The sequence below is a fragment of the Cavia porcellus genome, unplaced genomic scaffold, assembly GCF_034190915.1.
Source record: "Cavia porcellus strain 051 isolate PalLab524CR breed Dunkin Hartley unplaced genomic scaffold, mCavPor4.1 scaffold_2, whole genome shotgun sequence".
Lineage (NCBI taxonomy): Eukaryota > Metazoa > Chordata > Mammalia > Rodentia > Caviidae > Cavia > Cavia porcellus.
Genome location: NW_026947485.1, coordinates 149,430,103 through 149,502,191, shown reverse-complemented (window position 1 = coordinate 149,502,191; position 72,089 = coordinate 149,430,103).

Sequence of the window (72,089 nt, the reverse complement as noted above, 5' to 3'; positions counted from 1 at the left end):
CTTAAACTAACAATAACACTGACTGTAATACCTAACCCTAACCCTAACCTTAACCCTAGCATAACACTAACCCTAAACCTAAATGTAACCCTAACCCTAAATGTAACCCTAACCCTAACACTAACCCTAAACCTAAAACTTTCCCTAACCCTAAACCTAAACCTAAGACTAAACATAACTACTAACCCTAACCCTAAATATAAACCTCAACTTAATCCTAACCCTAACCATAACACTAACCGTAACCTTAAACCTAACCAAAAATGTTAACCCTGCCAAATACCATAACACTAAACCTAACACTAACCCATAACCCTATCCCTAACACCTAACCCTAAACCTAACTCTAATCTTAACCCTAAAACTAAATCTAACGCAAACCTTAACCCTAACCCTAACCCTAACCCTAACCCTAACTGTAATCCTAACCTAATTGTAACGCTAACTCTAACCATAACCCTAAGCCTAATCCTAACACTAAAACTAACTCTATCCCTAACACTAACCCTAACCCTAATGCTAACCCTAAACCTAATGCTAATCCTTATGCTAACACAAACCCTAAAACTCAATTCTAACCCTAAACTTAAACTAACCCTAACAATAAACCTGAACCCAAAGTTTAACCCAACATTATCACTAACCCTAACTTCAACCCTAAACCTATCCCTGACCCTAAGCTTCAACCCTAACCCTAACCCTAACCATAACACTAACCCTAACACTAACCCTAACCCTAAACCTAACCTGAAGCCTAACAATAACCATAACACTAACACTATACCTATCCTCTAACCCTAATTCCAACCCTTACCCTATCCCTAAACATAACCCTAACACTAAATATAACATTAATCCCTTTCCCGAACCCTAAACCTACCCCTTAAACTAACCCTAACACTGAATGTAATACCTAACCCTAACCCTAAACTTAACCCTAGCACAACACTAAACCTTACGCTAAATGTAACCCTAACCCCAACACTAACCCTAACCCTAAAACTTTCCCTAACACTAACACTAAACCTAACACTAAACATAACTACTAACCCTAACCCTAAACCTAAACCTAAATCTGAACCTAACCCTAACCCAAACCATAACACTAACCATAAACTTAAACCTAACCCTAAACACTAACCTTACACAGAACCATAACAGTAAACCTAACACTAACCTGTAACCCTATCCCTAACACATAACCCCTAACCTAACCCTAACCTTAACCCTAACACTAAATCTAATGCAAACCCTAATCCTAACCCTAACCCTAACCTAATTGTAACGCTAATACTAACCATAATCATAAGCCTAACCCTAACACTAAACCTAACTCTAATCCTAACCCTAAACCTAACATTAACACTTAACCTAACCCTAATGCTAACCCTAAAAATAACCTCTAAACCTAACACTAACCCTTACCGTAACCATAACCATAATACTAACTACTAAACCTAATCCTACCCCTTGCTCTATTGCTAACCCTAAACCTAATTCTGACACTAACTCTGAACCTAAGCTTTAACACTAACACTAACCTTAACCCTAACCATAACCTTGAAGCCTAACCCAAACAGTCACCCTAACCCTATCCCTAAACCAAATGCTAACCTCTAACCTAACCCTCACCCTAACACTAACCAAAACCATTACCTTATCCCTAACACCTCACACCTAAATCTAAACCTAACTCTAACCCTAACCCTAAATTTTAATCCTAATCTTAACCCTAACTCTAACCCTAACCCTAAAACTAACCCTAAACCTAACCCTAACCCTAACCGAAACCGTAATGCTAACCATAACCATAACACTATCCCTAACACCTAACCCCTAAAACTAACCCTAACCCTAACACTAACCCTAACATTAAGTCTAATGCAAACACTAAACATAACCCTATCCCTAACCCTAACTCTAACCTAATTGTAACCCTAACCCTAACCATAACCCTAAGCCTAACCCGTACACTAACCCGTAACCATAACCATAACCCTTACCCCGAACACTAACCCTAATCCTAAGGCCTAAGCCTAACCTTAACACTAACCCTAACACTAACCTCTAACCATTACCCTAACCCTAAACTTTAACCTAACCCTATAATCCAAAGCCCAACCCTAACCATAACCATAACCTGTAACACAAACCCTAACCCTAACCTAATCCTAAACCTAACCCTAAACTTAAACCTAACCCTAAGCCTAACACTAACACTAACTTCTAATCATAAGCATAACCCTAAACCTATTCCTAAATATAAACCTTAACCTAACACTAAACTCTAACCTTAAACCTAACCCTAACCCTCACTCTAACCCAAACCCTAAACTCTAGCCCTAACTGTAAACTTAACCCTAACACTACCCTCTAACTCTAACCCTAACACTAACCCTAACCCTAAAACAAATCCTTACCTCTAACCCTAACCCTAAGCCTTTAACACTAACCCTAACACTAAAACTAACCCCTAATGCCAAACCCTAATCTTAACCCTAACTCTAACTCTAACCCAAACACTCACCCAAAACCTAACCCCAATCCTAAAACTAACCCTGTCTAAGTCTAAATCTGAACCTAACCATAACCCTAACTCTAACACTAACCCTAACCCAGACACTAACCTCTAACCATAACCTTAATTCTAACCCTAAACCTAAACCTAACATTAATCCTAATACTAACCCTAACCCTAAACCTAACCTTAACACTAAACTCTAACACTAACCCTAACCCTAAACTTAACCCCTACCCTAACCCTAACTCTAACACTAAACCTGAACCTAACCCTAACCCTAACAATAACGACAAACCCTAACCCTAACCCTAACGCTTAACCTAAGGCTAACCTAAACCTAACCATAACCCTAACCCTAATCCTATCACTAACACCTAATACCTAACCCTAACCATAACCCTAACCCGAAACCTAATGCTAACTCTAACTCTAATCCTAAAACTGACCTTAGCCATTACACTAACCCTACCCTAATCATAACCCTAACACTAACCATAATCCGAAGCCTAAACCTAACACTATCACTAACACCTAAACTCTAAACCTAACCCTAAACTTAACCCTAATTGTGACACTAACCCTAACCCTAAACATAACTCTAACTCTAACCCTATAACTAACCCTAACACTAACCCTAACCTAACTGTAACACTAACCCTAACCCTAACCTAACCCTAACCCTAACTTGAACTTTAACCCAAACACTAACACTAACCCTAAACCTAACCTTAAACCTAACCCTAACTGTAAACGTAACTGTAACACTAATTCTAACCATCACCCTAAACCTAACCGTAACACTAAATCTACACCTAATCCTAACTGTAACACTAACCTAACCCTAACACTCACCCTATAAATAACTCTAATCCTAACCCTAACTCTAACACTAAACCTAACCTTAACTGTAACAGTAACCCTACCCCTAACCATAACGCACAACGCTAACCCTAAGGCTAAACCTAAAACTAACTGTAACCATAAACTCTAACCCTAACCCAACACTATCACTAACCCTAATGCTAACTCTAACCCTAAACCTAACTCCAACACTAAACCTAACCCTTACCCTAACCCTAAGCTTCAAAACTAACCCTAACACTAACACTAACACTAACATCTAACCCTAACCCTAACCATATACTTAACTTTTAACCCTAACCCTAAACCTAAATCTAACCCTAACCCTAATGACAAACCATTATCCTAACCCTAACACTAACCTTAACCGTAACCTTAACCGTAATCCGAAGGCTAAACCTAACCCTATCACTAACACCTAAACTCTAAAGCTAACCCTAACCCAATCATAACCCTAACCCTATTTGTGACACTAACCCTGACCCTAACCCTATCTCTAATCATAACCCCAACCCTAACACTAACCCTAACCCTAACTGTAACACTAACCCAAACCCTAACTGTAACACTAACCTAACCCTAACCCTAACCCTAACTCTAACTCTAACCCAAACATTAACACTAACTCTAAACCTAAACTTAAACCTAACCCAAACTCTAACCGTAACCCTAAACCTCACACTAACCCTAACCCTAACCCTAACACTAACCCTAACCCTAACTGTAACACTATCCCTAACCATCACCCTAAAACTAACCCTAAAGCTAATTCTAACTGTAACACTAAGCCGAACCCTAACCCTAACTCTAACACTAAACCTAGCCCTAACTGTAACACTAACCCTAACACTAACCCTAACCCTAACACACAACACTAACCCTAACGGGTAAACCTAACCCTAACTGTAACCATAAAACCTAATACTAATCCAACACTACCACTAACACTAACCTAAATCTAACCCTAACCCTAACTCTAACCCTAAGCTTCAACCCTAACCCTAACACAATCACTAACCTCTAACCCTAACCCTAACCCTAACACACAACTCTAACCCTAAGGCTAAACCTAAACCTAACTGTAACCAAAAACCCTAACCATAACCCAACACTATCACTAACCCTAATGCTAACTCTAACCCTAAACCTAACTCTAACCCTAAACCTAACCCTAATCCTAACCGTAAGCTTCAAAACTAACCCTAACACTAACACTAACACTAACATCTAACCCTAAACCTAACCATATACTTAACTTTTAACCCTAACCCTTAACCTAAATCTAACCCTATCCCTAATGACAAACCATAATCCTAACCCTAACACTAACCTTAACCCTAACCTTGACCGTAATCCGAAGCCTAAACTTAACCCTATCACTAACACCTAAACTCTAAACCTAACCCTAACACAATCCTAACCCTAACCCTAACCCATTCCTAAATCTAACTCTAACCCAAACACTAACACTAACTCTAAACATAAACTTAAAACTAACCCAAACCCTAACCGTAACCCTAAACCTCACACTAACCCTAACCCTAACCCTAACACTAACCCTAACCCTAACTGTAACACTATCCCTAACCATCACGCTAAAACTAACCCTAAACCTAATTCTAACTGTAACACTAACCCTAACCCTAATCCTAACACTAAACCTAGCCCTAACTGTAACACTAACCCTAACCCTAACCCTAACACACAACTCTAAACCTAAGGGCTAAACGAACCCTAACCATAACCATAAACCCTAACACTAATCCAACACTATCACTAACATTAACCTAACTCTAACCCTAACCCCAACTCTAACCCTAAGGTTCAACCCTCACTCTAACATTAACACTAACCACTAACCCTAACCCTAACACTAAAATTAACTTCTAACCCTAACCCTAACCCTAAACCTAAACCTAACCCTAATGACAAAGCATAATCCTAACCCTAACACTAACCCTAATCCTAACATTAAACCTAACCTAAACCCAACCTTAACACTAACCCTAACACTATCCCTAACACCTAACACCTAACACCTAACTCCACACCCTAAACCTATCCCTAAGTCTAAACCTAATGCTAACTCTAAACCTAATTCTAAAACTATCCAAAAGCCTAACCTTACACCAACCCTAACCTAATCATAAACCTAACACTTACCATAACCCAAGCCTAACCCTAACCTTATCACAATAACAAAACCTCTAACCCTAAACCTAACCCTAACCCTAAGCCTAACCCTAACTGTGACACTAACCCGAACCCTAAGCCTAACCCTAACCATAAATGTAACCCTAACACTAACACTAACACTAAAACTAACCATAACAGTCACACTAACTCTAACCCTTACCCTAAGAGTAACTCTAAACCTAACCCTAACACTAACACTAAAACTAACACTAACACTAGCACTAGCCCTAACAATAATTCTAAACCAATCCACTAAGCCTAATCCTAACGTTAATCCGAACCCAAAACCTAATCCTAACACTAACCCTAACTTACTTCTAACCATAACACTAACCCTAACCCCACCATAACTCAAAACCTAACCCTAACCCTAAAACTAACACTAAACCTAACTGTAAAACTAACCCTAACGCTAAGCATAACCCTAACCCTATCCCTAAACCTAATGCTAAAAAACATACCCTAAACCTATTCCTAACCCTAACCCTAACGCTAATAACTAACACTTAACCCTAACCTTAACCCTAACCCTAAGCCTAATTGTGACACTAACTCTAAACCTAACCATAACCCTAACTCTAAACATAACCCTAACCCTAACACTAACCCTAACCCTGACTGTAACACTAACCCTAACCCTAAGCTAACCCTAACCCTAACTTTCACTCTAACACGAACACTAACACTAACACTAAACCTAACCTTAAACCTAATCCTAACCCTAACCCTAATTGTAACACTAACCCTAACCATCACCCTAATCCTAACACTAACAGTAACCCTAAACCTAATCCTAACAGTAACAATAAACCTAACCCTAACCCTAACACTAACCCTAATTCTAACCCTAACCCTAACACTAACACTAAACCTAAACTTAACTGTAACACTAACATAAGCCTAACACACAACTGTAACCATAAGGCAAACATAACCCTAACTGTAACCATAAACCCTATCCCTAACCCAACACTATCAATAAGCCTACAGCTAACACTAACCCTAAACCTAACTCTAACCCAAACCCTAACCCTAACCCTAACCCTAAGGTTCAACCCTAACCCTAACACTAAAGCTAACCTCTAACTCTAACCCTAACCATATACTTAACTTCTAACCCTAACCCTAACACTAATCCTAAACATAAACATAAACATAACACTAACGACAAACCATAATCCTACCCAAACACTAAACCTTACCTTAAGCCTTATCTAAACCTAAACATAACACTAACCCTAACCCTGTCCCTAACAGCTAACACCTAACACCTAACCCTAAACCTAAACCTAAGTCTAAGTTTAACGCAACTCTAATCCTAATTCTAAAACTATCCCTAAGCCTAACCCTTACACTAACCCTAACCTAATGGTAACCTTAAAGCTAACCGTAACCGAAGCCTAAACCTAACCCTATCACTAAAACATAATCTCTAAACCTAACCCTAACCCTAAGCCTAACCCTAACTGTGACACTAACCCTAACCCTAACCCTGACCGTAAATCTAACCCTAACCCTAAACCTAACACTAACCCTAACCCTAACTGTCACACCAACCCTAACTCTTACCCTAACCATAACTCTAAACCTAACCCTAACCCTAAATCTAACACTAACATTAACACTAACCCTAACCCTAACAGTAAAATCTAACCCTAACACTAATCCTAAAAATAACTCTAAACCTACCCTAAACCTATCCTATAAATCTAATCCTAACCCTAAACCTATCCCTAAACCTAAAACTAACCCTAACCCTAATCCTAAACCTAACCCTAATACAAACCCTAACCCTAAATCTAACACTAACACTAAACCCATCTGTAACAATACCGCTACCCTTAACCCTAACCCTAACTCTAAACCTAAACCCAACACTAATCCTAACCCAAACCCAAACCCTAACACTCAACTCAAAGCCTAACCCTAAAACTAACCCTAACCCTAACACTAAGCCTAACACTAAATCTAATGCAAACACTAAACGTAACCTTAACCCTAATTCCAACCTAATTGAAACCCTAACCCTAAACATAACCCTAAGCCTAACCATTACACTAACCCGTAACCATAAGCATAACCCTTACCCCTAACCCTAAACCTAATCCTAAGCCCTAACCCTAATGGTAACACTAACCCTAACACTAATCTCTAACCCTTACCCTAAACCTAACACTAACCCTTATCCTAACCCTATAATCCTAAGCCTAACCCTAACACTAACCCTAAACATAAGCTTAATCCTAACCATAACCATAACCTCTAACTCTAACCCTAACCCTAATCCTAAACCTAACCCTAATTTTAACCCTAACCCTAAGCCTAACATTAACCAAAATTTATAATCCTAATCTTAAGCCTAACCCTAAACCTAATCCTAAACATAAACCTTAACCTAACACTAACCCTAAAACTAAACCTAACCCTCACTCTAACCCTAACCCTAAACTCTATCCCTAACCGTAATCTTAATCCTAACACTACCCTCTAACTTTAACCCTAACACTAACCCTAACCCTAAAACAAACCCTAACATCTAACCCTATCCCGAACCCTTTAACCCTAACCCTAACACTAACCCTAACCCCTAATCCCAAACCCTAATCTTAACCCTAACTCTAACTCTAACCCAATCACTCACCCAAAACCTAACCCTGATCCTAACCCTAACCCTAACCCAATCCTGTCCAAACCTAACCCTGACCCTAACACTAACCCTAACAGTAACCCTAACACTAACCCCAACCCAAAATGTAACACTACACCTAACCCTCACCCTAACCCTATCCCTAAACTGACCCTAATCCTAATCCTAACTGTAACACTAACCCTAACCATAACCATAACAGTAAACCTAACTCTAACCCTAACCCTAACTCTAACTCTAACTCTAACACTAAACCTAACCCTAATTGTAACCCTAACCCTAATCCTAACACTAACACAAAACACTAACCCTTAGGCTAAACCTAAGGCCTACCATAACCATAAAACCTAACACTAACGAAACACTATCACTAACCCTAATGCTAAATGTAACACGAAAACTAACTGTAACCCTAACCCTAAGCTTCAACACTAACCATAACACTAACACTAACACTAACCCCTAACCCGAACCCTAAATTTAATTTCTAACCCTAACACTAACACTAGCCCTAAACCTAAACCTAAACCTAACCCTAACGACAAACCATAATCTTAACCCTAACACTAACCCTAACCATAATATTAACCTTAACCTAAACCTAACCGTAACACTAACCCTAACCATATGCCTAACACCTAACAACTAACCCCTAACCCTAAACGTAAACCTAAGTCTAAATTTAATGCTACATCTAATTGTAATTCAAAAAACTAGTCCTAAGCCTAAACCTTACACTAACCATAACCTAATTGTAACCTTAAAGCTAACCGTAACTGAAGCCAAACCCTAACATGATCACTAAAACATAACCTCTAAACCTAACCCTAAGCCTAACCCTAATTGTGAAGCTAACCCTAACCCTAACCCTAAACCTAAACCTAAACCTAAACCTAAACCTAAATCTAAACCTATGCCTAATCCTAACACTAAGCCTAACCCTAACGGTCACACTAACCCTAAACCATAACATAACCCTAACTCTAACTCAAACCGTAACCCTAACACTAACACTAAACTCTAAACCTAACACTAACCCTAACAATAACTCTAAACCTAACCCTAAACCTGTCTTCTAAACCTAATCCTAACCCTAATCCTAACCTTAAATTTAATCCTAACCCTAACCCTATCTCAAGCCCTAACCCTAAACCTAACACTAACACTAAACATAAATGTAACACTAACCCTAAGCCTAACCCTAACCCTAACTCTAACCCTAAATCTAACACTAATCCTAAACCCAACCCAAACACTAACACTCAACTCTAAGCCTAAAGTTAAACCTAAACCTAACCGTAACCATGACACCTAACCCTAACCCAACACTATCACTAGCCCTAACCTTAAACCTAAACCTAACCCTAACCCTAACCCTAACCCTGACCCTAAGCTTCAATGCTAACCCTAACCGTAACCATAATACTAACCCTAACCCTAACCCTAACCCTAACGCTAAGGCAAAACCTAACCCTAACCCGAAGCCTCACAATAATCATAACCCTAATCCTAACCCTTTCCCTATCTCCAAACATAATGCTAACACTAAATCTAACATTAATCCCTTACCCGAACCCTACGCCACCCCTTAAACTAAATCTAACACTGACTGTAATACCTAACCCTAGCCCTAACATTAACTCTAGCATAACACTAACCCTAACCCTAAATGTAACCCTAAACCTAACACTAACCCTAACCCTAAACCTTTTCCTAACCCTAACCCTAAACATAACATTAAACATAACTAATAACCCTAAACCTAACCCTAACCTAAAACTCAACCTAACCCTAACCATAAAACTAACCGTAACCTTAAACCAAACCCTAAATGCTAACTCTATCCATAACCATAACACTAAACCTAACACTAACCCATAACCCTATCCCTAACACCTACCCCTAAACCTAACCCCAACCTTAACCCTAATACTAAATCTAACACAAACCCTAACCCTAACCATAACCCTAACCCTAACATAATTGTAACGCTAACTCTAACCATAACCCTAAGCCTAAACCTAACATTAAACCTAACTCTAACCCTAACCCTAACCATAATACTAACTCTAACCATAACCGTAATGCTAACATTAACACTAACCTCTAAACCTAAACCTACCACTTACCGTAATCCTAACCATAAAACTAACTACTAACCCTAATCCTAACACTTGCTCTATCGCTAACCTAACCCTAATTCTAACACTAACATTGAACCTAAGCTTTAACACTAACCCTAATCCTAACCCTAACCATAACTTCTAACCCTAACCCTAACACTAACCATAACCCTAACCCTAACCCTAACCAAAACCATTACCCTATCCCTAACATCTAACGCCTAAACCTAACCCTAACATTAACCCTAACACTAAATTCTAATCCTAATCCTAACCCTAATTATAAACCTAACACTAAAACTAACCCTAACCATAACCCTAACCATAATGCTAACCATAACCATAACCCTATCCCTAACACCTAACCCCTAAAACAAACCCTAATCCTAACCCTAACCCTAAATCTAATGCAAACACTAATTGTAACCCTAACCCTAACCCTAACCCTTACCCCTAACCCTAAACCTAATCCTAAGGCCTAACTCAAACCCTAACACTAAACTCTAACCCTTACCCTAACCCTAACCCTTAACCTAACCTTATAATCCTAAGCCTAACACTAACCCTAAACGTAAACCTAAACATAAGCTTAACCCTAACCATAACCATAACCCCTAATCCTAACCCTAACCCTAAACCTAATACTAAACCTAATCCTAAAATTAACCCTAACCCTAAGGCCAACACTAACCCTAACTTCTAATCCTAAATCTAACTCTAAAGCTAATCCTAAACATAAACCTTAACCTAACACTAAACTCTAACCCTAAACCTAACCCTAACCCTCACACTAACACTAAACCTAAACTCTAACCCTAAACGTAACTTTAACACTAACACTACCCTCTAACTCTAACCCTAACACTAACCCTAAGCCTAAAACTAACCCTAACAACTCTAACCCTATCCCTAAGCCTTTAACACTAACACTAACACTAACCCCTAATGTCAAGCCCTAATTTTAACCCTAACTCTAACTCTAACCCAAATACTCACCCAAAACCTAACCCCAATCTTAACCCTAACCCTAACCCTGTCTAAACCTAACCCTGACCCTAACCCTAACTCTAACACTAACCCTAAACCTGACACTAACCTCTAACCATAACTTTAATTCTAACCCTAAAACTAAATCTAACATTAATCCTAACACTAACCCTAACCCTAAACTTAACCATAATACTAACCTCTAACACAAACCCTAACCATAAACCTAACTCTAACCCTAACCTAACTCTAACACTAAAACTGAGCCTAACCCTAACCATAACGACAAACACTAATCCTAACACTAACCCTAAACCTTAACCTAAGTCTAACCTAAACCTAAACATAACCCTAACACTAACCCTATCACTAACACCTAATCCCTAACCAGAAACCTAACCCTAAACAGAAAACTAACGCTAATTCTAAACCTAATCCTAAAACTAACACTAGCCGTTACACTAACCCAACCCTAATTGTAACCTTAACACTAACCATAATTCGAAGCCTAAACCCAATCCTATCACTAACACCTAAACTCTAACCCTAACCCTAACCCTAACACTAATCCTAACTCTAACCCTAACCCTAGCCCTAACACTAAACCTAACCCTTACTGTAACCCTAACCCTAACCCTAACCCTAACCCTAACCCTAACCCTAACCCGAACTCTAACCCAAACACTAACACTGATCTTAAACCTAACATTAAACCTAAACCTAACCCTAACCCTAACGGTAGCACTAACCCTAACCATCACCCTAAACCTAACCCTAACACTAACCCTAACCCTAATCCTAACTGTTACACTAGCCCTAACCCTAACCCTAACCCTAAACCTATCCCTAATTCTAACCCTAACTCTAACACTAAACTTAACCCTAACTGTAACACTATCTCTAACCCTAACCCTCACACACAACTCTAACCCTAAGGCTAAACCTAACCCTAACTGTAACCATAAACCCTAACCCTAAACCAACACTATCACTAACCCTAATGCTAACTCTAATCCTAAACCTAACTCTAACCCTAACCCTAACACTAACACTAACACTAACCCTAAACCTAACCCTAACCTCTAACACTAACCCTAATCCTAACCCTGTACTTAACTTCCAATCTTAACCCTAAACCTAAACCTAAACCTAAACCAAACCCTAAGGATAAATCATAATCCTACCCCTAACACTAACTCTAACCCTATCCTTAAAATCAACCTAAACCTAACAGTAATACTAACCCTAACCCTGTCTCTAAACCTAACACGTAAACCCTAACCCTAACCCTAACCCTAAGTCTAAATTTAATGCTAACTCTAATCCTAATTCTAAAACTGTCCCTAAGCCTAAACCTTACACTAGCTGTAACCTAATCGTAACCTTAAAGATAACCATAACCTAAGCCTAACCCTAACCCTATCACTTTAACATAACCTCTAACCCTAACCCTAAACCTAAGCCTAACCCTAACTGTGACACTAACCCTAAACCTAACCATAACCATAAATTTAACGCTAACCCTGACCCTAACACCAACCTTAACAATAACTGTCACACTAACCCTAACCCTAACCTTAACTCTAACTCTAACACTAACACTAAACCTAACCCTAAACCTATCCCTAACAGTAACTTGAAACCTAACACTAAACATAACTTCTAACCCTAATCCTAACCCTAACCCTAACCCTAAACCTCAAACTAAACCAAAACCTGACCATAACACTAACCGTAACCATAACACTAACCCTAAATGCTAACCCTTACAATAACATTAACCCTAAAACTAACCCTAACCCATAACCCTATCTCTAACACCTAACCCCTAAACCTAACCCTAACCTTAACCCTAACACTAAATCTAACGCAAAACCCTAACCCTTACCATAACCCTAACCCTAACCCGAACCTAATTGTAATGCTAACTCTAACCATAAACCTAAGCCTTACCCTAAACCTAAACCTAAATCTAACCCTAACCGTAACCCTAACACTTACCCGAACACTAACCCTAACACTAACCTATAAACTTAAGCCTAACCATAACACTAACCCTAAAACTAATTACTAACCCTAATCCTAATCCTTGCCCTTTCCCTAACCCTAACCCTAAACCTAACATTAGCCCTGAACCTAAGCTTTCACACTAACACTAAACCTAACCCTAACCATAACATCTAAGCCTAACCTTAGCCCTAACCCTAACTCTAATCCTAAACCATACGCTAAAATCTAATACTAAACCTAAGCCTAACCCTAACCCTAACCCTAACCCTAAACCTAACCCTAACACTAAAACTAACCCTAAAGTCTAACCGTAACACTAACCATAACCCTAACCCTAACACTAAAACTAACCTCTAACCCTAGCAATAACCCTAACCCTAAACCTAAGACAAAACCTAAACCTAACTTATAACCCTAACAATAATCCTAACCCTAAACCTAAACCTAACCCTAATCCTACCCCTAATCCTAAACCCTAACCCTAATGCTAACACTATCCCTAACCCTAAACCTAAGCGTAAACTGAACCCTAACCATAACCCAGCACTAAATCTAATGCAAACCCTAAACCTAAACCTAACCCTAACTCTAAACATAACCCTAACCTAATTGTAACCCTAACCCTAATGATTACCCTAAGGCTAAACCTAACCCTAACCCTAACTGTAAGCCTAACACTAAACCTAACCCTAAAACTAAATCTAACACTAAACCTAACCCTGAAACTAAGCTTGAACCCTAAGCCTAAACATAAACCTAAACATCACCTGTAAGCCTAACATAACCCAACCCTAACCCTAACCCTAATTCTAACACTAAAACAAATGCTAACCTCTAACCCTAACCCTAACCCTAACACTAACCCTAACCGTAATCCTAAACCTAAAACTAACACTAAACTCTAACTGTAACACTAGCCCTAACTCTAACCCTAACACTAACATTAACCTTCAACATTAACCCTAAACCTAACCATAACCAAAACACTAAACCTAACTCTATAACACTAACCCTAACACTAAACCTATCCCTAATGCTAACCTGAAACCTAACACTAAACATAACTTCTAACCATAAACCTAACCCTAACCATAAACCTCAACCTAAACTTAACCCTAACCATAACATTAACCGTAATCCTCACTCTAACCCTAAATGCTAACCCTAACCCTAAACCTAACACTAACCAATAACCCTATCTCTAAAACCTAACCCCTAAACCTAACCCTAACCCTAACCCTAACCCTAACACTAACACTAAATCTAACGGAAAACCTAACCCTAACCCTAACCCTAAACTAATTGTAAGCGTAACCCTAAGCAAAACCCTAAGCATAACCATAAACCTAAACTTAACTCTAACCCTAAACCTTAACACTAACCCTAACATTAACAGTAACACCTAAACCTAACCCTAACACTAACAGTAATGCTAATCCTAAAACTAACTCTAAACCTAAACCAAATGCTAACTTCTAACCATAACCCTAACCCTAAACCTAACACTAACCCTAACACTAGACCTAAAATTAAACTCTAACCGTAACACTAACACTAATCCTAACCCTAACACTAACACTAACCTCTAACCCTAGCACTAACCCTAACCCTAACACTAACCCTAACCCAAACACTGTACCTAAACCTAAACCTTACCTTAAACTTCACCATAAACCTAAACCTAACCTTAACCATAATCATAATGCTAACTCTATCCCTGATACCTAACCCCTAACCCTAACACTAACACTAACCTGCAGCCTAACCATAACCCTCTTCCTAACACTTAACACCTAAACCTAAAGCTAACCCTAACGGTAACCATAACCTTAACCCTAAAACTAAATCTATCCCTAAATTCTAATCCTAACCCTAAAAAGAACCCTAATCCTAAACGTAACCCTAACACTAAAATTTAACCCTAAACCTAACCCTAACCCTAATACTAACCCTAAACATAACCCTAATCCTAAACTCTAACCCACACACTAACACTAACCCTAACAATAACCATAAACCTAACAGTAAACCTAACATTAATCCCTAACTCTAAGCCTAACCCTACCCCTTAAACTAACCCTAACACTGAACGTAACCTAACTCCAACCCTAACCCTAAACCTACAATAACACTATCCCTAACCAAACCCTACCCTTAAACCTTACCCTAAAGCTTACTTCTAACCCTACCCTAACCTTGACCCTAACCACATCCCTAACCTTAACCATAAACTCTAACACTAACCCTAATCCTAAACCTATCCCTAACATCAACCCTAAACCTAACACTAAACCAAAATTCTAACCCTAAACCTAACCCTAACCCTAAACCTCAATCTAACACTAACCCTAACCATAAGCCTAACTGTAACACTAACAGTAACCAAAGTCTATCTGTAACACTATCCCTAACCTAACCCTTACCCTAATCCTAACCCTAAACCTAACCCTAACACTAACCCTGACCCGAAACATTAACCATAACACTAACCCTAATACTAACCATAACCCTAACACTGACCCTAAATGCTAAGCCGAACATTAACCCAAACGCTAACCCTAAACCTAGGCCTAACCATAACCTGAACCGTAACCCTAACCCTCACATTAATGCTAAACATATATTCTAATTGTAAACCTAACCTTAGCCCTAACCCTTAAACTACACCTAAAGCTAATCCTAAACTCTAACCCTAAACCTAATGCTAACCCTAGCACTAACACTAAACCTAACGCTAACACTAAACACTAACCCTAACAAGAACCCTAAACTAACACTAATCTTAAAGCTAACCCGACACCTAACAAATATCTCTAACCCTAACCATAACCCTACCCGTTAAACTAACCCTAACACTGACCATAATACGTAGCCCTAACCCTAACCCTAAACCCACCATAATACTAATCCTAACCCTAACCCTACCCCTAAAGCTAACCCTAACACATACCTCTAAACCTAACCCTAACCATAAACCTAACCCTAAACATAATCCTAATCCTAACCATAACCCTAACACTAACCCATACATCTAACCCTAAACCTAACCGCAACCCCAAACTTACCCCTAACCCTAACCATAAACTTAACACTAAGCTCTAACTACAACCGTAACCTTAACACTAACACTAAAACTTAACCAAACCCTAACCCTAATCTCTAACCCTAAACCTAACACTAATTCTAACTTCTAACCCTAACCTTAACCATGATCCTAAATGTCAACCTAACCCTTATCATAACCCTAACCATTACCATAACTGTAACCCAAAGCCTAACCGTAACCCTGTTCCTAACCCTAAACCTAAAATTAACTCTAAACCTAACCCTAACCCTAACCCTAACACTAACACTAACTCTAAACCTAACCCTAACACTAACCTCTAAACATAACCCTAACCCTAACCTTAACCCTTACCCTAAACCTAAGATTTAAACCTAACCCTAACCTGAACCCTAACCATAAAATCTAAGCCTAACCCTAACCATAACCCTCACACCAAACTCTAGCACTAAACCAAACGCTAACATCTACCCATAAGCCTAAACCTAACACTAAACCTAACCCTAATCAAAATCCTAAAACATAACCCTAACCCTAACACTATCCGTAAACTTAAACCTAACCATAAACCTAACCCTCAAACCTAACCCTAAACCTAACCCTAACCATATCCCTAACCATATCCCTAACAGCTAACCCCTAACTCTAAGCCTAAACCCAACCATAAACCTAACCGTAAATCTAACTCTGACCTTAATATTAACACTTACTCTAAACCTAAACCTAAACCTAATCCTAACACTAACACTAACAGTAACCTGAAGCCTAACCCTAACCCACTCCTTAACCCTAACTGCTAACCCTAACCCTAAACTAACCCTAACCCTAACCCTCTCCTGAACACCTAAACCCTAACCCTAAATGTAACACTAGCCCTAACACTAACCGTAATCCTAACTGTAATCATAACCCTAACACTACACCTACCCCTTACTTCTAATCCTAACCCAAACGTTAACCCTAACCATAAACAGAAACTCTAACCCTAACCCTAACCCTAAAACTAAAGCTTACCTCTAAACATAACCCTAAGCCTAAACCTAACCCTAAACCAAACCCTATCCCTTAAACTAACACTAACCCTGACAGTAATACCTAGACCTAACCCTAACCCTAAGCCTACCATAAACCTAACCCTATCTCTAACCCTATCCCTAAAAGTCACCCTGACACATACCTCTGACCCTAACCCTCACCCTAACTCTAACCCTAATCTTAACCTTTAACCCTAACACTAAACTATCTCTAACGCTAACCCTAAAGCTAACACTAAACCTAACTTCTAAATCCAACCCTAACACTAACCCTAACCCTAAACCTCAACCTAAACCTAAACTTAACCATAACCCTAACCCTAACCCCAAACACAACCCAAAGACTAACCATAACCATATCCCTAACCCTAACACTAACACTAATCCTAAACCTAACCCTAAACCTAAGCCTAACATATACCTCTAACCCTAACCTAACCCTAACCCTAATCCTAACACTAATTCTAACCTTAACCTCTAACCCTAACCCTAACACTAACACTAACCATAACCCAAAGCTAACCCTAAACTTATCCCTAACCCTAACCCTAACACTAACTTCTAACCCGAACCCTAACCTTAACACAAACCCTAAACCTAACACTAAATCTAAATTTTAACCCTAACCCTAACCTTAAATCTCAATCTAACACTAACCCTAAATATAACCCTGCCATAACCCTAACAATAACCCAAAGCCTATCCATAACACTATCCCTAAACCTAACCCTAAACCTAATCCTAACCCTAACACAATCCCTGGCCCTAAACCCTAACCCTAAACATAACACAAACACTAACCCTAAACCTAGCCCTAACCTAACCTGAACAGTATCCCTAACTCTAACATTAACCCTAACTCTAAATTCTAATCCTAAACCTAAACTTAACCCTAAAGCTAACCCTAACCAAAACTCTAACCGTAAAACTAACCCTAACCCTAACACTAACCCTTAACCTAACCCTAACCCTAAACCTAACCCTAAACCTAAAATTTAACCCTAATGCTAACAAGAACCCTAACATAACTCTAAACATAAACCTAAATCTATATCTAACATTAATCCCTAATCCTAATCATAACACTACCACTTAAACTAACACTAACACTCACCGTAATATGTAACCCTAACCCTAACCCTAAACCTACCATAACACTAATCCTAACACTAACCCTACCACTAAACTTAACTCTAAAACATACCTCTAACCCTAACCCTAACCCTCTAAACATAACCCTAACTCTAACCCTAAACCTAACCCTAACCCTAACCCTAACCCTAACCTAGCGTAAACTCTAACCATAACCGTAACCGTAACTCTAACCGTAACCCTAAACCTAACCCTAACCCTAACCCTAACCCAAACCAAAACCTAATACTAACCCTAAAACAAACTTCTAAAACTAATCTTATTCCTAACCTTTAACTCTAACCCTAACCATAAGCCTAACCCTCACCCTAAACATAAACCTAATGGTAACCTCTAAACATAACCCTAACACTAACACTAATGTTAATGCTAACACCTAACACCTAACCCTAACTCTAAACCTAATCCTAACCCTAACCCTAAATTCTAATCCTAACACTAACACTAACCCTAACCCTAACCCTAACCCTAACCTTACCCCTAACCGTAACGCTAACTCTAACCATAGCCCTAACACTAACACTAACCTTAACCCTAACCCTAGCATGAACACTAACCTCTAAACTTAACAGTAGCACAAACCGTAATCCTAACACTAAAGTTAACCAATAATCCTAACCCTAACCCTAACACTATCCCTAAACCTAACCCTAATCCTAAACCTAACACTAACCATAACTATCCCTAACACCTAACCCCTAATCTTAACCATAACTCTAAAACTAACACTAAAAATAACCCTAACCCTAACCCTAACCCTAAATTTAACCCTAAACCTAATCGTAACTCTAGCCCTAACACTAATCCAATGCCTAATCATAACCCTCTTAACACGTAACCTCTAATCCTCACATTAATCATAACCCTAACACTAAACCCTAAACCTAACACTAACCCTAAACCTAACCTAAAGAGAAAAGTAAACTATAACCCTAAACCTAATCCTAACCCTAACCTTAACCCTAACCCTAACCCTAAACCTATCCCTAAGAGCTTAACCCTAACCCTAACGCTAAACCTAACCCTAAAACTAACAATAAAATTAACGCTAAAACTAACACTAACCCAAAGCCTTACCCTAAAGCTAATCATAACCCTAACACTAACCGTAATTCGAAGCCTAAGCTTAACCCTCTACCTAACCCCTAACCACTAAACCTAACCCTAACTGTAACCATAACACTAACCCTACCACTAACCCTAACTTCTAATCCTAACCCTAACCGTAAACCTAACTGTAACCCTAACCCTAAAACTAACATTAATCACTTGCCCGAACCCTAACTCTACACCCTAAACTAACCCGAAGCCTGACTGTAATACTTAACCCTAACCCTAACCCTGTCACTAATACCTGACCCCTAACCTAACGCTAACCCTACCTCTAAATTTAACCCTAAACCTAAACCTAACCATAACCCTAACGATAACCCTAAGCCTAAATCTAATCATAACCCAAAACCTAACCGCAACAGGAAGCCTAACCCTAACCCTCTCCCTAACACCTAACCCCTAACTCTAATGTTAACATAGCCCTAACCATAACCTTAAACATAACCCTAAATCTAATCCTACCCCAAACATAAATTGTAAACCTAAACCTAACCCTAACCCTAAACTTAAACGTAAACCTAACTGGAAATCAAAACTCTAACCATAAAACTAACCCTAACCCTAAACCTAACAATAACCCTAACCCTAACACTTCCCCTAACACTAAACCCAAACCTAAACCTAACAGTATCCCTAACCCCGAACCTTACCCTAAACCTAAACGTAACAATAATCCTAACCGTAACGCTAACTCTATCCCTAATACCTTACCCCTAAACCTAAACCTAACCTGAAGCCTAACCATAACCCTTTTCTTAAACTTAACATTTAACCCTAAACCTAAACTTAACCCTAACAGTAACCATAACCCTAAACCTAAACCTAATTCTAACCCTAAATTATAATCCTAACCCTAAAAATAACCCTAATCCTAAATGTAAACCTACCCATAAATTTAAACATAAAACTAACCGTAACCATAACACAAACCCTAAACCTAACCCTAACCCTAAACTCTAAACATAACCTTAACACTAACCCTAACCCTAACCATAAACCTAACCCTAAAACTAAGATTAATCCCTAACCCTAACCCTAACCCTACCCCTTAAACTAACCCTAACACTGACTGTAATACCTAACACGAACCCTAACCCTAATCCTATCATAACACTATACCTATCCCTAACCTTACCCCTAAACATAACCCTTAAATCTAACCCTATCCTAAACCTGACCCTAACCACAACCCTAACCTTAACCATAAAATCTAACACTAAACCCAACCCTACAACTATCCCTAACAATAACGATAAACCTAACACTAAACCTATGTTCTTACCCTAAACCTAAACCTTACCCTAAAACCCAATCTAACACTAAACCTAACCCTAATCCTAACCTTAACCATAACCCAAAGCAATTCCATAACACAATCCCTAAGCCTAACAATAATCCTAACCCTAACCTTAACCCTAACCCTAACCTAACCCTAAATCTAAACTTAAAACTAACACTAACACTAAAACTAACACTAACCTAACCCTAATTCTAAAACTAACCCTAACCCTGACCCTAAACCCTAAACCCTAAACCTAACCCTAACCCAAAAGCTCAACCCAAACCTATCCCTAACCCAAACCCTAACTGTAACCCTAACCCTAACATTAACACTAACCCTAAATTCTTATCCTAAACACAACTTTAACACTAACCCTAACCCTAAACATAACCCTAACCCTAAACTCAAACCCTAAATTTAAACCTAACCCTAACACTAACCCTAAACATAATCCTAACCTTAAAATCTAACCTTAACCCTAACACGATACCTAACAATAAACCGAATCATAAACCTAACATTAATCCCTAACATTAACCCTAACCCTAACCCTAAACCTACCATAACACTAACCTTAACCCTAAGCCTACCCCTAAACCTACCCCTAAACCTAACCCTAACACATAACTCCAAACCTAACCCTAACCCTAAACATAACCCTAATCCTAACCATCACCCTAACCCTAACCCTAAACCTAACCCATACATCTAACCCTAAGCCTAACCCTAACCCTTAACCTTAACCCTAACCCTAAACCTAACACTAACCTCTAACCCTAAACCTAACCATAACACTAAACCTAAACCTCAACCTAACCCTAACCCTTACAATAAACCTAACCCTAAACCTAACTCTAGCCCTAAACCTAACACTAACACTAACCCTAAACCTAAATCTAAATCTCAACCTAACCCTAACCCTAATCATAACATTAACCCTAACCCTAACCCTAAAAGCTAACACTAACCCTAACCCTAAAACTAACTGTAAACCTAACCCTAAACCTAAAACTTACCCAAAACTCTACTCCTAAACCTAACACTATCCCTAACCCTAACCCAAAACCTAAACCTAACACTAAACCTAATATTAATCCTAAGCCTATAACTAACCCTAACCCTAAACCTAACCATAACCCTAATCCTAACCATAATCCTAACCCTAACCGTAAACCTAACCCATACATCTAACCCTAAGCCTAACCCTAACCCTAACCTTAACCCTAACCCTAAACCTAACACTAACCTCTAACCCTAAACCTAAACTTAACACTAAACCTAAACCTCAACCTAACCCTAACCCTTATGATAAACCTAACCCTAAACCTAACTCTAGCCCTAAACCTAACACTAACACTAACCCTAAACCTAAAGCTAAATCTCAACCTAACCCTAACCCTAACCATAACATTAACCTTAACCATAACCCTAAACACTAACACTAACCCTAACCCTAAAACTAACTGTAAAACTAACCCTAAACCTAAAACTTACCCAAAACTCTACCCCTAATCCTAACACTATCCCTAACCCTAACCCAAAACCTAAACCTAACACTAAACCTAACATTAACCCTAAGCCTATAACTAACCCTAACCCTAAACCTAACCGTAAACCGAAGCCTAACCCTAACCCTCTCCCTAATACCTAACCACAAATACTAACCCTTAACCTATCCCTAAAAATAACCCTAACCCTAACCCTAACACTAAATCTAAACGTAACCCTAACCCTAACCCTAAACCTAAACCTAACCATAAACCTAACACTAAAGTTTAATCCTAAACCTAACAGTAACCCTAAGCCTAATGCTAAACCTAACCCTAAACCTAAACCTAACACTAACCCTAAACTCAAATCCTAAACCTAACCCTATTCCAAACACTAACCCTAAACATAACCCTAAACCTAAACTCTAAACCGAAGCCTAACGCTAACCTGAAAACTAACCCTAACACTAAACCTAACTCTAACCCTAAACTTAATCCTAATCCTCAACCTAACACTAAACCTAACAATAACCCTAAACCTAAACCCTAACCCTAACCCTAACTCTAACATTATCCCTACCTCCAAACATAACACTAAACCTAACACTATCCCTAACCCTAAACCAATCCATAAACCTAACCCTAACCCTAACCCTACCCCTAACCCTAACTCTTACAATAACCCTAATGCTAACTCTATACCTAACAGCTAACACATAACCCTAAAACTAATCCTAAACCAAATGGTAACACTAAACCTAACCGTAACACTAAGCCTAACCATAAGTATCTCCCTAACACCTATCCCATAACCCTAACTCTAAACCTAACCCTAACCATAACTGTAACCCTAACCCAAAACCTAAGCCTAACCATAAATTCTAATCCTAACCATAATCCTAACCCTAAAACTTAACCTAAACTTAACCTTAAACTCTATTCCTAATCCTAAAACTAATCCTAACTTCTACCCTAACCCTAACCCTAACGCTAAACCTCAACCTAACCCTAACCATAACCCTAATCCTAACACTAAACGTAACCCAAAGCCTCACCATAACCCTAATCCAAACCCTAACCCTGACCCTAATCCTAACCCTAACCCTAACCCTAACCCTAAACCTAAAACTAAGCTTAACCCTAACCCTAACCCTAACACTAACTCTAAACCTATCCCTAACACTAATCTCTAAACATATTGCTAACTCTAACCATAACTGTAACACTAAACCTAACCTTTAACAATAACTCTAACCACAACCTCTAAGCCTAACCCTAAGCAAAACCTAACACCAATCTCTAACACTAAACCTAACGCTAATCTCTACCCATAAGCCTAAACCTCATCCTGAACCTAAACCTAACCCTAACCCTCACTCTAAACCCTAACACAAACCCTAAAACTATCTGGAAACTTAAACATAAACGTAAACCTAACCCTAACTGTAACCCTAATCCTAACACATAACACCTAACCCTAAGTCTAAACGTAACCCTAAACCTAACCGTAAACCTAACTCAGACCTTAAGACTAACCCGAACCCTAATGCTAACACTGAACCTAATGGTAAATCTAGCACTAACCATAACCCGAAGCCTAACCCTATCCCTCTCCCTAACAATTAACCCGTATCCCTAACACAAAAACTAACCCTTATCCTAAGCCTAACTGTAATCATAACCCTAAATCTACACCTAACTCTAACTTCTAATCCTAACCCTAACCATAACATTAACGCTAACCATAAACTCTAAACCTAACCCTAACACTAAAGCTAAAAATTAAACATAACCATAACCCTAACCCTGACTCTAACACTAACCCTAACCCTAACCCTAACCCTAACCCTAACCCTAACCCGATCAATACCCCTTTAACTAACACTAAACATGACAGTAATACCTAGCTTCTAACCCTAACTCTAAACCTACCATAACCCTAAACCTAACTGTAACCTTACCCCTAAACCAAAACCTAACCCATACCTCTAAACCTATCCCTCATCTTAACAGTAACCCTAAACCTAACACTAACCCTAACCTTAACCTCTAATCCTAACCCTAACCCTAACACTAACCTATCCCAAACCCTAACCCTAAACCTAACACTAAACCTAACTTCTAACCCTAACCCTAACCCTAAACCTCAATCTAAACCGAATCCTAACCATAACCCTAACCCTAAATCTCATCCTAACCATAACCCAAAGCCTAACCGTAACCCTATCCCTAAGCCTAACACTAACCCTAATGCTAAACCTATCCCTAAACGTAAAACTATCCCACACATCTAAATCTAAACCTAACCCTAACCCTAACTTAACTTCTAACCCTTAGCCTAAACCTAACCCTAGCCTAAATTTAACCCTAAACCTAAGCATAACCCTACACCTAAAACTAAACCTAACTCTAAACCTAAACCTAACACTAACCCTAACCCTAACTCAAACCCATAACTCTAACCCTCACCCTAACCCTAACACTAACACTAAACTTAAACTTAACCTTAAACCCTAACCCTAACCCTATCCCTAACCCTAACACTAAAACAAAGCATAAATCTAATGCAAACGCTAACCCTAACACTAACACTAACCCCAAACTAATTGTAACCCTAATCCTAAACGTAACCCGAAGCCTAACCCTAACCCTATCCCTAACACCTAACCCCTAAATTTAAATCTAAACCTAACCCTAATCCTAATCCAAGCCCTAACCCTAACCATAATTCTAAATCTAACACTAAAATTAAAACAAACCTGACTATAACCCTAAACTCTAACCCTAACCCTAACACTAACACTAAACCTAACATTAATCCCTAACCCTAACCCTAGCCCTACGTGTTAAACTAAGACTAACACTGACCATAATACGTAACGCTAACCGTAACTCTAAACCTACAATAACACTAAACGTAATATGAACCCTAAACTAAACCTATCATTAACCTATACATCTAACCCTAACCCTAAACCTAACCCTAAACCTCACCCTAACCCTAAACCTAACCATAACCCTAGCCCTAACCCTAACCCTAACCCTAACCCTAACGCTAACCCTAACCCTAAACCTAACCATAACCCTAGCCCTAACCATAACCCTAACCCTAACCCTAACCCTAACACTAACCCTAACCCTAACACATACCTCTACCCTAACCCTAACCCTAACTCTAAACATAGCTCAACCGTAACCTCTAACACTAACCGTAACAATGAACCTCTCCCTAACCCTAACCCTAACCCTAACACATACCTCTACCCTAACCCTAACCCTAAATCTAAACATAGCTCAACCGTAACCTCTAACACTAACCGTAACAATGAACCTCTCCCTAACCCTAACCCTAAAGCTAACACTAAACCTAATTTTTAACCCTAATCCTAACATAAACCTAAACCTCAACCTCACCTTAACCCTAACCATAACACTAACCCTAACACTAACCCTAAAGGCTAACCCTAACCATAATCCTAAACCTAACCATATTCCTAACCATAACCATAACCCTAACCCTAACCCTAGACCTCAACCAAACCCTAACCATACCCTAACCATAACCATAAACATAACCCAAAGCCTAACAGAAACCCTATCCCTAATACTATCCGTGACTCTAATCCTAACCCTAACCTTAACCCTAAACCTAAACCTAACTCTAAACCTAACCCTAAACCTTACACTAACACTAACTCTAAACCTAACCCTAACACTAACCTCTAAACCTAATGCTGCCTCTAACCCTAACCCTAGCCCTAAGAAAACCGTTACACCAATCTCTAACACTAAACCAAATGCTAACCTCTAACCATAAGTCTAAACCTAATCCTAAACTTAAACCTAACCCTAACTCTAAACCGTAACACTATTCTTAACAATTTCTGCAAACCTAAACCTAAACATAAACCTAACCCTAACCCCAACCCTAACCATATCCCTAACACCTAACCCCTAACCCTAAGTCTAAACCTAAACCGAAACCTAACCATAAACCTAACTCTGACCTTAATAATAACCCTAACTCTAACCCTAACCCTAACACTGAACCTAATCATAAATCTAACACTAATAATAAACCGAAGCCTAACCCAAACCCTCTATCTAACAACTAACCCATAACACTGACACTACACTAACCCTAACTGCAAACCTAAATATAAAGCTAACATTAACCTTAACCCCAACCCTCTCTCTAACAACTAAACCCTAACCCTAACCCTAACACTAACCCAAACCTAACCCTAAATCTAAACCTAACATTAACACTAACACTAACCCTAATCCTAACCCTAACCCTAATTCTAACCCTAACCCTAACCCTGACCCTAAACCCGAACCCTAACCCTAACTCAAAAGCTTAACCTAAAATTATCCCTAACCGCAAACCTAAATTCTTATCCTAAACAAAACTTTAACACTAAACCTAATCCTGAACATAACCCTAACCCTAAACTCAAACCCTAAACTTAAACCTAACACTAACACTAATCCCAAACTTAATCCTAACCCTAAAATCTAACCCTAACCCTAACACTATCCCTAACCATAACCCTAACCATAAACCTAACCATAAACCTAACATTAATTCGTAACACTAACACTAACCCTAACCCTAATCCTAACCATAACCCTAACCCTAAACTTAACCCATACATCTAACCCTAAGCCTAATCCTAACCCTAAACTTAACCCTAACCCTAACCTTAAACCTAACACTAACCTCTAACCCTAACCCTAAGCTTAACCCTAACCCTAAACTTCAACCTAACCTTAACACTTATGCTAAACCTAAATCTAACCCTAACCGTAACTCAAGCCCTAACCCTAACACTAACCCTAAACCTAACGCTAAATCTCAACCTAACCCTAACCCTAATCATAACATTAACGCTAACAATAACCCTAAACCCTGACACTAACCCTAACACCTAAACTAACTGTAAACCTAACCCTAAACCTAAACCTTACCCAAAACTCTACCCCTAAACCTAACATTAAGCCTAACGCTAACCCTAAACCTAAACCTAACCTAACACTAAACCTAACATTAACCCTAAGCCTATACCTAACCATAACCCTAAACCTAACCGTAACCTGAAGCCTAACCAAAACACTCTCACTAACACCTAACCACAAATGGTAATCTTTAATCTATCCCTAAACCTAACCCTAACACTAACCCTAACTCTAACTCTAAATGTAACCCTAACTCTAACCCTAAACCTAAAGCTAACCATAAACCTAAACCTACAGTTTAATCCTAAACCTAACGGAAACCCAACACCTAACCCTAACCCTAACCCTAACCCTAACCCTAAACCTAACACTAACCCTAACAGTAACAGTGAACCTAATCATAAATCTTACACTAACCATAACCCGAAGCCTAACCCTAACTCTCTCCCTAACAACTAACCTGCAACCCAAAACCTACACTAACCCTAACTGTAACCCTAACCCTAACCTTAACATTAAACCTAACTCTAACACTCTCCCTAAAAACTAACTCCTAACCCTAACCCTAACACTAACCATAATCCTAACCCTAACCGTAATCATAACCATACCCTACACCTAACCCTAACTTCTAATCCTAAGCCTAACACTAACCCTAACGCTAACCCTAAACTCTAACCCTAAACCTAACACTAAAGCTAAAGCTAAACTCTAAACATAACCCTAAGCTAGCCCTAAACCTAACCTGAACCATACCCCTTAAACGAACACTAAACCTGACAGTAATACCTAGCTCTAACCCTAACCATAAACATATCATAACCATAACCATAAATCTAGCCATACCCCTAAACCTAAATCTAACCCATACCTCTAACCCAATACCTCACCCTAATACTAACACTAACCCTAACACTAACCCTAACCTTAACCTCTAATCCTAAACCTAACACTAACACTAACCTATCCCTAACCCTAACCCTAAACCTAATACTAAAACTAACTTCTAACACTAACCCTAACCCTAAATCTCAACCTCAACCTAATCCTAACGAAAACCCTAACCCTAATCCTAAACATAACCCAAAGCCTAACCATAACCCTATCCCTAAGTCTAACCATAACCCTAACCATAACACTTAACCTAAACTTGAACTTAAACCCTAACCCTAATGCTAACGCTAATCCTAACCCTAAACTTAACCCTAAAACAAAAACATAAATATAATGCAAACACTAACCATAACACTAACACTAACCCTAGCCTAATCCTAACAATAATCCTAAAATTAACCCGAAGCCTAACCCTAACCCTATCTCTGACACCTAACCCCTAAATGTAACCCTAAACCTAAACCTAATCCTAAGCCAAGCCCTAACCCAAACACTAATCCTAACTCTAACCCTAACCCTAAAACAAAACTAATCCTAACCCTAAACTCTACCCGTAACCATAACCCTAACCCTAACTCTAACCCTAACCATAAACCTAACCCTAAAACTAACATTAATCCCTAAACCTAACCCTAACACTATGCGTTAAACTAAGCTAACAATGACCGTAATACATAACCCTAACCCTAACCCTAAATCTACAATAACACTAAACCTAACCTGAACCCTACCCATAAACCTATACCTAAACCATACCTCTAACACTAACCCTAAACCTAACACAAACCCTCACTCTAACCCTAACCCAAACCATAACCCTAGCCCTAACTCTAACCCTAACCCTAAACCTAAGCCTAAACCTAACCCTTACCCTAATACTAACACATACCTCAAACCCTATCCCTAACCCTAAACCAAAATGTAACAATAACCCTAACCTCAAACACTAACCCTAACACTAAACCTATCCATAACCCTAACACAAAACCTAACACTATACCTAAATTTTAACCTAAACCTAATATTAACCCTAAACCTCAAACTAACCCTAACGCTAAGCATAACACTAACCCTCACAATAACCCTAACCAAAACACTAACCCTAACCATAACCCTAATCTGACCCTAACCTAATTGTAACCCTAACCCTAACCGTAAACCTAACCCTAACCCAAACACTAACCATAACCTCTATGCCTAGACCTAAACCTAACTTTCACGTAAATCTAGTCTTAAACCAAACACTAATCCCTAACCCTAACCCTAACCCTAACCCTAAACCTAACAAGAAAGGTAACCCTAACCCTAACACTAACACTAACACTAACCCCAAACTTAAGCTTTAACAATAACCCTAAATCTAAACCTATTCCTAATATCTAAACCTAACCCTAACACTAACCCTAACCCTAAGCCTAACGCCAAACATAACCCTAACCCTAACTCTAACCCTAAACCTAACCCTAACCCTAACCCTAAACCTACGCTTTAACCCTAACTATAAACCAAACCTAACGCTAACCCCTAACCATAACTCTAACCTAACACTAACAGTAAACTCTAACCGTAACACTAACCCTAACGCTAAAACTATCCCTAACATCTAAACCTAACCCAAACCCTAACCCTAACCTTAACCTAATCATAAATCTAACCTGCACCATAACCCAAAGCCTAACCATAACCCTAACCCTTACCCTAACCCTAACATTAACCCTAAAACCTAACCCTAAAGCTAACACTATACCTAACCCTTTCCATAACCATAAACCTAACCCTCAACCTACCATAACCCTAACCCTATCATTAACACGTAAGCCCTAACCAGAACGCTAAGCCTAACCGTAAACCAAACTGTAACCCTAAGCCTAACAATAAACCTAAACGTAACCCTAACCCAAACTGTAATCAAAAGCCGAACCGTAACTCTAACCCTAACCCTAAAACTAACACTAACCCTAAATCCTAACACTAAACCTAACACTAACCGTAACCCGAACCCAAACCCTAATGCAAACCCTAACCATAACTTCTAACCCTAACCCTTACCCTAACCCTAACCCTAAACCTAAAATTAACCCTAACACTAACACTAACACTAACATCTAATGCTAACCGTAACACAAACCCTAACCATAAGCCTAACCGTAACCATAATCTCTAACCATATCATAACCCTGACCATAAACCTACCCATAACCCTACCCCTTAAACTAATCTTAGACCAGCCTTTAATTCTTAACACTAACCCTAACCGTAACCCTAGCATAACCCTAACCCTAACCCTAACGTTAACCCTAACCCATACCTCTAAACATAACCCAAACCATAACCCTAACCATGACCAAAAGCATAACCATAACCCTATCCCTAACCCAAACACGAAAACTAACACTAAACCTAAACCTAAGTCTAAACCTAACCCTAACCCTAACATTAACACTAACACTAAAACTAACACTAACACTAACGTCTAAACCTAACCCTAACCCTAACCATAACCCAAACCCTAAAATTAACCAGTAACAGTAGTCTTAACCCTTACCCTATCACTAACACTAACACTCACCCTAACACTGAAACTAAGCTTTAACCCTAAACTGAACACTAAGCATAAGCTCTAAGCGTAAACATAACACTAACTCCAACCCTAAACCAAACGCTAACGGCCAACCAAAAGCCTAAACCTAACCATAACACTAAACCGAACACTAGCCCTAACCCTAACCCTAACCATAAACCTAAGCTTTAACCCTAACTTTAATTGAAACCTAACACTTACCTATAATCATAATCATAACCCTAACCCTAACCCTAACACTAAACTCTAACCGTAACACTAACACTAACCCTAAAACTATTCCTAACATCACACCCTAAACCTAAACCTAATCCTAAACATAACCCTAACCTAACTGTACCCATAACCCTAACCAAAACCCAAAGCCGAACTGTAACATGAACCCTAACCGTAACACTAACCCAAAACCCTAACACTAAAGCTAACACTATCGCGAAGCCTAACACTAACCGTCAACCTAACACTATCCCTAACACCTAACACCTAACAAAAACGCAAATCTAACCCTAAAACTAACACTAAAATTAACACTAAACCTAACCCTAATCCTAACCCTAACCCTACCCTAAGCCTAACCCTAAACCTAATCGTAACCCTAACACTAAAAGTAACACAAAGCCTAGTAACACTCTCCCTAACACCTAACCCCTAAAACTATCCCTAACACTAAATGTAACCATAACCCTAAACCTACCCCTAACCCTAACATCTAATCCTAACCCTAACTTTAACCCTAACCATACCCATAACCCTAACCCTAAATCTAACATTAATCCCTTACCCTAACCCTAACCCTACCCTTAAACTAAAGCTAATACTGCCTATTATACCTAACCCTAAACCTAAACTTAAACCTAGCATAACCCTAACCCTAACCCTAACCTGAAACCTAACCCTAACACTAACCCTAACCCTAACCCTAACACATACCTCTAATCCTAACCCTAAATATAACACTAACCCTGACCTCTAACACTAACCCTAACCCTAAACCTATCCCTAACCATAACCCTCAACCTAACACTAAACCTAACTTGTAAACCTAATCCTAACCTAACCATAAACCTCAACCTAACCCTAAACTTAACCATAACACTAACCCTAACCCTAAGCCTAATGCTAAATTCTAACCCTAACCATAATCATAACCCTAACCATAACGCTAAACCTAACACTAACCCTAACCCTAACTCATAACCCTATCCCTAAAACCTAACACCTAAACCTAATCCTAACCCTAACCCTAACACTACATCTAAAGCAAATCCTAGCCCTAATGCTAATGTTAACTTAAATGTAATCCTAACCCTAGCCATAAAGCTAAGCCTAACCCTAACTCTAACCCTAACCCTAACACTCACACTAACTGTATCCCTAAACGTACCACTCAAATTAACCCCTAAAGCTAACACTAACCTTAACCGTAACCCTTACCCTAAAACTAATAACAAACCATAATCTTAACCCTAACCCTATCCCTAACTCTTACCCTAACCCTAAAACTAACCCTGAACCTAAGCCTATACCCTAACCCTAACCATAACAATAACCCTAACCCTAACCTTAAACGCTAACCCTAACCATAATCATAACACTAACCTTAAACCTAACTCTAACACTAACCCTAACCCTAACTCATAACCCTATCCCTAACACCTAACACCTAAACCTAACCCTAACCCTAACAATAACCTCCAAGCCTAATCCTAACCCTAACCATAACCCTAACTCTAACCCTAAACCAAAGGCTAACCTATAACCATAACCCTAACACTAAACATAACCCTAACCCGAACCCTAAACCTAAGCCTAACCCTAAACCTAACCCTAAACTCTAACTCTAACACTAATACTAACATTAACCCTAACCCTAACACTAAACCTAACCCTAAATTTAATCTTAACCTAACTCGTACCCTAACCCTAAACCCTAGCCCTAACCCTAACACTATGCCGAACCCTAAACCTAACCCTAAATCAAACCCTAATCCTAAACATAACCCTATCGAAACACGTAACACCTAACTCTAAAACTAACCCTAACCCAAAACCTAATGCTAAACCTAATCGTAACCCTAGCCATAAACGTCACACAAAGCTTAACCCTAACCCTCTCCATAGCAGCTTAAACCTAATCCTAAGCTTAATCATAACCCAAACACTAAGCATAAACCTTACCTTAACCCTAATCCTAAACCTAGCCTCTAACTGTAACCCTAAACCTAACCGTAACCCTAACACTAACCCAACCTAACCCCTATCACTACTGCTAGCACTAACGGTAACCCTAATTCTAACACTAAAACTAACCTCTAAAACTAAACCTAGCACTAACCGTAATCCTAACACTAAATCTAACCACTAACCCTTGTCCTAAACTGTACCCTAACTCTAACCCTAAACCTAACTCTAACACTTAACTGAATGCTAAACTCTAACCATAATCCTAACCCTAACACTGACCCTAAAACTAAACCTAAACTGTAACAGTAACACTGACCCTAACCCTAACACTAACACTAACCTCTAACCCGAACCCTAACCATAAACCTATCCATAACCATAACTATAACCCTAACCGTAAATCTAACATTAATCCCTTACCCTCACCCTAACCCAACTGCTTAAATTAATCCTAAAGCTAACTGTAATACCTAACCCAAACTGAACCCTAACCCTAGCATAACACTAACCATAAGCCTAAACCTAAGACTAACCCTAACCCTAACACATACCTCTAACCATATACCTAAACCTAACCCTAAAATTAACACTAATGCAAACCTATAAAACTAACCCTAACGCTAAACCTATAACTAAGCCTAACACAAAACCTAACACTGTACCTAACTTCTAACCCTAATGCTAAAACAAACCCTAAACCTCAACCTAAACCTAACGCTAACCATAACACTAACCCACAAACTAACCCTAAACCTAAAAGCTAACCCTAACCCTAACCCTAACACTAACCCTAACCCTAACTCTCACATAATTGTAACACAACCTTAACCCAAACCTAATTGTAACCCTAACCATAACCATAACCCTAAACCTAACCCAAACCCTAACACTAACCATAACTTCTATGCCAATCCTAACCCTAACCTTCACACTAAATCTAACCCTAGTCCAAATGCTAAGCTCTAAACATAACCCTAACCCTAACCCTAAACCTAACCGTAACACTAACCCTAACCCAAAACTTAAGCTTTAACACTAACCCTAAACCTAAAACTAACCCTTAAATCTAACCCTAACCCTAAGCCTAACCCTAACCCTAAGCCTAACCCTAACCCTAAATCTAAGCTTTAACCTTAACCCTAAAACAAACCTAACGCTAACCGCTAACCATAACTCTAACCCAAACCCGAACCCTAAACTCAAACCGTAACACTTACCTTAAACCTAAAACTATCCCTAACATCTAACCCTTACCCAAACCCTAATCCTAACCCTAACCTAATCATAACTCTAACCCTCACCATAACTCGAAGCCTAACTGTAACTCTAACCCTTACCCTAACCCTAAAGCTAACACTGTACCAAACCCTAACCATAACTGTAAACCTAACCCTAACCCTACCCTAACCCTCACTCTATCCATAACATATAACCCCTAAACCTAATGCTAAACCTAACCACAACGCTAAACCTAAACCTAAGCCTAACACTAAACCTAATCATATCCCTAACCCTATCTGTAATCTGAAGCCTAAACGTAACTCTAACCCTACCACTAACCCTAACACTAACCCTAAATCCTAACCCTAAACTTAACACTAACCCTAACTGTAAGCCTAACCCTACCCCTAACCCTAACACTAAACCTAACAGTAACCTCTAACCATAACCCTAACACTAACCCTAACCTTAATGCTAACAGCTAACACTTAACCCTAACCCTAATCCTAAAACTAACCCTAAATTCTAACCCTAACCCTAACCCTAACACTAACACTAACCCTAACCCTAACCCTAACCCTAAACCTAACCCTAACCCTAAACCTAAACCTACCTCTAAACCTAACCCTAACTATAACCCTAACCCTAACACTAACCCTAAACCTAACATGAACACTAACCTGTAAACTTAACTGTAGCACTAACCGTAATCCTAACCCTAAACTTAACCACTAACACTAACCCTAATCCTAACACTAACCCTAAACCTAAACGTAACACTAACCCTAACACTATCCCTAACACCGAACCCTAACCTTAACCCTAATGCTAAAACTAATACTAAATCTAACCCTAACCCTAACCCTAAACCTAATCATAACCCTAACGCTAACCCTAACCCAAAGCCTAACCCTAACCTTCTTAACACCTAACCTCTAATCCTAAACCTAATCATAACCCTAACCCTAACCTTAAACCTAACCCTAACACTAAACCTAAACCTAATCTAAACCTAACTGTAAACTATAACCGTAAACCTAATCCTAACCCTAACCTTAACCCTAACAGTAACTCTAAACCCTAACTCTAAAGCTAACACTATCCCGAACACTAACCCTAACCGTAAAACCTAACCATAACCCTAAACCTATCCCTAACACCTAACCCCTAACTCTAACGCTAAACCCAACCCTAAAACTAACAGTAAAACTAACGGTAACACTAACACTAACCCTAAGCCTTACCTTAAAGCTAATCGTAACACTAACCCTAACCGTAAGCTTAACCCTCTACCTAACCCCTAACCCCTAACCCTAACACTAACACTAACCCTAAACCTAACTATAACAATAACCCTAACCCTACCACTAACCGTAGTTTCTAATCCTAGCCCTAAACCCAAACCTAAAAATAACCCTAACCCTAAACCTAACATTAATTCCTTACCCTAACCCTAACTCTATGCCCTAAACTAACCTGAAGCCTGACTGTAATACTTAACAAACCCTAACCCTAACCCTGTCACTAACTCCTAACCCCTAATCCTAATGCTAACACTACCTCTAAATTTAAGCCTAAACCTAAACCTAACCATAACCCTAAATATAACCCTAAGCCTAAACCTAATCATAACCCAAAACCTAACCGTAACAGGAAGCCTAACCCTATCCATCTCCCTAACACCTAACCCCTTACTCTAACCCTAACCCAAGCAGTAACCCTAACCTTAAACATAACCCTAACCCTAATACTACACCAAGCATAAATTGTAATCCTAAACCTAACCCTAACCCTAAAATTAAATCTAAACCTAACCCGAAACCTAAACTCTCACCCTAACCATAACTATATCCCTAACCCTAAACCTAACAGTATCCCTAACCCTGAACCTTATCCTAAACCTAAATGTAACCCTAAACCTAACCCTAACGCTAACTCTATCCTAATAACTTACTCCTAACCCTAACCCTAACCCTAATCCTAACCCAAAGCCTAAACATAACCCTCTTCCTAAAACTTAACACCTAACCCTAAACCTAAACCTAACCCTATACCTAACCGTAACCATAACCCTAAGCCTAGACTTAACTCTAACCCTAAATTTTAATCCCAACCCTAAAAATGACCCTAAACCTAAATGTAACCCTACCCATAAATTTAACCCTAACCTAGCCGTAACCCTAACACTAACCCTAAACCTAAACCAAACCTTAAACTCTAACCCTAACCGTAACACTAACCCTAACCCTAACCATAAACCTAACACTAAACTTGAGATTAATCCCTCACCCTAACCATAAACCTACCCCTTAAACGAAACCTAATACTAACCGTAATACCTAACCCGAACCCTAACCCTAAACCTATCATAACAATATCCCTATCCCTACTCTACCCCTAACCCTAACCCATACTTCTAACCTTACCCTAACCCTGACCCTAATCACAACCCTAACCTTAACCATAAGCTCTAACACTAAACCTAACCTTAAAACTATCCCTAACACTAACCCTAAACCTAACACTAAACCTAACTTCTAAACCTAACCCTAAACCTAAACCTAAAAGTCAATCTAACACTAACCATAATCCTAACCCTAAATGTAACCGTAACCCAAAGACATTACATAACACTATTCATAAGCGTAATCCTAACCATAATCCTAACCCTAAAACTAACCCTAAACCTAACCCTAACTCTAAATCTAATGCTAACACTAACCCTAAACCTAACCCTAACCCTAAACCTCAACCTAATCTTATCCCTAAACATAACCCTAATTCAAACTCTAACCCTAACCCTGACCCTAAACCCTAACCCAAAAGCTAAACCTAAACCTAGCCCTAACCGTAACCCTAACACTAACATTAACCCTAACACTAAATTATAATCCGAAACCCAACTTTAACACTAAACCTAACCCTAAACCTAACCGTAACCCTAAACTCTAACCCTGAACCTAACCGTAACACTAACACTAATCCTAAACCTAATCCTAACCCTAAAATCTAAACCTATTCCTAACACTATCACTAACCATAACCCTAACCATAAACCTAACTGTAAACCTGACATTAATCCCTAACCCTAAACCTAACCCTATCCGTTAAACTAACCCTAACACTGACCATAATACGTAACCCTAACCCTAAAACTAAACCTACCATACCACTAATCCGAACCCTAAACCTACCACTAACCTGACCTTAAACCATACTTCTAACCCTAAACCTAACACTAAACCTAACTCTAACATTAACCCTAACCATAACCCTAATCCTAACCATAACCCTAACCCTAACCCTAACCCATACATCTAACACTAAGCCTAACCCTCACCCTAAACCTAACCCTAACCCTAACCCTAACACTAACCTCTAACACTAACCCTAACCTTAACCCTAACCCTAAACCTCAACCTAACCCTAACCCTTGCAGTAAACCTAAACTTAACCCTAACCCTAACACTAAAACTAACCTTAAACCTAACGCTAAACCTCAAGCTAACCCAAACCCTAATAATAACATTAACACTAACCATAACCCTAAACCCTAACACTAACCCTAACCCTAAAACTAACTGAAAACCTAACCCTAAACCAAAACCTAACCCAAAAATCTATCCCTAAACCTAACACTAACCCAAACCCATAAACCTAAACCGAACACTAACCCTAATATTAACCCTAAGCATATACCTATCCGTAACCCTAAACCTAACTGTAACCTGAAGCCTAACACTAACCCTCTCATAACACCTAACCTCTAACTCTAATACTAAACCTATCCCTAAACCTAACACTAACTCTAACCCTAACTCTAACCCTTACCGTAACCCTAACCCTAACCTTAAACCTAAAGCTAACAGTAACCCTAAACCTAAAGTTTAATGTTAAACCTAATGGTAACACAAAACCTAACCCTATTCCTAACACTAACCCCAAACCTAACCCGAATCCTAAACTCTAAATCTAAGCCTAATGCTAACCCGAAACATAACCCTAACACTAAACCTAACTGTAAACTTAACCTTAATCCTAAACCTCAACCTAACCATAACCCTAACCCTAAACCTTAACCCTGTCACTAACCCTAACTCTAACACTATCCCTACCCCCAAACCTACCACTAAACCTAACACTATTCCTAACCCTAAACCTAACCCTAACCCTAACCCTAAACCTAACCCAAACAATAACCCTAATGCTAACTCTATCCCTAAAACCTAACACATAACCCTAAACCTAACCTTAAAATAATCCTTAACCATAACCCTAAACCTAACCGTAAACATAATGGCAACCATAAACCTAACCGTAACACTAAGCCTAACCATAACAATCTCCCTAACACCTATCCCGTAACCCTAACACTAAACCTTACCCTAACCATAACCGTAACCCTAACCCTAAACCTAAGCCTAACCCTAAATTCTAATCTTAACCCTAACCCTAACCCTAAAACTTAACCTAACACTAACCCTAAACTCTAACCCTAAACCTAACACTAAACCTAACTTCTAACCCAAACCCTAACCCTAAACCTAAACCTCAACCTAACCCTAACCATAACCCTCACCATAACCCTAACCGTAACCCAAAGCCTAACCCTAACCCTAATCCTAACCCTAACCCTGACCCAAACCCTAACCCTAACCCTGAACCTAAACCTAACCCTAACTCTAAACCTAACTCTAACACTAACTTCTAAACCTAACGCTAACTTTAACCGTAACCCTAACCCTAAACCTAAGGTTTAACACTAACCCTAACCATAACCTCTAATCCTAACACTAAGCATAACCCTAACACCAATCTCTAACACTAAACCTAACGTTAACTTCTACCCATAAGCCTAAACCTCATCTTAAACCTAAACTTAAACCTAACCCTAACTCTAAACCCTAACCCTAACTCTAAAACTATCTGTAAAACTAAACCTAAACGTAAACCTAACCCTAAGCCTAACCCTAAAGCCTAACCCTAACCCTCACCCTAACCATATCCCTAACAGCTAACCGCTAACCCTAAGTCTAAACCTAACCCTAAACCTAACCGTAAACCTAATTCTGACCTTAATACTAACCCTAACCCTAACCCTAAGCCTAACCCTAACACTGAACCTAATCATAAAACTAACACTAACCATAGCACGAAGCGTAGCCATAACCCTCTCCCTAACAACTAACCCCTAACCCTAACCCTACACTAAGCTTAAGCATAACCCTAACACTAACCCTAAAATTAACCCTAACCCTAACACTCTCCCTAACAACTAACCCCTAACCCTAATCCTAACAGTAACCCTAACCCTAACCCTAACCCTAACTGTAATGAGAACCCTAACCCTACACCTAACACTCACCCTACACCTAACTTCTCATCCTAACGCTAACCCTAACACTAACCCTAAACTCTAACCCTAAAGTAACACTAAACCTAAAGCTAAAGTCTAAACATAAACCTAAGCCTAGCCATAACCCTAACCGAAACCATACCCCTTGAACTAACACTAACACTGACAGTAATACCTAGCTCTAACCCTAACACTAAACCTACCATAACCCTGACACTAACTCTAAACATACCCCGAAACATAAACCTAACACATACCTCTAACCCTATCCCTAACCCTAACACTAACCATAACCGTAACACTAACCCTAAACTTAACCTCTAATCCTAACCCTAACCCTAACACTAACCTATAAATAAACCTAACATTAAAACTAACAATAAACCTAACTTCTAACCCTAAAACTAAACCTCAACCTAACCCTAATCCTAAACATAACCCTAACTCTAATCCTAACCATAACACAACGACTAACCGTAACCCTATCCCTAAGCCTAACACTAACCCTAATCCTAACCCTACCCCTAAACCTAACACTAATCCATACATCTAACCCTAACCCTCACCCTAATCCTAACTGTAACCTTAACCTCTAACCCTAAGCCTAACGCTAACCTAACCTAAATTTAACCATAACCTTAACCATAACCCTAAGCGTAAAACTAAACATGACTCTAAACCTAACCCTAACACTAACCCTAACTCTAACACTAACGCATACCTCTAACCTTAACCCTAACACTAAACCTAAACTTAACTTTAAACCCTAACCCTAACCCTTACCGGAACTCTAACCCTAACCCTAAAACTAAACATAAATATAACACAAACGCTAACCCTAACCCTAACCCTAACCTAATTGTAACCCTAACACTAAATGTAACCCGAAGCCTAAACCTAACTCTATCCCTAACACCTAATGCCTAAATGTACCCCTAAGCCTAACCCTAATCCTAATCTAAGCCCTAAACTTAACCCTAATCCTAACTCTAACCCTAACCCTAACACAAACCTAACCCTAAGCATAAACTCTAGCCGTAACCCTAACACTAACCCTAACTCTAACCCTAACCATAAACGTAACCCTAAACCTAACATTAATCCCTAAACCTAACCCTACGTGTTAAACTAACGCTAACACTGAATGTAATACGGAACCCTAACCATAACCCAAACCTACAATAGCACTAAACCTAACCTGAACCCTACCCTTTAAACCTAACTCTAACCCATACCTCTAACCCTAACCATAAACCTAACACTAACACTCACCCTAACCCTAACCCTAAACATAACCCTAGCCGTAACCCTAACCCTAACTCTAAATCATATCTATAAACGTAACCCTAACCCTAACCCAAAACTTATACCTAACTTTAACCCTTTCCCTAACACCTAACCTCTAACCCTAACAATAATCCTAACACTAACCCTAACCCTAACTCTAACCTTAACCCTAAACCCTAACACTAACCTTAAACATAACCTTTAATCCTAACCCTAACCCTAAACCTAAAGCCAAACTCTAACACTAAACCTAATGCTAAACTCTAATAATAACACTAACCCTAACCTTAACCCTAATTCTAACCCAAAAACTAACCCTAAACTCTATCCCAAACACCAACCCTAACTCTACCCATAACCCTATATGTAACCCTTACCCTAAACCTAACCCTAACCATAGCCCTAACCCTAACCCTAACCCCAACCCTAACCATAAATCTAATACTAAATCTAACAGTAAACCTAACCCTAAGCCTAACCCTAAACATAATCGTAACCCTAACAATGACCATAACCCGAAGCCTAATCTTAATCCTCTCCCTAACAGCTAGCCCCTAAACCTAAACCTAACACTAACCCTAACACTAAGTGTAACCATAAACCTAACCCTACCCCTAAACCTAACTTGTAATCCTAACCCTAACCCTAACCCTATACCTAACTCTAACCATAACCATAACCCTAAACCTAACATTAATCCATAACCCTAACCCTTACCCTAACCCTACACCTTAAACTAAGCCTAAACCTGACTGTAATACCTAAGCCTAACCCTAACCCTAACCCTAGCAAAACTCTAACCCTAACCATAACCATAACACTAACCCATACCTCTAAACATAACCCTAAAACTAACCCTAATACTAAGCTAAACCCTAATCCAAAGCCTAAGCTTTAATGATAACCCTAACACTAAGCCTAACCATAAAATCTAAGCCTAACCCTAACCCTAACCCTAACACCAAACTCTAACACTAAACCTAACGCTAACCTCTAAGCATAACCCTAACACTAATCCAAACCCTAAATCCTAACCTAACCCTAAAATTAACCATAATCCTAAAACTAACCATAAACCTAACCTTAACCCTAACCATAATACTAACCCTAACCCTAACCATAAACCTAAGCCAATCCCTAACACTTAACCCCTAAACCTAACACTAAACCTAAACCTAAAACTAACCGTAAACCTAACCCTAACCCTAACCTTAACCCTAACCCTAAACCTAAACCTAATGGTAACACTAACACTAACCATAACCCGATGTATAACCCTAAGCCACTCCCTAACACCTAACCCCTAACCCTAACACTAACACTAACCCTAGCTCTAACCATAACCATAACCATAAACCTAACCCTACCCCTAACACTAACTGTTAATGCAAACATTAACTATAACGCTAAACATAACCCAAACCCAAAACTTTAACTCTAAACCTAACCCTAACACTAACCCTAACCCTCACCGTAGCAAAAAACCTAAAACTTAACTCTAACACTAACACTAATCTTTAATTCTTACCCTAACTCTAAACGTAAACTAACCTTGATGCTAATCCTAAATATAACCTCTAACCCATACCCTAACCCTAACACTAACCTATCCATAACTTTAACCCTAAAACTAACACTAAACCTTACTTCTAACCCTAACCCTAACCCTAACCCTAAACCTCAACCCAACTCTAAGCCTAACCATAACCCTATCCCTAACCCTAACACTAAACCTAATCCTAACCCTAACTGTAACCCTAACCCTAACTGTAAACCAAAACTTAACTCTAAACCTAACAATAACAATAACACCAACACCAACACTCACCCTAAACCTAACCCTAACACTAACCTCTAAACCTAACCATAACCAAAACTGTAACTATAAACCTAAACCTAAGCTTTAACCCTAACCCTAACACTAACCCTAATCATAACCTCTAAGCCTAAGCCTAACACTAACGCTAATCCCAAACTCTAAACTGAACTTATTGCTAAACTCTAACCATAAACCTAACCATAATTCTAACCCTAAGATTAACCCTAATCCTAAGCATAATCCTAACACTATCCATAACCCTAAATCTAACCATAAACCTAACCATAACCCTAACCCTATCCTTAACACCTAACCCCTAACCCTAAACATAAACCTAACCTTGAAATTACCGTAAACCTAACCCTAACCATTTCCCTAGCAGTAACCCTAAACCTAATCCTAACCCTAACACGATCCGTACCCCGAAGCCTAACCCTTACCGCTCCCTAACACCTAACACCTAAACCTAACCCTAACACTAAGCCTAAATCCAACCGTAACCATAACACTAACTGTAGCCCTAACCCTAAATTCTAACCCTAAACCTAACCCTAACCCTAACACTAAAGTCTAACCCTAAACCTAACCCTAATCTGATACCTAACGCTAAACCTAACCTTCACCATAACCCTAATCCAAAACCTAACCTTAACCCCTAACCCTATCCATAACCCCAACACTAAAATTAACCCTAACCCTAACCGTAATATCTAACCCTAACCCTAACCCTAACCCTATCATAAGCCTAAGCATACCTATAAACCTAAACCTAACCCTAACTCAAACCTAAACCTAATGCTTACCCTAAACCTAACAGTAACCTCTAACCCTAAACCTAACCCTAACATTAACACTAAACATCACTTCTTACCCAAACTCTAACCCTAAACCTAACCCTTTTCCTAACCATAACCCTTAATCTAACCCTAAAACTAACCATAAACTTAACACTAAACCTAACTCTTACCATAAACAGTACCCCTAAACCAAACACTAACCATAACCCTAACCATAAACCTAAATGTAAACCTAAGCATAAACCTAATCGGGACCCTAAAACTAACAGTAAACCAAGCCTAGTACTAACCCTCTCCCTAAAACCTAACCCCTAACGCTAGCCCTAAACATAGCCCTAAGCATAACCCTAACACTAACCCTAACCTAACCCTAACCCTAACCCTATACCTCAACCTAAACCTAACCCTAACAATAACCCTAACCCTAACCCGAAGCCCTAAACCTAACCTTAACCAGAACCCTATCCATAACCCCAACACTAACCCTAACCGTAAACATAAAACTATCCCTAACCCTAAATCTAACCATAAAACAAAAACTAACACTAACACTAACGATAAATCTATCCCTAACACCTAACAACTAACCCTAACCTTACTAACAGTAACCGTAAAACAAACCCTAAATATAACTCTAAACCTAACCCTAAACCTAATCATATCTCTAAACCTAACCGTAACCCGAAGCCTATCCATAACGCTCTCCCTAACACCTAACAACTAAACTTAACCCTAAACCTAACCCATACCCTAACGGTAACTGTAACCTTAACCCTAAACCTAACCTGAACCCTAAATTGTAATCCCAACCCTAACCCTAACCCTAATTCTACCACTAAACCTAACCATAAACCTAAACTATAAACATAAACCTAACCCTAACACTAACCCTAACCATAAACTTAACCCTAACCCTAAACTCTAACCCTAACCCTAACCATAACCATAACCCTTACCCTAACTACACCCGTATCCCTAACCTCTAACTCTTAAACATAACCCTAACCCTAAAACTAACCATAAATCTAAAGCAAACGATAACCTTAACCCTAACTCTAACAATAACACTTGCCTTATCGTAACTCTAACACTAACCATAACCTGAAGCCTCAAGCTAAATCTATCACTAACACGTGACCCCTAAACCTAACCCTAACCCTAATCCCAATCCAAATGCTATTCCTAACCCTAACCGTAACCATAACCCTAACCCTAATCATAACCATAAACTCTAAGCCTAACCCTGACACGAACCATAACCCTAAACTTAACATAAACACTAACCCTAACCCTAATACTACCCCTAACCCTAAGCCTAACCGTAAACCTAAGCCTAACCCTAACCCTAACACTAACACTATCACTAACACCTAACCCCTAACCCTAACCCTAACCCTAACCCCAGCTCTAACTCTAACCCTAACCCTAACCCTAATACTAAACCATCTTCTAACCCTAACAGTAACCCTAACCCTAAACCTAAATGTAACCCTAACACTAAAACTGACTCTAACACTAATCCTAACTCTAACCTAAACCTCAGTTTTAACCCTAACACTTACCATAACCTTAAACATAACCTGTAAGACTCACCCTAACCCTAACCCTAAACCCAAACTCTAACCCTAAACCTAGCGCTAACCTATAACCATAGTCCTACACCTAACCTTTACCCTAACATCTAACCCTAACCCTAACCCTAACCCTATCCAAGTTCTAACCCTTACCCTAATCCTAACCCTAAACCTAAACCTAACACTATTCTTAACCCTAACCCTAACCGTAAACCTAACCCTTACCCTAAACCTAACCTTAACCCTAACCCTAACCCTATGCCTAACACCTAACCCAAATCCTAATCCTAAACCTAACCCTAACACTAACACTAAACCTAACCCTAACCCTAACCCTCAGCCTAACACTAAACCTAATCATAACTTTAACGCTAAGCGCAACCCGAAACCTAATCTTAACCCTCTCCCTAACAGGTAACACCTAACCCTAACCCTAACCCTAAACCTAACCATAACCCTAACCCTAACCCTAATCCTAACCATAACCATAAGACTAATCCTAAACATAACACTAACTCTAACCCTAACTCTAACCCTTAAACTAACCCTTAGCCAGACTGTAATACCTAAACCTAAACCTAACCCTAACCCTAACCCTAGCATAATCCTAACCCTAGCTCTAACTCTAACCCTAACCCTAAACTTAATCCATACATTTACCCTAACCCTAACCCTAATTTTAACCCTAAACCTAACCCTACCACTAACCCTAACCTCTAACACTAACCCAAACCGTAAACCTATCCCTAACCCTAACCCTAAAACTAACACTAAAACTAACTTCTAACCCTAAACCTAAACCTAAACTTCAGCCTTACCTTAATCCTAACCATAAGACTAACCCATCCCCTAACCCTAACACTAAACTCTAACCCTAACAATAATTCTAACCCTAACCCTTAACACTATCCATAACACCTAAACCTAATCCTAAACCTAACCCAAACCCTAAATCTAACGCTAACCTAAATGTAACCCTAACACGAACCATAACTTTAAGCCTAACACTAACCCTAACTGTAACTCTAAACCTAAACCTAAGCCTCACACTAACCCTAACCCTAACCCTAACACTAACACTAACACTAACAATAACAATAACACTAACATCTAAACTTAAAAATAACCGTAAAACTAAGCACTAACCCTAATCCCAACCCTTACCATATCCCTAACCCTAACCCTAACCCAGAACCTAGGCTTTAACCCTAAACCTAACCCTAATCCTAACCCAAACCATAACCTCTAAACCTAACCAAACCCTAACATCACACCAAACTGTAACCATAAGCATAAAGCTAACCTATAACCATAACCCTAACCCTAACCATAACTCGAAACCTAATACTAAACTCTAACCCTAACCCCAAACATAACCCTAAACATAAACCTGAACCTAAGCTTTAACCCTAACCCTAACTCTAATTCTAAGCCTAAACCAAATGCTAACCTCTAACCATAACCCCAACCCTAACCCTATCTCTAACACTAAAACTATCTTCTAACCCTAACACTAACCCTAAACCTAAACCTAAACCTAACAATAACCATAACCTTAACCCTAACCCTAAATCCTAACCCAAACCCTAACACTATCCCTAACTCTAACCCAACCCTGAACCGAACCCTAAAACTAACACTAACCCCAATCCTATCGCTAAGAAATAACCCCTAACCCTAAGCCTAACCCTAAGTCTAAAACTAACTCTAAACATAACCCTAACCCTAACCCTAACACTAAATTTAACGCTAAACCTAACCCTAAACCTAACCCTAACCTTAACGGCAACCTAATTGTAAACCTAAACCTAACCATAACCCTAAGGCTAACCCTAAACAAAACCCTAACTCTAAACCTAACCGTAACCCCCACACTAATCCTAACCCTAACCCTAACAGTAACACTAATATCTAAATCTAACTCTAACACTAAATGTAACTCTAACCCTTAAACTAACCACTAACCTTAATCCTAACCCTTAGCATATCCCTAATCGAACCCTACCCTTAACATTAACGCTCAACCTAAGCTTTAACCCTAAATGTAACCCTAAACATATCCATAAACTCTAAGCCTACCACTAACCCTAACACTAAACCTATCTCTAACCTTAAACCAAAAGCTAACCTCTAACCCTAAAGCTAACCCTAACCCTAAAACTAGCACTAATGCTAACCTTAATCCTAACCCTAAACTCTAACCATAACACTAACCGTAACCATAACCTCTAAGCCTACCCTAAGGCTAACCCTAACTCTAACCCTAAACCAAATGCTAGCCTCTAATCCTAAACATAATCCTAATCCTAACACTAAAACTAAAACTAACTTCTAACCATAACACTGACCCTATCCCTAAACCTAAACCTAACCCTAACAATAAACATAATCCTAAAACCTAACCCTAACACTAACTTTATCCATAAACCTAAACCTAATCCTAAACCGAACCCTAACCCTAAACTTAACCCTAACCCTAAACGTAACCATATCCCTAATGCTAACCCTAACCCTAACTTCTAATCCTAGCCCTAACCATAACCATACCCATAGCCCTAACCCGGACGTAACATTAAATCCTTAATCTAAACCTAACCCTAACACTTAAACTAACCCTACAACTGACGGTAATACCTAACCCTAACCCTAACCCTAGCATAACCCTAACCCTAACTCTAACCCTAAACCTAACCCTAACCAATACAACTAACACTAACCCTGACTCTAACCCTAACCATAACCCTAACCCTAGCCTCTAACACTAACCCTAACCCTAAATCTACCCTAACCCTAAACCTAAACCTAACACTAAAACTAACTTCTAAATATAACCCTCACACTAAACCTCAACATAACCCTAACCATAACACTAACCCAAACCCTAAACTCTAACCCTAACCCTAACCGTAAACATAACCCTACCCCTAACAATAACCCTAACCAATAACACTTTGCATAACACCTAACCCCTAAACCTAAGCCTAAGCCTAACCTTAACCCTAACACTAAATCTAACACAAACCCTAAGACTAAGCCAAACACTAACCCTAACGCTAACCTAATTGTAACCCTAACACTAACCATAAACCTAAGCCTAAGCCTAAACCTAACCCTAACTAAACCTAACCCTATCTCTCACTCTAACCCTAACACTAACACTAACACTAACACTAACACTAACATCTAAACCTAACGCAAACCCTAACCATCACCCTAATCCTAAAACTAACCACTAACCTGAATACTAACCCTTACGATATCCCTAACCCTAAACCTAATCCTAAGCCTAACCCTGCATCTAAGCTTTAACCCTAACCCTAACTCTAAACCGAACACTAACCATAAAATCTAAGCTTAACACTAACCCTAACACTAACCCTAACTCTAACACTAAACCAAAAGCTAACCTCTAATCATAACCCTAACCCTAACCAAAGCCTTAAACCTAATCCTAAACTCTAACTGTAACCCTAACCGTAACCCTAAAAGTAAATCTGAACCTAATCGTTAAACATAACCCGAACCAAAACCTCTAAGCCTAACCCTAACACTAAACCTAACACTAACTCTAATACTAAACCAAAGGCTAACCTCTAACTATAATCCTAACCCTAAAACTAAGCCTATCTTCAAACCCTAACACTAACACTAACCCTAAACCTAAACCTAAACCTAAACCTAAACCTAAACATAACCCTAACCCTAAACCTAACACTATCCCTAACCCTAAAACTAACTCTAAACTTAACCCTACCCTAACCCTATCGATAACAACTAACCCCTAACACTAACCATAACCCTAACCCTATCTCTAAAACTAACCCTAGCCTTAACCCTATACCTAACCCTAACACTAACCTAACTCTAACCCTAAACCTAAATGTAACCCTAACACTAACCAAAACCCAAAGCCTAACCCTAACCCTCTCCCTAACACCTAACTCATAACCCTAACCTTAATCATAACCCTAACACTAAGCGTAAACCTAACCCTAACTCTAACGCTAAGCTTAACCTTAAACTGAACTATAACCTTAAACTTTAACACTAAACCTAACCCTAATTCCAAGCTAACCTTTACCCTATCACTAACCCTAAACTCTAACCGTAACATTAAACCTAACAATAACCTTTAACTATAACCCAAACCCTAACCCTAACCCTAAACCTAATGCTAACCTCTAACCATAACTGTAACCCCAACTCTCACCGTAACCCTAACCCTAACCCATAACCCTATCCCTAACACCTAACCCCTTAACCTAACCCTAAACCTAACCCGACCACTAACCTTAAGCCTAACCCTAACACTGAATCTAACGCAAACCCTAACCCTAACCCTAAAGCTAACCTAATTGTAACCCTAACACTAACCATAAACATAAGACTAATCCTAAACATAAACCTAAATCTAACCCTAACCCTAACACTAACCCTAACCCTCACACTAACCCAAACCCTAACCCTAACCCTAACACTAACCTCTAAACCTAACGCTAACCATAACTGTAACCCTAACCCTAAAACTAACCACTAACCTTAATCCTAACCTTTAGCATATCCCTAAATGAACCCGACCCATAACCCTAAGCCTCAAACAAAGCTTTAACCCTAACTCTAACAATAACCATAACCATAACCTCTAAGCCTAACACTAACCCTAACACTAACCCTCACTCTAACACTAAACCAAAAGCTAACCTCTAAATATAACCCTAACCATAACCCTATGCTTAATCAAAACCCTAAACTCTAACCGTAACCCTAACCTTAAAACTAACCGTAAATCTGAAATAAGCTTTAACGCTAACCCTAAAACTAACCCTAACCCTAACCATAACCATAACCTCTAAGCCTAACCCTACCACTTACATTAACCCTAACACTAACCCTAAAACTAACTCTAACCTCTAACACTAACCCTAACACTAAACCTATCCCTAACCATAAGCCTAAACTAACACTAAACCTAACTTCTAACCCTAACCCTAAACCTAAACATCAACCTAGCACTAACCCTAACCATAACACTAACCCAAACCCTAACCCTAACACTAAAATATAACCCTTACCCTAACCATAGCAATAACACATACCCTAACCCATAACACTATCTCTAACACCTAAACCTAACCCTAAACCTAACGCTAACCCTAACCCTATCCAAGTTCTAACCCTTACACTAATCCTAACCCTAATGCTAACCTAATTGTAACCCTAACACTAGCTATAACATTTAAGCCTAATCCTAACACTAACCGTAACTCGAAACCTAAACCTAACCCTCACACTAACCATAACCCTAACCCTAACACTAACACTAACATCTAAACCTAACCCTAACCCTAACTGTAACCCTAAAACTAAAACTAACCACTAACCCTAATCCTAACCCTTACTATATCCCTAACCCTAAACCTAACCCTGGACCTAAGCTTTAAACCTAACCCTAACCCTAAACCTAACCCTAACCATAACCTATAAGCCTAACCGAACCCTAACACCACCGCTAACTCTAACCCTAAACCAAAAGCTAACCTCCAACCATAACCCTAACCCTAACCATTACCTGAAACGTAATCCTAAACTCTAACTGTAACCCTAAACTTAACCCTAAATGTAAACCTGAACCTAAGCTTTAATCCTAACCCTAGCCCTAACCCTAACCGTAACCTTTAAGCCTAACCATAAGCCTAAACCTAACTCTAATCCTAAACCTAATTGTAACCCTAACTCTAACCGAAACCCAAAGTTAACCCTAACCCAATCCCTAAAACCTAACTTCTAAACCTAACCATAATCATAACCCTAACACTAAGCGTAAACATAACCCTAACCCTAAGACTAACCCTAACCAAAAATTGACATATAACCCTAAAGGTTAACCCTAAACCTAAAACTAACCCTAAAACTAAACCTTACACTAACACTAACCTTAAACTCTAACCGTAACAGGAAACCTAAACATAACTTTTAAGTCCATCCCAAACCCTAACCCTAACCCTAAACCTAATGTTAACCTCTAACCATAACCATAACCCTAACTCTAACTGTAACCCTAACTCTAACCGTAACTCTAACACTAACCCTAACCCTAACTCTAACCCTAACCGATAACCCTATACCTAACACCTAACTACTAAACCTAAACAAAACCCTAACCCTAACCCTAACCCTAACTCTAATGATAATCTAATTGTAACCCCAACCCTAACCATAACCATAACCATAATCACTAAGCCTAACCCTGGCCCTAACCCTAACTCTAACTCTAAACTGAACGCTAGCCTCTACTCTAAACCTAATCCTAACTCTAACCCGAACACTAACACTAACACTAACACTAACACTAACACTAACACTAACACTAAAACTAACTTCTAACCCTAACACTAACCATATACCTAACCCTAAACCTAACCCTAACTCTAACCCTAAACTTTAACCCTAAAACTAACCATAATTCCAAGCTAACCCTTAGCCTATTCCTAACACTAAACTCTAACCGTAACATTAAAGCTAACCATAACCTTTAACTATAACCAAAACCCTAACCCTAACGCTAAACCTAACCCTAACCTCTAACCATAACCATAACCCTAACAATTACCTGAACCTAATCCTAAACCCTAACCGTAACCCTAACGCTAACCAATACCTCTAAACATAAACATAAACCTAACCCTTACCTTAACCCTAAACCTAAATCTAAACCTAACAGTAACCTCTTACCCTAACACTAAATCTAACCCTAAACCTAACACTAACACTAAAACAAACTTCTAAACCTAACCTTAATCCTAACCTTTAACTCTAACCCTAACCCTAACCATAACCATAACCATAACCCTAAACCTAATGGTAACCTCTAACCATAGTCCTAACACTAACACTAACCTTAATGCTAACACCTAACACCTAACCCTAACCCTAAACCTACCTTAACCCTAAGCCTAACCCTAACACTAACCCTAAACCTAACACTAACACTAACCCTAACCCTAACCCTAACACAAACACAAACCCCTAAACTTAACCATAGCACTAACCGTAATTCTAACCCTAAACTTAACCACTAACCCTAACCCTAACCCTAAACCTAACACTAACCCTAATACTACCCCTAACACCTAACACTAACCTTAACCCTACTCTAAAACTAACACTAAATCTAACCCTAAACGTAACCTGAAATTTAACCCTAAACCTAAACGTAAACCTAAACCTAAACGTAACCCTAACCCTAACCCTAACCCAAAGCCTAACCCTAACCCTCTTCTTAACACCTAAGCTCTAATCCTCACACTAATCATAACCCTAGCCCTAACCTTAACCCTAACCCTAATCCTAACCCTAACCCTAAGCCTAAACCTAACCTAAATATTACCATAAACTATAACCCTAAACCTAATCCTAAGCCTAACCTTAACTCTAACACTAACCCTAAAACCTATCTGTAAACCTAACACTATCCCTAACAGTAACCCTAACAGTAAAACTAACCCTAACCCTAAACCTATTGCTAACACCTAAACCCTAACCCTAACTCTAACCCTAACCCTAACCCTAAAACTAATAAAACTAACGCTAACAATAGCCCTAAGTCTTACCCTAAAACCAATTGTAACCCTAACCCTAACCATAATCTGAAGCCTAAACTTAACCCTCCACCTAACCCCTAACCCCTAAACCTAACACTAACACTAACCCTAAACCTAACCGTAACCATAACCATAACCCTACCACTAACACTAGCTTCTAATCCTAGCCCTAACCCTAAAGCTAACCATAACCCTAACACTAAACCTAACATTAATCCCTTACGAGAATCCTAACTCTATGCCCTAAACTAACCCGAAGCCTGACTGTAATACTTAAAGCTAACCCTAACACTAATCCTGTCACTAACACCTACCCCCTAATCCTAACACTAACCCTACCTCTAAATTTAACACTAAACCTAAACCTAACCATAACCCTAACTATAACCTTAAGCCTAAACCTAATCATAACACAAAACCTAACTGTAACCGGAAGCCTAACCCTATCCCTCTCCTTAACACCTAACACCTAACTCTAACCCTAAACCTAGCCCTAAACCTAACTTTAAACGTAACCCTAACCCTAATCCTACACCAACCATAAATTGTAATCCTAAACCTAAACCTAACCCTAAACTTAATCCTAAACCTAACCCTAAACCTAAACTCTAACCTTAAACACTAACCTAATCCTAAGCCTAACACTATCCCTAACCCCAAACCCAACCCTAAACCTAACAGTATCCCTAACCCTGAACCTTACCATAAACCTAAATGTAAAGCTAACCCTAAACCGAATGCTAACTCTATCCCTAATAACTTACCCCTAACCCTAACCATAACTGGAAGACTAACCATAAACCTCATCCTAAAACTTAACACCTAACCCTAAACCTAAACCTAACCCTATCCCTAACTGTAACCATAACCCTAACCCTAAACGTAACTCTAATCCTAAATTTTAATCCTAACCCTAAAAATAACCCTAATCCTAAATGTAACCCTACCCATAAATTTAACCCTAAACCTAACCGTAACCCTAACACACACCCTAAACCTAACCATAACCTTAAACTCTAATCATAATTCTAAAACTAATCCTAAACCTAACCATAAACCTAACCCTAAATCTAAGATTAATCCCTAACCCTAACCCTAACACTACCCCTAAAACTAACCCTAACACTAACCGTAATACCTAACCTGAATCCTTACATTAACCCTACCTTAACATTATCCCTATTCCTAATCCTACCCATAAACCTAACCCTAACACTTACTTCTAACCCTACCCTAACCCTGACCCTAACCACAACCCTAACCTTAACCATAACCTCTAACACAAAACCTAACCCTAAAACTATCACTAACACTAACCCTAAACCTAACAGTAAACCTAAATTCTAACCATAACCCTAAACCTAACCCTAAAACACAATATAACACAAACCCTAACCCTAACCCTAACCCTAACCCTAACCCTAACCATAACCCTAACTCTAAAACTAACAATAACACTAACACTAAAACTATCCTTAACCCTAAACCTCAACCTAACCCTAACCCTAATTATAACACTAATTCTAACCCTAACCATAACCCTGACCCTAAAACCTAACACTAAACGAAAAGATAAACCTAAACCTAGCCCTAACCCTAACTGTAACCCTAACCCAAACATTAACCCTAACCCTAAATTCTAATCCTAAATCCAACTTTAACACTAACCATAACCCTAAACCTAACCCTAACCCTAAACTCTATCCCTAAACCTAACCCTTACCCTAACACTAACCCTAAGCCTAACCCTAACCCTAAAATCTAACCCTAACCCTAACACTAACCTTAACTATAACCCTAACCATAAACCTAACATTAATCCCTTACCCTAACGCTAACACTACCCATTAAACTAACCCTAACACTGACCATAATACGTAACCATAACCCTACCTCTAAACCTACCATAACACTAATCCTAACCCTAAACCTACCCCTAAACCTGACCCTAAACCATACCTCTAACACTAAACCTAACTCTAAACATAACCCTAAACACAACACTAATCCTAACCATAACCCTAGCCCTAACCCTAACACTAACCCATACATCTAACCCTAAGCCTAATCTTAACCCAACCTAAACCCTAATCGTAACCCTAACCCTAACCCTAAACCTAACCCTAAGCCTAAACGTAACCCTATCCCTAAACCTAACCCTGACCCTAATCCTAACCCTAACCCTAACCCTAGCCCTAATCCTAAACCTAAACCTAAACCTAACTCTAAACCTAACCCTAACCCTAACACTAACACTAACTCTACCTTAACCCTAACACTAACCTCCAAACCTAACGCTAACTCTAACCGTAACCCTAACGCTAAAACTAAGATTTAACACTAACCCTGATCATAACCTCTAAGCCAAACCCTAAGCATAACCCTAAAACCGATCTCTAACATGAAACCTAATGCTAACCTCTACCCATAAGCCTAAACCTAATCCTAAACCTCAACCTAACCCTAACCCTAACTCTAAACCCTAACCTTAACCCCAACACTATCTGTAAACGTAAACCTAAACGTAAACCTAACCCTAAGCCTAACCCTAACCATAAGCCTAACCCTAACCATAAGCCTAACCCTAACCCTAACCCTAACCCTAACCATATCCCTAACACCTAACCCTTAACCCTAAGTCTAAACCTAAACCTAAACTTAACCGTAAACCTAACTCTGACATTAATAATAACCCTAACCCTAACACTGAACCTAATTGTAAAACTAACACTAACCATAACCCTTACCTAACAAATAACCCCTAACCCTAATCCTACACTCACTCTAACCATAACCCTAGCCCTAACATTAACCTTAAGTCACTCCCTAACACCTAACTCCTAACTCTAACCCAAACACTAACTGCAACCCTAACCGTAACCACAACCCGAACTCTACCCCTAACACTAACTTCTAATCCTCACATTAACCCTAACCCTAAACATAAGGCTAACCCTAAACTCTAATCTTAAACCTAACCCTAACACTAACCCCAACACTCACTGTAGCACAAAACCTAAACCTTAACCCTAAAATTAACCCTAACACTAAAACTAACATTAACTCTTACACTAAACCTAACCGTAAACATATTCTTGATTCTAACCCTAAACTTAACCTCTAACCCCAACCCTAACAGTAAGCTATCCCTAACTTTAACCCTAAAACTAACACTAAAACTAACTTCTAACCCTAACACTAACCCTAACCTTAAACCTCAACCCTACACTAACCCTAACCATAACACTAACCCTAACTCTAAAAATAAAACAAAGCCTAACCGTAACCCTATCCCTTACACTAACACTAACCTTAATCCTAACCCTAACCCTAACCCTAAACCGAAACCTAACTCTAAACATAAACCTAAGAATAACACCAGAACTAACCCTAAACCTAACCATAACACTAACCTCTAAACCTAACCCTAACCATAACTGTAACCCTAACCCTAGACCTAAGCTTTAACCCTAACCCTAGCACTAACCCTAACCATAACCCCTAAGCCTAAACCTAACATTAACGTTCATCCCAAACTCTAACACTAAACTTAATGCTAACCTCTAACCATAACCCTAACCATAATCCTAACCCTAACCCTAACCTAAACCCAAACCCTAAGCATAATCCTAACACTAACCATAAACCTAAACCTAACCGTACACCTAACCCTAACACTAACCCTATCCTTAACACTTAACCCCTAACCCTAACCCTAAACCTAACCCTGAAATTAACCATAAAGCTAACCCTAACACTTTCCCTAGCAGTAACCCTAAACCTAATCATAACCCTAACACTAACCGTAACCCGAAAACTAACCCTAACCACTCCCTAACACCTAACACGTAAACCTAACTCTAACACTAACCCTAAATCTAACAGTAACCATAAAACTAACTGTACATTTAACCCTAAATTCTAATCCTAACCCTAAACCTAAACCTCACACTAACCCTAAACTCTAACGCTAAACCTAAATCTAAACCTAATCTTACTTTAAGCCTGACCGTAATACCTAACCCTAACCCTAACCCTAACCCTACCATAAGCCTAAACCTAATTCTAACCCTAACGCTAATTCTAACCCTAAATTCTAACCCTAAAACTAACCCTTACCCGATACCTAATGCTAAACCTAACCCTCACCATAAACCTAATCCAAAACCTAACCTTAATCCCTAACCATAACCATAACACTAACACTAAAATTAACGCTAACCCTAACCATAAGACCTAATCCTAACCCAAACCCTAACATAAGCCTAACCCATACCTCTAACCCTAAGCCTAACTCTAACCCTAACACTAAACCTAACGCTAACCCTAAACATAACAGTAACCTCTAACCCTAAACCTAACCCGAACATTAACACTAAACCTAAGTTCTAACCCTAACTCTAAGCCTAAACCCAAACCTCTACCTAACTCTAACCCTAAACCTAACCTTAAAACTAACCATAAACCTAACAGTAAACCTAACTCTTATCCTAAACAGTACCCCTAAACCTAACACTAACCATAACCCTAAGACTAAACCTTACTGTAAACTTAAGCCTAAACCTAATAGGAACCCTAAATCTAACCGTAAACCAAAGCCTAGCCCTAACTCTCTCCCTAAAACCTAACCCCTAATGCTAGTCCTAAACCAAGCCTTAAGCCTAGCACTAACACTAACACTAACCCTAACCCTAACCCTAACCCTAACCCTAAACTTCAACCTAAACCTAAACCTAACCCTAACAATAACCCTAACCCTAAATCAGAACCCTAAACCTAAACTGAACCCTATTCATAACCCTAACACTAACCCTAACCCTGAAAATAACACTATCCCTAACCCTAAAACAAAACTAACACTAACCCTAACGCTAAATCTATCCCTAAACCCTAACCTAAACATAACCCTAAACCTAACCCTAAACCTAATCATATCTATAAACCTAACCGTAACCCGAAGCCTAACCTTAAAGCTCTCCCTAACACCTAACACCTAAACCTAACACTAAACCTAAACCTAACCCTAACGGTAACCATAACCTTAACCCTAAACCTAACCTAAATTCTAAATTGTAATCCTAACACTAACCCTAAACCTAACACTAAACCTATCCTAAACCTAAACTCTAACCCTAACCTAACTCTAAAACAAACACTAACCCTAAATTTAACCCTAACACTAAACTCTAACCCTAACCCTAATCCTAACCCTAACTACAACCTTATCCCTAATATCTAACTCCTAAACACATCCCTAACCCTAACCCTAAAACTAAACATAAATCTAACACAAATGGTAACCCTAACACTAAGCCTAACCCTTACCTTATCATAACACTAACCCTAACCATAACCTGAAGCCTAACCCTAACTCTATCCCTAACACGTGACCCCTAAAACTAACCCTAACCCTAAACCTAATCCAAATACTATCCCTAACTATAACCGTAACCCTAACCCTAACCATAACAATAACCTCTAAGCCTAACACTAACACTCACCATAACCCTAACCCTAACCTAAACCCTACCCTAACGCTAATACTACCCTTAACCCTAACCCTAAACGTAAACTTAACCCTATCCCTAACCCTAACCATAACACTATCACTTAACACCTAAGCCCCAACTCTAACACTAACCCTAATCCTAACTCTAACTCTAACCCTAAACCTAAACCTAACAATAAAACATCTTCTAACCCTAACAGTAACCCTAACCCTAAACTTAAACCAAACCCTAACATTAGAACTAATCCTAACACTAATCCTAACCCTAAGCTAAACCTCAGTAGTAACCCTAAGTCTAACCCTAACCTTACCCATAACCTGTAAACCAAACCCTAAACCTAAACCCAAACTCTAGCACTAAAACAAATGCTAACCTCTAACCATAAATCTAAACCTAACCTTTACCCTAACTCTTACCCTAACACTAACACTAAACTCTAACCGTAACACTAACACTAACCCTAACCCTAATCCTAACATCTAACCCTAACCCTAAACCTAACCCTAACCCTAAACCTAACCCTAACCAACTTCTAACCCTTACAATAATCCTAACACTAAACCTAAACCTAACACTCTTCTTAACCCGAAACCTAACCATAAACCTAACCCTTACCCTAAACTTAACCCTAACCCTAACTAACTCTATGCCTAACACCTAACCACAAACCTCACACTAAACCTAACCCTAAAACTAAAACTAAACCTAACCCTAACTCTAACCCCAAAGCTCACCCTAACCCTAACACTAATACTAACCGTAACCCTAAGCCTAACCCTAACCCTAACCATAACCATAAGACTGACCCTTAACATAACCCTAATTCTAACCCTAACCTTAACTCTAACCCTTAAACTAACCCTAAGCCAGGCTGTAATACCTAAACCTTATCCTAAACCTAATCCTAGCATAATCCTAACCCTACTCTAACCCTAACCCTAACCCCAAACCTAACCCATACATCTAAACCTAACACTAACCCTAACTTTAACCCTAACCCTATCACTAACCCTAAACCTATCCCTAACCCAAACCCTAAACCTAACACCAAAACTAACTTCTAACCCTAAACCTAAACCTAACTAATCCTCAACCTAACACTAAGCCTAACCATAACACTAACCCAAAACCTAAGCCTAACACTAAACTCTAACCCTAAACCTAACCCTAACAATAACACTAACCCTAACCCATTTACCTAACACCCAAACCTAACCCTAAACATAGCCCTAACCCTAACCCTCACGCTAACCTAATTTTAACCCTAACATTAACCATAACCTTAAGCCTAACCCTAAGCATAACCCTAACTTGAAACCTAAGCCTAACCCTCACACTAACCCTAATCCTAACACTAACAATAACATCTAATCCTATCCTTAACCCTAACCCTAAAACTAATCACTAACCCTAATCCTAACCATTACCATATCTCTAACCCTAACCCTAACCCTGAACCTAAGTTATATCCTTAAACCTAACCATAAACCTAACCCTCACCATAAACTCTAAACCTAACCCAACCATACATCACCCCTAACTCTAAGCCTAAACCATAAGCTAACCTCTAACCATAACCCTAACCCTAACTATAACCTGAAACCTAATCCTAAACACTAACCATAACACTAAACGTAACCCTAAACGTAAACCTGAAACTAAGTTTTAACCCTAACCCTAACAATAACCTCTAAGCCTAACACTAACCTTTAACCTAATTCTAATTCTAAGCCTAAACCAAATGCTAACCTTTAACCATAACCCCAACCCTAACCCTAACACTAACACTAAACCTATCTTCTAACCCGAACACTAACCCTAACACTAAACACTAACCCTAAACCTAACACTATCCCTAACTCTAACCCAACCCTAAACTGAACCCTAAATCTAATCCTAACGCCAACCTTATCGCTAACAACTAACCCCTAACCCTAAGCCTAACCCTAACTCTAAAACTAACAAAAACCTAAACCTAACCCTAACCCTAACCCTAACACTAACACTAAATTTAACACATACCCTAACACTAACCCTAACCCTAACCCTAACCATAACCATAACCATAACCATAACCCTAACGGTAACCTAATTGTAGCCCTAAACCTAACTGTAACCCTAAGCCTAACCCTAACCATAACCCTAACTCTAAACCTAACCCTAACCCTCACACTAACCCTAACCCTAACACTAACACTAACATCTAAACCTAACCCTAACACTAACTGTAACTCTAACCCTAAAACTAGCCACTAACTCTAATCCTAACCCTTAGCATATCCCTAACGGAACCCTACCGCTAACCATAACCCTCAACCTACGCTTTAACCCTAACCATAACCATAACCATAACCATAACCTCTAAGCCTAACACTAACCCTAACACTAACCCTAACTCTAACACTAATACAAAAGCTAACCTCTAACCATAACCCTAACCCTAACCCTAACCTTAATCCTAACACTAACCTCTAACCGTAACCCTAACCTTAACACTACCCGTAAAGCTGAACTTCAGCTTTAACCCTAACCCTAACCTTAACCCTAACCATAACCTCTAAGCCTAACCCTAACCTTAACCCTAACTCTAACCCTAAACCAAAGGCTAGCCTCTAACCCTAACCCTAACCCTAACACTAACACTAACACTAAAACTAAAACTAACTTCTAAACCTAACATTAACCCTATCACTAAACCTAAACCTAACCCTAACCATAACCATAACCCTAAACGCTAACCCAAACCCTAAACCTAAACCTAAACTGAACACTAACCCTAACCCTAAGCCTAAACGTAACCATATCCCTAACACTACCCCTAACCCTAACTTCTAATCCTAACCCTAACCCTAACCCTAACCCTAACCCAAACCCTGACCTAACATTAATCCCTTAACCTAAACCTAATCCTAAAACTTAAACTAACCTGAAGCCTGACGGTAATACTTAACCATAACCCTAAACCTAACCTTGCATAACCCTAACCCTAACTCTAACCCTAAACCTAACCCTACCCAATAAAACTCACCCTAATCTTAACTCTAACCCTTACCATAACCCTAACCATAGCTTCTAACACTAACCCTCACCCTAAACCTATCCCAAACCCTGACCCTAAACCTAACACTAAACCTAACTTCTAATCTTTACCCTTACCCTAAACCATAACCCTAACCATAACACTAACCCAAACCATAAAACTAACCCTAAACTCTAACCCTAACCCTAACCATAACCATAACTCTAACCCTAACTCTAACCCTAAACGTAAACGTAACCCTAACACTAACCGAAACCCAAAGCCTAACCCGAACTCTCTCCCTAACACCTAACTCCTAACCCTAACCTTAAACATTACCCTAACACTAAGCATAACCATAGCCCTAACTCTAACACTGAACTTAACCCTAAACTGAACTATAACCCTAAACTTTAGCCCTAATCCTAACACTAATTCCAAGCTAACCCTTACCCTATCACTAACCCAAAACTCTAATCATAACATTAAACCTAAACATAACCTGTAACTATAACACAAAACCTAACACTAACCCTAAGCCTAACGCTAACCTCTAACGATAACCGTAACGCCAACTCTAACTGTAACCCTAACTCTAACCTGAAACCTAACACTAACCCTAACCCATAACCCTATCCCTAGCACCTAACCCCTTAACCTAACCCTAACCATAACCATAACCTTAACTCTAACAATAACACTAAATCTAACAAAAACCCTAACCGTAACACTAACGCTGACCTAATTGTAACCCTAACCATAACCATAACCATAAGACTAATCCTAACCATAAACCTAACTCTAACCCTAACTCTAACCCTAACCCTAACCCTAACCATAAACCTAATCTTTAACTTTAACCCTAACACTAACCCTAACCATATCCTCTAAGCCTAACCATAACACTAACACTAATCCCAAACTCTAACACTGAACTTAACGCTAACCTCTAACCATAACCCTAACCATAATTCTAACCCTAACCCTAAACTTAACCCTAATCCTAAGCATAATCCTAACACTATCCATAACCCTAAACCTAACAGTAAACCTAACCCTAATGCTAACCCTATCCTTAACACCTAACCCCTAAACTTAACCCTAAACCTAACCCTGAAATTAACCGTAAACCTAACACTAACCCTTTCTCTAGCAGTAACCCTAAACCTAATCGTAACCCTAACAATAACCGTAATACGAAGCCTAACCCTAACAGTTCCCTGACACCTAACACTAAACCTAACACAAACACTAACCCTAAATCCAACAGTAAACATAACACTAACTGTACCCCTAAAACTAAATTCTAATTCTAACCCTAAACCTAAACCACACCCTAAACTCTAAACCTAAACCTAAGTGTAAATCTAATCTTACTTTAAGCCTGATCATAATACCTAACCATAACCCTAACCCTAACCCTACCATAAGCCTAAACCTAATTCTAAACCTAACTCTTTCTAACCCTAAATTCTAACCCTGAACCTAACCCTAACCTTAACACTAAAGTCTAACCCTAAACCTAACCCTAACCCGATACTAATGCTAAACCTAACCTCACCATAAACCTAATCCAAAACCTAAACTTAATCCCCAACCTTAACTATAACCCTAACCCTACCATAAGCCTAACCCATACCTCTAACCCTAAACCTAACACTAACCTAATACCTAATGCTAAACCTAAACCTCACCATAACAAAAATCCAAAACCTAAACTTAATCCCTAATCCTAACTATAACCCTAACCCTACAATAAGCCTAACCCATACCTCTAACCCTAAACCTAACCGCAACTCTAACCCTAAACCTAACCCTAACCCTAAACCTAACAGTACCCTCTATCCCTAAACCTAAACCTAAACCTAAACCTAACCCTAACATTAACACTAAACCTAACTTCTAACCCTAACTCTAACCCTAAACCTAAACCTCTACCTAACCCTAACCCTTAAACTAACCCTAACCCTAATCCTAACCCTAAAAGTAACGATAAACCTAACACTAAACCTAACTCTTACCCTAAACAGTACCCCTAAACCTAACACTAACCATAACCCTAAGCCTAAACCTTACCATAAACTTAAGCCTAAAACTAATCGGAACCCTAAAACTAACCGTAAACCAAAGCCTAGCCCTAACCCTCTTCCTAAATCCTAACCCCTAATGCTAGCCCTAAACCTAGCCTTAAGCCTAACACTAACACTAAACCTAACCCTACCCCTAACATTAAACCTCAATCTAAACCTAACCCTAAAAATAACCCTAACCCTAACCCTAAACCCTAACCCTAACCCTAAACTAAACCCTATCGATAACCCTAACACTAACCCTAACCCTAAACATAACACTATCCCTAACCCTAAACCTAACCCTAAAACAAAAAGTAACACTAACCCTAATGCTAAATCTATCCCTAACACCTAACCCCGAACTCTAACCCTAACCCTAACCGTAAAACAAACCCTACGCATAATCCTAAACCTAACTCTAAACCTAATCATATCTATAAACCTAACCATAACACGAAGCCTAACAATAATGCTCTCCCTAACACCTAACACCTAAAAATAACCCTAATCCTAACCCTAACCCTAATGGTAACGGTAACCTTAACCCTAAACCTAACCTAAATTGTAATCCTAACCCTAACCCTAACCCTTAAACTAACCTAGCCCTAAACCTCAACTCTAACACTAACCCTAACACTAACCCTAACCCTAACCCTAAATTTAACCCTAATCCTAAACACTAACCCTAACCCTAACCCTAACTACAACCTTATCACTAACATCTAACTCCTAAACATAATCCTAACCCTAACCCTAAAACTAACCATAAATCTAACTCAAACGGTCACCCTAAACCTAACCCTAACCCTTACCTTATTGTAACCCTAACCCTAAATGTAACCTGAAGCCTCACCCGAACTCTATCCCTAACAGATGACCCCTAAAACTAACCCTAACCATAATCTTAATGCAAATGCTATCCGTAACCCTAACTGTAACCCTAACCCTAACCCTAACATTAACCATAACCTCTAAGCCTAACCCTTACACTAACACTAACCATAAACCTAACACTAACCTAAACCCTAAGCCTAACCCTAATACTACCCCTAAATCTAACCCTGACCATAAACCTAACCCTAACCCTAACCAAACCCTAACACTATTACTAACACCTAACCCCGAACCATAACCCTAACCCTAACCCTAACTCTAACTCTAACCATAACCTTAACCCTAACACTAAACCATCTTGAAACCCTAACAGTAACCCTAACCCTAAACCTAAACTTAATCCTAAAACTAACCCTAACACTAATCCTAACCTAAACCTCAGTTTTAACCCTAACACCAACCCTAACCTTAGCCGTAACCTGTAAGCCTAACCCTAAACCCAAACTCTAACCATAAACCTAATGCTAACCTCTAACCATAATCCTAAACGTAACATTTACCCTAACTCTAACCCTAACACTAACCCTAAACTCTAAATGTGACACTAACCCTAACCCTAACATCTAAGCCTAACCCTAACCCTAACCCTAACCCTTACCCTAACCAATTTCTAACCATTACACTAATCCTAAGCCTCAACCTAAACCTAACACTATTCTTAACCCTAAGCCTAACCATAAACTTAACTCTTATCCTAATCTTAATCCTAAAACTAACACTAAAACTAACTCTAACCCTAAACCAAACGCTAACCACTAACCCTAACTCTAACACTAACATTAAAACTAAAACTAACTTCTAACCCTAACCCTAAAACTATCCCTAAACCTAAACCTAACTCTAACCCTAAGCCTAACCATAACCCTAAATCCCAACCCTAACACTAACACTATCCCAAACATTAAACCTAAAACAAAACCGAACCCTAAACCTAACCCTAACCCTAAACGTAACCACATACATAAAGCTACCCCTAAACCTAACTTCTAATACTAACCCTAACCCTAAACCTAAGCCTAACCCTAACCTTAACCTAACACTATATCTAACACAAAACCTAAGCCTAACCCTAACCCTAACCCTAACACTAACCTAGTTGTAACCCTAACACTAACCATAAACCTAAGCCTAACCCTAACCCTAACACTAACCTAGTTGTAACCCTAACACTAACCATAAACCTAAGCCTAACCCTAACCCTAACCACAACTAAAAACCTAACCCTAAACCTCACACTAACCCTAACCCTAACCCTAACCCTAACACTAAGACTAACATCTAAAACTAACGCAAACCCTAACCGTAACCCTAACCCTAAAGCTAACCTCTATCCCGAATCATAAACCTTACCATATCCATAACCCTAATGGTAATCCTAACCCTAACCCTGAACCTAAGCTTTAACCCTAACCCTAAACCTAACCCAAAACCATATCCTCTAAGCCTAACCCTAACCCTAACACTAACCCTAACACTAAACCAAAGGCTTACCTATAACTATAATCCTAAACCTAAAACTAAACCTATCTTCTAACCCTCACACTAATCCTAACCCTAAACCTAAAACTAAACTTAACTCTAACCCTAAAACCAACACTACCCCTAACCCTAAACCGAACCCTAAACATAACCCTACGCTAACCTTATGGATAACACCTAACCCATAAACCTAACCCTAATCCTAACCCTAAGCCTAACCCTAACTCTAACCCTGACTCTACCCCTAAACCTAAATGTAACCCTAACACTAACGAAAACACAAAGCCTAACACTAAGCCTCTCCCTAACACCTAACTCCTAACCCTAAACTTAATCATAACCCTAACACTAAGCGTAACCCTAAACCTAACTCTAACACTAACCTTAACCCTAAACTGAACTATAACCCTAAACTTTAACCCTAAACCTAACCCTAATTCCAAGCTAACCCTTACCGTATCACTAACCCTAAACTCTAACTGTAACATTAAACCTAACCATAACATTTAACTATAAACCAAACCCTAACCCTAACACTAAACCGAACGCTAACCTCTAACCATAACCGTAACCCCAATGCTAACCATAACCTTAACTCTAACCCTAAACTAAAACTAACCCTAACCCATAACCCTATCCCTAACACCTAACCCCTTAACCTAACCCTAACCATAACCCTAACCTTAAGCCTAAACCTAACACTAAATCTAAAGAAAACCCTAACCCTAACCCTAACCCTAATGCTAACCTAATTGTAACCCTAAACCTAACCATAGCCATAAGACTAATCCTAAACACAAACGTTACTCTAACCCTAACAGTAACCCTAACATTAACCCTAACCCTCACAATAACCCGAACCCTCACCCTCACCGTAACACTAACATATAAACCTAACCCTAACCTTAACTGTAACCCTAACCCTAAAACTAACCACTAACCCTAATCCTAACCCTTAGCATATCCCTAACCAAAACTGCTCCCTAAACCTAACCCTCAAACTAAGCTTTAACCCTAACCCTAACCCTAACCATAGGTATAACCTCTAATCCTAAAACTAGCCCTAACACTAACCCTAACTCTAAACCTAAACCAAAAGCTAACCTCTTACCATAACCCTAACCGTAACCTTAATCCTTACACTAAACTCTAACCAAAACCCTAACCTTAACCCTAACCATAAACCTGAAGTTAAGCTTTAACCCCAGCACTAAAACAAACCCTAACCATAACCTCTAAGCCTAACCATAACACTAACCCTAACTCTAACCCTAAAACAAACGCTAGCCTCTAACCCTAACCCTACTACTAAGACTAACACTAACACTAAAACTAACTTCTAACCCTAACACTAACCCTATCCCTAAACCTAAACCTAACCCTAGCCCTAACCATAACCCAAAACCCTAACCCTAACACTAACACTATCCCTAACCCTAAACCTAACCCTAAACCGAACCCTAACCCTAACCCTAACCCTAAACATAACCATATCCCTAACGCTACACCTAAACCTAACATCTAATCCTAACCCTAACCCTAACCATAACCATAACCCTAAACCCGACCTACCATTAATCCATTAACCTAAACCTAACCCTAACACTTAAACTAACCCTAAGGCTGATGGTAATACCTAACCCTAATCCTAACCCTAACCCTAGCATAACCGTAACCCTAACTCTAACACTAAACCTAAACCTAACCAAAACAACTAACCCTAACCCTAACTCTAACACTAACCTTAACCCTAACCCTAGCCTCTAACATTAACCCTAACCTTAAACCTATCCCTAACCCTAACCCCAAACGTAACACTAAACCTAACTTCTAAACATAATTCTCACCCTAAACCTCAACCTAACCCTATCCCTAAGCATAACACTAACCAAAACCCTTAACCGAACCCTAAACTCTAACCCTAACCTTAACCCTAACCATAACCCTAACCCTAACCAATAGCACTATCCGTAACACCTTACCCCTAAACCTAAGCCTAAAACTAACAGTAAACTTAAAACTAAATCTAATGCAAACCCTAAGACTAACCCTAATCCTAACCCTAATGCTAACCTAGTTGTACCCCTAACACTAACCATAAACCTAAGCCTAACCCTAAAGATAAACATAACTCTAAACCTAATCCTAAGCTTCACACTAACCCTAACCCTAACCCTAAGCCTAACACTAAAATTTAAACCTAACACAAACCCTACCATAACCCTAACCTGAAAACTAACCACTAACCAGAATCTTAACCCTTACCATATCCCTAACCCTAACCCTAATCCTAACCCTAACCCTGAACCTAAGCTTTAACCCTAACCCGAACCCTAAACCTAACCCTAACCATAACATCTAAGCCTAACCCTAACCCTAACACTAACCCTAACTCTAACCCTAAACCCAAAGCTAACCTCTAACCATAACCCTAACCCTATTTATAACCTTAAACCTAATCCTAAACTCTAACTGTAGCCCTAACAATAACCCTAAACGTAAACCTGAAACTAATCTTTAACCTTAACCCGAACCATAACCTCTAAGCCTAAAACTAACACTAAACCTAACCCTAACTCTAACACTAAACCAAAGGCTAACATCTAACCATAAGCCTAAACCTAAACCTAAAACTATCTTCTAACCCTAACACTAACCCTAACCTTAAATATAAAATTAAACCTAACCCTAACCCTAACACTAAACCCAACACTATCCCGAACCCTAAACCAAACCCTACCCTAACCCTATCACTAACACATATCCCCTAACCCTAACCCTAACCCTAACTCTAAAACTAACCCTAACCCAAACCCTAACCCTAAGCCTAACCCTAACTCTAACCCTAAACCTAAACATAACCCTAACCCTAACGGAAACCCAAAGCCTAACCCTAACCCTCTCCCTAACACCTAACTCCTAACCCAAACCTAACCCTAAACCTAACTCCTAACCCAAATCATAACCCTAACACAAGCGTAACCCTAACTCAAACCCTAACCCTAAGCCTAACCCTAACTCTAACCCTAAACCTAAACATAACCCTAACCCTAACGGAAACCCAAAGCCTAACCCTAACCCTCTCCCTAACACCTAACTCCTAACCCAAACCTAACCCTAACCTAACTCCTAACCCAAATCATAACCCTAACACTAAGCGTAACCCTAACCCTAACTCTAACACTAACCTTAACCCTAAACTGAACTATAACCCTAAACTTTAACCCTAAACCTAACCCTAATTCCAAGCCAACCCTTACTATATCACTAACCGTAAACTCTAACAGTAAAATTAAACCTAATCATAACCTTTCACTATAAACCAAACCCTAACCCTAATCCTAAACCTAACACTAACCTAACCCATACGCCTATCACTAATACCTAACCCTTTAACCTAACCCTAACCCTAACCCTAAACTTAACCCTAAGCCTAACACTAAATCTAATGAAAACCCTAACACTAACCCTAACCCTAAAACTAACACTAACCCTAACCTTAACCCAAGCTATAAACCTAACCCTGAACCTAACTTTAATTCCTAACACTAACCCTAACACTACGCATTAAACTAACGCTAACACTGACCATAATATGTAAACATAACCCTAACCCTAAACCAACCATAACACTAACCGTACCCGAACCATACCCCTAAACTGAACCCTAACCCATTCCTCTAAACCTAAACCTATCCCTAAACCTACCCGTAACACTCACCCTAACCCTAACGCTAACACTAACCCATTTCTCTAAAACTAAACCTAACCCTATCCCTAACCTTAACCCTAACCCTAACGCTTTCCCTAACACCAAACCCCTAACCCTAACCCTAACACTAACCCTAACCCTAAACCTAAACCTAAATTTTAACCCTAATTGTAATCCTAATCTCATCCATAACCTCTATGCCTAAACCTAACCCTAAAGATAAACCCAAACAATAACCCTAAACATAAGGCTAACCTCTAAACATAACCCTAACCCTAACCTTAACCCTAACCTAACCCTAATCCTAACCATAACGGTAACCCTAACCCTAACCCTAACATTTAAAGCTAACCCTAAACCTTACTATAACCCTAACCCCAACAATAACACTAAACCAACTTTGAACCCTAAAACTAACCCTAACCCTAAACCTAAACCTAACACTAACCCTAACCCTCAACCTAAACCTAACCCTAAATCCTAACCCTAAGCCTAACATGATTCCAAACCCTAAACCTAACCATAAACCTAAACCTTACCCTAAACCTAACCGTAACCATAACCCTAACCCTCTCCCTAACACCAAACCCCAACGCTAGGCATAAATCTAACCCTAAAACTAACACTAAACCTTACCCTAACACTGAGCCTAAGCCTAACCCTAAAACTAATCGTAACCCTAATGCTAACCATGACAGGTAGCCTAATCTTAATCCTCTCCTAACAACAAACCCTAACCAAAATCCTAACACTAACCCTAACCCTAACTGTAACCATAAACCTAGCATACCCCTAACCCTAACTTCTAATCCTAAACCTAAACCTAAGCCTAACCCAAACCCAAACCCTAACCATAACCATAACCATAACCCTAAACCCAACATTAATCCCTAACCCTAACTCTAACCCTACCGCTACCCCTTAAACTAACCCTAAAACTGACTGTAATACCTAACCCTAACCATAACCCTAACACTAGCATAACCTTAACCCTAACCATAAGCCTAACCCACACCTATAACACTTACCTTAAAACTAACCCTAACAATAACCCTAATCCTACCATCATCCAAACCCAAAACCTAAGCATTAATGATAACTCTAACACTAAGCCTAACCATAAACTCTAAGCCTAACCCTAACCCTAACACTAACACCAAACTCTAACACTAAACCTAACGCTAAATATTAACCATAACCATAACCCTAATCCTAACCGTAACCCTAACCCTAAACCTAATTGTAACCCTAACACTAACCATAACCCAAACCCTAAACCTAAGCCTCTGCCTAAAACCTAACCCCTAACCCTAACCCTAACACTAACTCTAACACTAACCCTAACCCAAACTGTAACTCTAGCCCTAACACTAACCCTAAAACTAAACCTAAGTTTAAACCCTAAACCTAACCCTAACATTAACCATAACGTCTAAGCCTAACCCTAACCCTAACCTTAAACACAAATGTAACCCTAAACCTAATGCTAACCCCTAACCATAACCTTAACCCTAACCTTGACCCTAAACTCTAACCATAACCCTAAGCCTAACCCTAAAATGTAACCCTAACCCAAACTATAACTCTAACCCTAGCCCTACCCCTAACCCTAAAACTAAACCAACTTCTAACCCTAACAGTAGCCCTAATCCGAAACCTAAACCTAAACCTAACCCTAACGGTAAACCTAACCCTAACCCTAACCCTAACCGTAACCCTAAACCTAACCCTAACATCTAACCCTAAACCTAACTCTATCTCTAACCCTAACCCTGACCCGAACACTAAAAAAACTTCTAACCCTTACACTAACCCTAACCCTAAACCTAAACATAACCCTAACCCTAAACATAACCCTAAATCCTAACCCTAAACTTAACACTATTCCTAAACCTAACCATAACTGTAAACCTAAGCCTTACCCTAAACCTAACCCTAACCCAAACCCTAACCCTATCCCTAACACCTAAACCTAACCCGAACCCTAAATTGATGGTAAAACTAACACTAAACCTAACCCTAACCCTAACCCTCAGCCTAACCCTAAAACTAACCACAACCCTAATGCAAAATGTAACCTGAAGACTAATCTTAACCCTCTCCCAAACAAGTAACCCCTAAGCCTAAACCTAACACTAACCCTAACCCTAGCTGTAAACATAAACCTAACAGTACCACTAACCCTAACTTCCAAAACTAACCCTTAACCTAACCCTAACCCTTACCATAATCATAACCCTAAACTTAACATTAATTCCTAGCCCTAACCCTATAAGTATCCCTTAAACTAGCATTAACCCTTACTGTAATACCTAACCCTAACCCTAATCCTAGCATAATCCAGCCCTAACCCTAAACATAACCCTAAGCCTATCGCTAACCCTAAACCTTATGCTAACCTGTACCTTTAACCCTAAGCCTAAAGCTAACCTTAACTTTAACTCTAAGACTAACCCTAACCTCTTACAGTAATCTTAAACCTAAACATATCCCTACCCTAACCCTAAACCTAACACTAAAGCTAACTTCTAACTCTAACACCAACCCCAACCCTAAAACTCAACCTAACCCTAACATTAATCATAAACCTAACCCTAACCCTAACCCTAACCCATAACCCTATACCTCACACCTAACCCCTAACACTAAC